At 36.9% G+C, this 71,280-nt stretch overlaps 2 protein-coding genes across 6 annotated transcripts; both read left to right on the top strand.

The window, feature by feature from the left end:
* Positions 1-3,954: 3,954 nt before the first annotated feature.
* UBA3 (ubiquitin like modifier activating enzyme 3) lies at positions 3,955-27,341 on the top strand (the record flags this gene model as incomplete). 4 transcript variants are annotated; one of them, XM_079713959.1, is made up of 18 exons in its annotated part: positions 3,955-4,004; positions 4,190-4,231; positions 6,319-6,439; positions 7,790-7,870; positions 11,832-11,914; positions 14,598-14,678; positions 18,934-18,977; positions 19,325-19,389; positions 19,699-19,854; positions 21,086-21,188; positions 21,325-21,438; positions 24,769-24,822; positions 25,363-25,399; positions 25,485-25,566; positions 26,496-26,596; positions 26,712-26,775; positions 26,864-26,918; positions 27,253-27,341. In XM_079713959.1, 18 exons carry the CDS (start codon positions 3,985-3,987, stop codon positions 27,339-27,341), a joined length of 1,392 nt encoding a protein of 463 aa, XP_079570085.1. The 4 variants fall into 4 exon arrangements, with proteins under 4 accessions (XP_079570085.1, XP_079570082.1, XP_079570083.1 ...); XM_079713956.1 differs by having other exon boundaries at positions 3,985-4,004; positions 4,190-4,261; XM_079713957.1 differs by lacking the exon at positions 4,190-4,231 and having other exon boundaries at positions 3,985-4,004.
* Positions 27,342-30,087: 2,746 nt separating this feature from the next.
* Positions 30,088-58,517, top strand: TMF1 (TATA element modulatory factor 1; the record flags this gene model as incomplete). Of its 2 annotated transcripts, none has more annotated exons than XM_079712121.1 (17): positions 30,088-30,229; positions 32,927-34,144; positions 35,886-35,985; positions 36,639-36,765; positions 39,016-39,121; positions 44,025-44,167; positions 44,547-44,713; positions 45,008-45,164; positions 48,727-48,819; positions 49,537-49,693; positions 53,353-53,545; positions 54,628-54,697; positions 54,932-55,024; positions 55,888-55,989; positions 56,274-56,426; positions 57,568-57,693; positions 58,374-58,517. In XM_079712121.1, the coding sequence occupies 17 exons, from the start codon at positions 30,088-30,090 to the stop codon at positions 58,515-58,517; spliced, it is 3,291 nt and encodes a 1,096-aa protein (XP_079568247.1). The 2 variants fall into 2 exon arrangements, with proteins under 2 accessions (XP_079568247.1, XP_079568248.1); XM_079712122.1 differs by having other exon boundaries at positions 32,927-34,131; positions 35,882-35,985.
* Between the last annotated feature and the right edge of the window lie 12,763 nt (positions 58,518-71,280).

Here is a 71,280-nt window from a genome sequence, read left to right on the forward strand (position 1 = left end):
TCGATGCGGTGCACGGGCTTCTCATTGCGGTGGCTTGTCTCGTTGCGGAGCACGGGTTCTAGTCGCGTGGGCTTCAGTAGTTGTGGCCCGTGGGCTCAGTAGTTGTGGCTAGCTGGCTCTGGAGCGCAGGCTCAGTAGTTGTGGTGCACGGGCTTAGTTGCTCTGCGGCATGTGGGATACTCCCAGACCAGGTATTGAACCCGTGTCCCCTGCAATGGCAGGCGGATTCTTAACCACTGCACCACCAGGGAAGTCCTGCTTTCTTAGTTTTATCCTAATATCTGTGAACATCTCTAAGGGAGCACAGTATTTTAATATCTACGTGATAGCTTTGTATCTCAGCCCAAAGAACTGCCAAGAGATGTATTAGTTGTAAATTTCCTCCTAGGGGTTCTGAAGAGTCATCTTTTTTTCAGTTAAGGGGCTGGTTGATAAAGTAAACCTCCTTTTATCAAGATGCATAAGAATAAAGTATTTTGGTTAATTTGGCTAATTGTGTGGTAGGCAGATTTCTAAGATGCTAGCATGTAAGATAACGAAGTCTTTAAACCTTCAAGTGGTGCTCTTTTTAAAAACTGAATTCACTTTCCTCAGACTACCAATTTTCAAAAAATTGGAAAGCCATAAAATATACGTAATGCAAAGTCTAGAAGACAATATGATTTCCCTTGATGATTCAGAAGACAGTTAAGAAAATTTCAATGACTCTAAGAAATTACTCCTGCCACTGGTTATTAGGAAAGTTTGGTGATAGAATCCAATCGCTAAGATATAGCCTAGATCAGCGGTCCCCAACTCTTTTGGCATCAAGGACTGGTTTTGTGGAAGACAATTTTTCCACAACGGAGTGGGGGGATGGTTTCGGGATGATTCAGGCGCATTACATTTATTGAGCACTTGATTTCTATTATTATTGCATTGTAATATGTAATGAAATAATTATACAACTCACCATAATGCTGACAGGAGGCGGAGCTCAGACGATAATGTGAGCGATGGGGAGCGGCTATAAATACAGATGAAGCTTTGCTTGCTCAGCTCACCCGCTACTCACGCCCTGTAGTGGTCTGTGGCCATTAGATGACGCTTTTTAAATAAAGTTTAAAATGTGAAAGTGTTCCTAAGCTCTCACATTTTCTTGATTCTGGAAAAACAGGAAGGTTTAAAGTCAGAGAGAGCAAAATTAGAGTCCTAGCTCCCTCGTTGCTGGTGAATGACTTTGGAGAAATTACTTAATCTCCTCCAGCCTCAGTTTCTTCATGCGTAAAGTGGGTGTAATAGGAACGTCTGCCATACAGGTGAAGATAAATAAAATACTGGATGGGAAGTGTTTAGAGTATAGTAATTGCACATTGTTAGATACTACTGTTACTGTTATTAATCATAATACAGGACTTGATTCATCTGTATGGTATTAACACTGCTTTAACCTGAGTTGTTTTCTACGCTGCTATAGTGAACATTCACTGACCTTTCTCTATCTAGTTGCAATTTTATTGCTATGGTTGTATCCGGATAGACTTGATAGCAAAACAAAATGTTGAAAAATTTCACTAGGACGCCAACAGATATTTTGAGTCCTTTCCAGGTGAAAAAGGTGAAAAGAATGCAGTCTTCTTGTGCCTTCAAGGATCTTGCAATGCAGTAGAAACCTAAACTTAAATACAAGACAGTGAGAGGAGTACTAGATAGAGGTGTGCCAGGGCTTGGTGCTTAGTTACAGGAAGTCAGAGGGTGGTGAAGAATTCCTTGGGGCTTAAGAATTTCAAGAAGCTGTGCTGTGGGCAAGATGAGTAAACGATCTTGGTCCAGACCAGTGTGGGAGCCCCAGTAGGACCCCATTAGGAGCTGTGACCAAGAACTTTTACGTTCGAATGGCTCAGGACCGCATGACCATAAGTTGTCAAGTGAGTGTTAGTAATAATAGCATTACTCACTGATTATAGGCAAATGATATCCACTAAACCTTTGTTCAGTGTTTTTTAATTTATTTGTTTAAACCTCCAAAGAGGTTTAAAAACAAAGAAATGAAAAAAATCTGGATATAGCTGTATATAGCATGATCCCTTTCTTCCTCTCTCCTAAAATATTAACCATCCTTCTCTCTCTGGTTTAGCTATGAGAGACTTTTTTTTTCTACTACACATTTCTACCTTTATCATAAAATTACTTAAAATAAAAATGAACACATGTGGAGTCCTTACTTTATTTCAGGCCCTGTTTGAAATGCTTTTAGGCACAGCTCTTTGTCATTGTTCGTTCAGGGAGATTGGATTCAACATAGAGCCTTTCTGGGGCTCTGCTGTCCAAATCTGTGCTTCTAGATAGGACCACCCAGGATATTTATCTATCTGTATATAAACCATAGTGGATAATCTAACAGTTTGTGCTATAGTCCATTTAAAATGAAGTCTGTTGCAAGGTTTTGCTTGCATGTCTCTGTTACTTTCATTAGTGGCAAGGACAGGTGGCTATTTCTTATCTGTCACTCTGAGCCAGTGGGAGTGCCTGGTGTCATCTATCAAAATACCACCACAGTGAGTCAGGGTGTTAGTCCCAAGGCACAAGCAGAGCCAGATGCCTTTGCAGACCTCTTCCTGGGCCAGCCCCTTTCTGTTCATGGTGGGCCTCAGCTTCCTCCTCACGAAGTATGTGGGTTTGGACTACGTGATCTCCAAGGCACCCTTTGGTTTTTACCACTTGAGGGGGTTGTGATGCTCACTGCCACTAATAGAAAGGTCTCCTAAAAGTAGCATTGCTGGGGACCCAGCACACATGAGCCTGTTTTGAAAAAGAACCTTAGTAGTTTCCATCTGCGGAGGAGTCTAGGCAAAAAAAGAGGTTTCTTAGTTGATGTTGAGACATGTGACCTGGAGAGAGGCTGGTGTTTCCTATTAAGTACTGTGGACTGTGAACTCTATCCCTCCTTTTACTGCCTGGCACTGACTTTCAGCTCAATGAATGCTATTGACTTAAACCTGATTGAGGGATAATAAAGGACAAAGAGGAGATTAAGTATCATAATTTATTAATAGAAGCTACATTTACTGAGTGCCTATCAGGCTTTATGCATCCATTCCACTTCAGTGATTCTGAAGCTTTCTTTTGCATAGAATCATCCAAAGCTTAGTAGAAGATTGGGGGTGGGGCCTGAAAATTTGTATTTGTAACAAGTTCTCTAATGATGCTGATGTGGCTGATCCGGGTTTATATTTTGAAAACACTATGGATTTCATTTAATTCCAGTCTTACAAGGTAAACATTATCATCCCCAGTTTACAAATGAAGACAGAAGTGCCCAAGGTCTCATAGTTAATCAGTGGAGAGTTAAGGATTTAAACTGTTTCTTCTGACTCTAAATCTCATTCTTGTCCCACTCCAAGAAAGGATATGCATATATATGTACGCACACAAGTATTTTTGAACATGGTCGTTTTTCTGTATCCAGCCATCCAAATAAGCACACGCATGCGCGCGCGGGGACACACACACACACACACACACACACACACACACACACACACACACACACACACACACACACACACACACACACACACACCCCTATCTATCTACCTACATATCTACCTATCTATCTCTGACTCTGGAAGAAAGTATTCCAAAATTCTATCACCATTTATCTTTAGGTGATGAGATGCTTTGCATATACATAAATTGTTTAAACAAATAATGTATTACGTCTGTATTCTCACACAGCATAACATTATACACTAGTTTTCTCTAATTAAGTGTATTTAATCAAGATTTTAATTACAAAGAAGTCTTTGAAGCCCCGCGAGCCTGGCACAGGCAGCCCCACTAGCCCCGCCTCCTCTCCTCCTTCCCCGTCCTCGCCCCTTCGCCGGCCCCGCCCCCTTCGCCGGCCCCCGCCTCCTTTGCCGGTCCCGCCTTCTCCCTCCTGGCCTTGCCCCGCCCCTTCGCTCCTCCCGCCGTGGGGGTTCCTGGGAAGAGGCGGAGAACAATATGGCGGATGGCGAGCAGCCGTAAGTACCCGGGCTCTGCAGGCGCCCCGGGCAGGGCTGGGCTGTGAGAGAGCGCGGCGGTGGGCGGTCGTCGCCTCCACCCGGAGTCCCCCCACCCTCCGCCCCGTCCCCTCGCCCCTCATCCCCTCGCGGCGCCCAGTGTGTAGCGTGATGCTGACCCTTCTTTTATTCTCTCTTTCTTTTAGGGAGAAGAAAAGAAGGAGAATAGAGGAGCTGCTGGCTGAGAAGTTAGTGCTGCCGGGAGGCCGGGGCCCTCTCCGGGGACCCCCGCCTCCCCCCACCCCAGGCCAGGGGACCAGCCGCAGCGGGCCCGGGGGGCTGGGAGGGGGGCACCCGGAGCGCAGGCTGCGCCGCCTCATCCCCCGACCCCCGCCCGCAGCTCCAGGGGCCCGGCGGGCCCTCCTGGTCTCTGTCTCTGGCGGGCGCCGGGCCCGAGTAGCGCGCACAGATCCCGCGCCGGCCCGCCGGGGTGCTTGACTTAAAGGTCTTGCGGAAGGACCCTTGCGCCCCCCTTTTCCTCCATCCCAAATTGTCAGAGCTGTGACCTTGTGAGAAGGGAATCTTACTAAAACACATGAAACGGACACTAGGCCGTTTTGGGCCTTTCGTAAACACTGAGACAATAGTATTAATTGCAAACTTTTTATGAGAACTTTATGTCAGGTATTGTACTAAGCACTTCAATCATTTGTGCAAAATCATTGGCTCTTAAAGGACAGTGTTGACTCCAGAGAACTTATTTTCTCCGTTAATTACACACCTTATTTCATATCAGATGCTTAGTTTTGTGCAGGTGAGACAGGTTTAAACGAAGTGTTTTCCACCCTGGGCAACACCACATATTTTTCCTTCCTCCTTACGTGGAGGGGAAGAAAGTACTCTTGCAGTGGGCGTGGTGAGTTAGTATTCATTTCTGGGCCAATTCCCAGTAGCAGGGCCTTAGAGTCTTTAGGTATCTTCCTCAGAAAGTTGAATTTCAATTGCAAGAGGACTTGGAACAAGTTTAGTTTCACATTTCTTTCCACCTTTCATTTCCTCTCCACTTTAAAATGACAGCCACAATTTGAATATTTACTGTATATCAAGTATTGTACTAAGGCGTCTATGTGGATTATCTCTTTATCCTCATTCTGACCTTTAGAAGTAGGTACAAACAAGCTACAAATGAGGTTTATGACTGTTAAGTAATCTGCTCAAGGTCAGAATGCTATTAATTGTGGAACCAAACCCAGCTGTGACTTCAAAACCTATGGTCTTTATTGCTAGGCAATACTTGGTCCCTTTTGTAAAAATTGGATATACTAACATGTTTGAAGGTAGAAATTGTGGGATTATAGGAAATTTGAAAATTAAAAATAATCACAACGAAACATGATCTTGCAATGAGTAGAAAATACATGTATTTTGTTAGAGGAGTCCCTCGTTACTCGATTGTATATTCTAAAAGATTTCTAGGAGGTAATGCCTATCTGTCGCATAATTATAACCTAAAACATTCTTTGTGTTTAGTGGCAACAGAAACCACTTCATAGTCCTGAGAGATTCTTTTTTGAAAATTAGGACCTCTCAGAGAAAAATGTGTTAAAGTTCCTCTCATGAAAAATAATCTTCAAGTCTCACCTTTCAGACTTGGAAAGGACACATGAATTGTGTTAGATGTCAAGCATTAGGATTCTGGAAGTGGAGGGTTTTTTTGGATTTTGTTTTTCCTTGTAGCTTATATTTCCTGTTCCAAGTGTGTTCATAGAACAGATTGGGCAGTTTGCAGTGATCTTTAGTAAATTCCACATGTTTAGAAAGCCCATTTCTCACCGATTGACCAGTATCCCAAGTTTTTTTTTTTTTGGTTGGGGGGTACGCGGGCCTCTCACTGTTGTGGCCTCTCCCGTTGCGGAGCACAGGCTCAGGACGCGCAGGCTTAGCGGCCATGGCTCACGGGCCCAGCCGCTCCGCGGCATGTGGGATCCTCCCCGACCGGGCCACAAACCCATGTCCCCTGCATCGGCAGGCGGACTCTCAACCACTGTGCCACCAGGGAAGCCCCAGTATCCCAAGTTTGATCTTAGGTTGTTTTAGGAACCCAGAAACATGTCGACTGACTGATTTCCTCAAACATGTGCAGTTCTTACCTTTAAATAAACTGTATAATAGCAAGAAAAGACATTAAAAGCATAAGCATAACCACATGGAATATTACCCTTTTTATTTGAGCAGGTCTGGTGTGGTTACCTTTTCATTTGGGGAAACCATAATAGTTGTAGGTGTGGCTTTTTCATACTGATCTTTGCAGCTGAATTTACTGTGTTCTGTGCAGAATGGCTGTTGATGGTGGGTGTGGGGACACTGGAGACTGGGAAGGTCGCTGGAACCATGTAAAGAAGTTCCTCGAGCGATCTGGACCCTTCACACACCCTGATTTCGAACCGAGCACTGAAGTGAGAAACGTTTATTTTTAAATAACTCCTCTAATAGTTTTATGTTTCAAAAACAATGAAATGCTTCCTTTTTAATTTACTCTTATAATAAAAATACTAATAAAATTGTGTAAGTTATCTTGAAATACTAAATGGAATATTTGCAACTGATTTTATTTGAATGACTAATATTTGAGTTGTTTTCACATTTCTCATGTAATATGTTGAAATTTTTCAAGAGTAAAATGACTTCATAACCTCATTTAAAATTCTAAGTTATACTTCACTTAAAATTCCAGTTTAAAATTACTTTTGAGACACACCTTTTTAGCCCTGCTATGATAAATTTAATTTTCACAGGAATATAGATGTGCTTGTTTAAATTTTGAAGTTTATTTGAAATGAGCATCTTTGCTTAGAATTGAATATAATTAATTGCATGTTAAATAGTATAAAAAATATGTGACTTCTGTATAATAGAGGAATAGAATTTGTAACTGGTAGTGTCTGACTTAAAGCAAATGTTAGTTAGAAACAACTTGTTTTTTATTACAAGGTAGGAAATATTCCTTTACAGTAAATTTTACAGTAAATTTTTATGTCCTTTTGTATTGATGAAGAGATGTTTTGAAATAGAAGTATTGTGCTGCTCCTAAAATTAAGGTTCAGACTCTTGGGTTTGACTCTGTCTTATCTGAATAACTCTTCTTTCCTTGAATCTTGGACAGAATTGACAGTATTCTCCATTTCTTTGGATAATCCAACATATTTTCTTGTGCTTCTGCATATTTTTTTTGGCCTAATAATTTAAGATACTTCTGTTAAGAGGTTGTTTCTGCTGATAGGCAATATTCTAAGAGCTTTGTCTCTTTTTTCTTCCTGTCATCTCATGTTTTGTAAGTTTAACCCACTGTATTCAAAAGCAGCTATTATTCTTGCCTTTTTTTTTAAAGACCTCTAAACACCTTGTGCAGTGCTTGATCTTCAGTTCTTACAATTTTTACACTTTTCTATTTTTAAGAAGTCAGTTAAATAATTGAGTTTGATGCTTTCCATCCCTTTCGAAGTTAAAAAAAAAGACAACTCTTAACTAGGCATAGTTTTTCTTGTTAGAAATACCGTTTTAATTTCATACAATAAAAGTCAATTTAAAAACATTAAAGTTGGAACTCTCTGAAATCATTAGGGTTATAGAATTTCTGGTTCTACCTTCATAAGTTTAATATAATTTGCTAACTACAGAGGCTGTTCTTTATCGTCAGTTGCATTTTTCATGGAAAGCTCAGAGGCTATTTTATGGTTTGTTGCTTTATTGATGCTACTTAAGGTTTTTATCAACTAGATTTTAATATGCCTTTTCGTTCTTTACAGTCTCTCCAGTTTTTGTTAGATACGTGTAAAGTTCTAGTCATTGGAGCTGGCGGCTTAGGATGTGAGCTCCTGAAAAATCTGGTAATATAACTATATAATATGAAGTTTTTTCTTTATGATAATTAAACCTTTTTCCTTTTCTGTCATTTCTTTGTTATGATTGTTAACCGTTTCTCCTGAGCCTTTGTTAGATAAGTTTAGCAGGTCAAATTCCAGATAGTAATTAAAACGATGATGTAACTTAACTTTTTAAGCCCAAAAGTCCTCGGCTATAAAGTTGTTAATAGAAATTCTTACTTCTCTTTTCTTCTCTCCTTTTTATCCAACAAATCTTTGTGCTTCCTCTTGCAGAGAGCTCATTAATTCAGTGAAGTAAATAACAAAACTGGTAACTCATATTTAACATGTAATTTCAAAGAGTTTATTATTTCTTTTGTCCCTCAAAATAACCCACTTAGGTGGATGGGACACTGTCTCATTTTATGTAGAGGGGAGACACAGGTTCAGGGATGTTAATTGACAAGTTTTTTCTGGATTATGGTGATGTACCTGGAATCCAGTCCAGGCCATCAGTTCTTAGTCAGGTGTTTCACTGAACCATTAGGTCATTACATGATCTAATCATATAGTAATTTTTTTAAGACCATATGGTAGTATATCCATAAAATTTGGGGGAGCTAAACCTTTTTTTTGGTCAGTCTGTTTTAAATGACTATTATCTTAAGAGGGGGTACTATTTAGTGAAGCTGTTTCTGTATACTGGTTGGAAATACATACTTTGTGACTTAATTAGTTTCACTGACTTTTTAAAATTAATTAATTTATTATTTATTTTAGGCAGCATTGGGTCTCCATTACTGTGTGCGGGCTTTCTCTAGTTGCGGTGAGCGGGGGCTACTCTTCGTTGCGGTGCGCGGGCTTCTCATTGCGGTGGCTTCTCTTGTTGCGGAACACAGGCTCTAGGCATGCGGGATTCAGTAGTTGTGGTGCGTGGGCTCAGTAGTTGTGGCTTGCGGGCTCTAGAATGCAGGCTCGGTAGTTGTGGCACACGGGCTTAGTTTCTCTGCGGCATGTGGGATCTTCCTGGATCAGAGCTTGAACCCCTGTCCCCTGCATTGGCAGGCGGATTCTTAACCACTGCGCCACCAGGGAAGTTCCATTTCATTGACTTCTGATAACTACAGTAGTAGCTCTTTACAAGACTTTATCAGTTTATTTAGCAAAAATGGATAAGGGAAGAATTGATGTGCAGCTGTTGTATGCCAGCCTTATGATTAGTATGTGGGAAAGTGGAAATGCTAGAGTAGGCTTCTTGGAAAATGAAGCAGGTAACAGCCCGATGAAGGACGTAAAAAGTCACCCTTGGGACCAAAGTTTAAATATAAACAGCCACATTAATTTTGCTAGGAAACACTAACATCGCTCCTAGTGAGACTGCAAAAATTAATACGCTTCATGGTAGTCAGCTATGCTGGGTTCTGTGGGCATTGTAAGCCATCATGATCTGTGTCCTTAATTTGAAATATCATTGGGAAGACAAGTCTCTCACAAAATAAACAGCAGCATGTATGATATACTCTGTGATAGGGTGCCAAAATGACAGTACCTTATCAGACATAAATACCCTTGCAGCATCAGAACCAAAGGATTTATGGAGCATGGGCAGTGGTTTTGTATGCACAAATTGTGTGCACAAATCCCCTAAATAGTTAACTTTTTCCAAAGCTGTTATTTGAAAATGTGGTAGATACCAATTTTAAATGTAAAGTAATTGGAAATTAGATCTGAGGAGTAGTCATCCAGCAACTTTAGGAGTGGCCTTGTTATTTATTGCATTGTAATAACCTCTTACTCAAAAAAAGAAGAAAACTAAGTGTTTGCAGTTTTACCACTTGTTACTTTGCTTGTTTCACACATAAGTACAAAAGAGATATACATACATGTTTTTTCAATTGATTGTAAGCCCCCAAAGGCTCATTCTAAAAAAAAAAAAAAGTATGACATTAATATTATTGATTGAGCAAATATTTATTCAGCCTCTTTCTCTGTATAACAGGTACTATTTTAGATGCTAAAGTTACAGCATCAAACAAGACAGGTGTTTGTATTTGTGGGGCTTATGTTTTAATGGAAGGGAAAAGACAAGTAAACTATGTAGTATGTCGGATGGTAATAAATGCTATGGAGAAAGGAAGGATGGAAGGTATCAATATATAGCCTGGTGGGAAGGAAAAGGGTTCACAAAAAGGTGCTATTTGAGCAAAAAGGTGAGCAAGAACATTCTAGGCAGAGGGAATATCAGGTGCAAAAGCTGTGAAGTGGGAGCATAACTGTTTATGTTCCAGGAGGGCAAGGAGGTCGTTACAGCTAAAGCAGAAGTGAGGAAGGAGGGGCATTTTCTAGGAGGATATCAGAGATAATGGGAGGGGCTTGGAGTGAGTATCCCAAAAGGCTTGAGGTGCTACTGTAAGAAGTTTGCCTTTTACTCTGAATCAGGAAGTCATTGGAGAGATTTAAACAGATGAGTTGACTCGGTCTGGCTTTAACTTGAATCACTGTGGCGGAACAGAGAAGGAAGCTGAGAGGCTGGTTAGAAGGTGCAGTCATCTAGGCAAGAGGTGAGAGTGACTTGGAACAGGATGGTAGTACTGCAGGTGGTGAGACGTGGTCGGGTTATGGATATATTTTGAAGATGGAGTCAGCAGGATTTGCTGATGGATTGGTGTGGGACATAAGAGAAGGAGAGGCGTCAAGGATGACATGATAAGGTTTTTGCCCTGAGCAGCTGGAAAGATGGCGTTGGCATTCACTGAAGTTGGGGGGGCTGGGCAAAAAACAGATTTGCAGGTTCTGGTGAGCAAGAATGATTGGCTTTGGTTCTGGAAACTGTAAAGTTTGAGATACCTGTTAGATGATGCTTTATTTTATGAGAATGTCTGAAATCACCAGAACTAATAAGCGCAAGGGCGCTCCAAATTCTGGCCAGTAAATTTGGAGTAAAACTCATGAATGTGGTGAATGGGAAACCAATTTTTAAAAAGTGTTCATATTCTCATGAGTGGGGTGACCAGGTGAAGAACGTGTTTTTGGGAGGGGAATTGATCCACACCCTGCCAGACACTTGAGATGGGTCATGTCAGAGAGACTGAGAGCTGGTCATTGGAGGTGGCAACGTGGAGGTCACTGATGAGCTGACAAGTGTGGTTTTCGGTGGAGTGATGGGAGTGAAGACTTATTTACAGCAAGTGCAAGAGAGGACTTTGAGGAAGAAAGTATGGACAACTCTTTTGAGAGTTTCTTGCTATAAAGAGGGGCAGAAAAATGGGGAAATTATTGCCAAGTGATTCAATTTGATTACATAAGTCAACTGACCAAGACCAGAAAAGCATAATTGATTATTGAGGTCTTTTTTTTTAAAATCTTTTGCTCCTGCTCGTAAATTTGAACAGTGGTTGTACTGTTAAAATATGTGGCATTATCACTGAAACACAAGAGTTTGTTGCTTTTCTCTAGCTGTTTGATTGCTTGCTTTTGACTCTACTTTTAAGATATTTCTTTTACATGTGCAGTGTATATACATACGTGTGTGTGTGTGTTTATAATATAATCTTATAGTTATTTCTGAATGGCGGCATGCTTATGTAAACTAAGATAAAGCTTGTAGGAATTACTTTCAACAATATTCTGAAAAAGAATAGCAAATAAAGTTAAGTAGTAAGACTAGTAACATTAAAATATCTAGCAGCAGCAGCAGCAGGAAAGCAACAAACTTTACAGACATGTTTATGGGATTATGAAACAACTATAGAAATTTTGAGTTATTCTCTTTTGGATATGGACTATTTAAAACTGAGTAGTTACACTTTTTTGACCTTTACAAGAACCCTGAATTTTATATATCTTGTAAGACTCTTTAACCATTGAAAACGATTGTGCAGAATTTATTATTGAGAATTTGTAGATTTAAGACCATTGAAAAGAAATTTTAAAATTTCAGATGTGAGGAAACTTCTGCTTAATTGGATTTTTTTTATTCCCACAGGCCTTGTCTGGTTTTAGACAGATTCATGTTATAGACATGGACACTATAGATGTTTCCAATCTAAATAGGCAATTTTTATTTAGGTAAGTTTTAATATCTTATTTTAAAATTGTGATAATCATTTGAACTTGAGTACACTGCAGTTTAATAATTTTAAAAACCACTGAGAGGATAACACAAATTTTATTAAGAAAATAACTACACTCCCATCTTAGGTAAAATTTTGCAGCAAAATTTTGGGCATTCTGGTGAAAGCAGTTTTGTAAGCAAATATATGTTTTTGTAGTTTTTAAGGAAATCTACAAAAGGTGTATGTGATTTTGGGGTGATTGTGCCCTGAAGACAATGAGTGCAGCTCTTTTCCTTCTGTTGATTTCATAAGAGAACCATAACTATATATTAGGCCCTCGTGAGATATATTGGTGGGGACTTATGAGCCAAGATTTGAGTGGTGACTCTGGGGCAATGAAGTTGTGACAGAGTTTGAACTTTTTATAGAAGGTGAAAGAAAATGGTGAGTTAAGGAGAGAAAACCCAGAAGCAAGTGAAATGGAACAAAGAGGGATAATTACCTTAGGCATACATGATATACAGAAGGCAATCTAAGAGCAGCTTTTTTGAAGTGACTTTAAAAACTGGAAGTAGGCCTTATATGCAGATATGAGGAAAAGTTCATTAATAAATTTTAATATGTAGCATTTAGGGGCTTGAATGGCTTAGATAAATGTATCTATTTGTTAATCAAAGAATTATAGATACGGAGAGATAGGGACTTTTTTCTCTCTCTCTAGTGCTTATAGAGTACTGACAGAAAGCACTCAAATAGTCCTAGGTATGCAGGATGAGGTTAGGTTAGCAGAAAAGATTAAGTTTGTGGAAAATCTTAAAGAGATTGAAGGATGGGTTAAACTAAGTCAAGTTAATAAAATATTGTAATTGTGTGAACCCTACATTTAACTTTTAAGGTTTTCGTTTGTTTATTTTTTTAAACCTCGAAATTTGTCTTCTCTTGATAGAAAAAGTTTGTGGGCCCTTTCCAGTCTGACAAATTTTTAGTGTATGACTGCTCTAAAAAAGACACTCCTGATTGGGAGATTGGGATTGACATATATACACTAATATGTATAAAATGGATAACTAATAAGAACCTGCTGTATAAAAAAAATAAATAAAATAAAAGTCAAAAAAAAAAAAGGAAAAAAAAAGACACGACCGAATTGATTGGTTATTGATAGTAGGCCATGCCCTTTAATTTCGGGCTGAAATAATGGTTGAAGATCATAATGACAGTTAACATTTGTGGAGTGCTTAGGATATATTAAGTACTTTCTAAGCTCTTTATCTATATTACCTCTTTTAATCTCAGAGCAAACCCCAGGGTAGGTACTTGTTTTCCAGGTTAGGTAATTAGGCCACAGTGTCCTGCAAGGATGATGTATATAAAAGGCCATTTTGCTCAAAGTGCAGTTTTTAGGTGGAGCAATCTAATCCCCTAATTCTGGAATGATAAAGTAGCAGCTCCCACAGAAACCATCTAGGAGTTCTTTTATTTGGGATCTATTATGAAAGCACATACAATGCACAACCTAAAAGATTCTTGAAACTATTTTATCATCTTTACATACCTAAACAACTCTGTCCAGAGTAGTTGAATGCAGTACTTAAATCAAGTTGCTTGACTTATGCTAGAGCCTGTTCTATTGCAAGTTAGGACAAAGTCAGAATAAAACTCTTATCAGAAGTTTTGAGTCAAAAAAGCATACTGCTTTATTAGAGAGGAGAAAATTGACCTGTTAAAGCATTTTTTTAAATTCCAATTTTAAATAAAATATGATTTCTATTAGGCACATTGATTTTTTAATATTCATTTATTTTTAAAGTGTTTACTCTGTGTTTAGTAGGAAGGAGTACAAAGAGGTAAGAATACGGTAACTTTCTTCCAGTTGTTCATAGTCTAGTATGATAGACCTATGTATATAACCAAAAATATGTTGTGAAAAAATAGTAATGAAGAACTTGTTATGTATACATGAGGGAGTGATTTGTTTCTGTGAGGAGAATGAGGAAATATTAGGAAAGAAAATACCATTTGTACTGAGGTTAGAAGAGAGAATTCCTGTCCTTTCCTGTCTGTAGCTATGGTTATTATCTAGGGGTGACTTTTTGAGGTCTTTTAATTTTTACCTCCTCAAAAATATTGGTAACATTTGCAATTGTACACAATGCCTTTGGAATTATTCCTTCAAAAACATGGTTATGGCTTCTTATGGGACACAAAAGTTACTACTTAATCAGCACACATGGGAAGAAGGGGATAAATGAACGTTCTTGCATCCCTAGGACCCCTCGAATTTATTTCAGCCAAGACCTGCATAGTAACACCTTGAAGTTCTGGGGTTTAGGGCAAATACTTGGAAATCTCTGGATCTGGGACAATTTTTTACATTGGGAAACACAACAGTGAGAAGTGGCTAAGAAACATGCTGTTATTATGCTTTACCTTAAAAAAAAAAGCACTGTTTATATTTTTACTTAAATACTTAATTAGACTTGTCAATACTTGTAAATACTTAATTTGGAATATCAACAAGGGTTGACATTTAGTGTTGAATGACTAATTTTTCATCAGAAATACTTAGGTTAAAAATATTCCTCTAAATAGCCTCCAAATAAACTCACTGTGGATACTTTTATGTGTGAAAGTAGATTATGTAGATAATCTAGATTTATATTGTGAATGATAATTTAATATAATTTTTCCTGTAGGCCTAAAGATGTTGGAAGACCTAAGGCTGAAGTTGCTGCAGAATTTCTAAATGACAGAGTTCCTAATTGCAATGTAGTTCCGTATCCTTTTGACAAATAAGTTACTTAATACTTAACTTTTTGAAGCTTTTTATTATTATTATTATCATTATACAAGAGATGTTTAACATAGAGAATACAGATAAGCAAAAGGAAAATAAGCAGCAGCAGGAAGCTTATTACTGTGATACCTGCTGGTAACACTTAGTTTAATGTCCTATCAATCTTTTCTTTTTAAGGTTATATAAATTTTATAAATGTAGCCAGTGCCATCATTTATTTTGCCTTATTGCCCTTAATTTCAGTTTCAGTTGCATATCTCCTCTACTAGACTCTGAGTTCGTAGGCTAGATCCCATTAATCTTTTTTTAAAATAAATTTATTTATTTGATTTTATTATTTACTTTTGGCCGCATTGGGTCTTTGTTGCTGTGCACGAGCTTTCTCTAGTTGCAGCGAGCGGGGGCCACTCCTTGCCGTGGTGCACAGGCTTCTCATTGCGGTGGCCTCTCCCATTGCAGAGCACGGGCTCTAGGCTCGTGAGCTTCAGTAGTTGTGGCTCATGGGCTCTAGAGCACAGGCTTGGCGGTTGTGGCACATGGGCCCAGCTGCTCCGCAACATGTGGGATCTTCCCGGACCAGGGCTCGAACCTGTGTCCCCTGAATCGGCAGGTGGATTCTTAACCACTGCACCAGCAGGGAAGCCCCCCATTAATCTTTGTGTCGCCTTACCATAGCAGGCAAAGTAAAGAGTCAGTATATTACTAGTTAAATGGAAGGTGTGTCAGAGTAAATATATTTTTATAAGAAATATGTTTTAAAAAAGGACTGTTCACACTTTGTTGATTCCCATACCTTTAGATCCAGGGAACTTTTAGTATTTTATAGAAATTCAGGAAATGGGATTTGTTATGTTGGAAATACCACAGGATACAAAAATCAGCATACAAAAATCAATTGTATTTCTCTGTACTAGTAGTGAACACATGGAAAGTGAAATTTAAAATACAGTGCCGGGCCTCCCTGGTGGCGCGGTGGTTGAGAGTCCGCCTGCCGATGCAGGGGATACGGGTTCGTGCCCCGGTCTGGGAGGATCCCATATGCCGCGGAGCGGCTGGGCCCGTGAGCCATGGCTGCTGAGCCTGCGCATCCGGAGCCTGTGCTCCGCAACGGGAGAGGCCACAGCAGTGAGAGGCCCGCGTACCACACACAAAAAAAAATAAATAAAATAAAATAAAATACAGTGCCATTTACAACCACTCAAAAAAAGGAGAAATACTTAGGTGTAAACTTAACAAAATAAGTATGGGTCTTGTATGCTGAATACTGCAAAATGCTAATGAAAGAAATCAAAGGAGATCTAAATAATGGAAAGATACTCCATGTTCAGGAATTGGATGCTTCAGCATACTAAAGATGTCACTTCTCCCCAAATTTGTATATAAGTTTAACATTATTTCTATCAAAATTCCTGCAATTTTTTTTGTTTCTCCAGATGGGATTATTCTAAAATTCATAGAGAAGGGCTAAGGAACACCTAAGATAATACTGAGAAAGAATAAAGTCAGAGGAATCACTAGCCAATTTCAAGAGTTATTCTATAACTACAATAATCAAGACTATGTAGTATTGCCAGAGAGATTGGCATAGATCAGCAGAACAGAACAGAGAAACCAGAAATAGCCATGTGCTAATATGGCTGATTTATACTCGACAAAGGTGCAAAAACAATTCACTGGAGGAAGGATAATCTCTTCACTAAATTCTGGTGGCAAAAAAATGAATCTAAAACATCAAAATTACAAAAATAAACTCAAAATGGATAATAGGTTTAAGTATAAAATGTAAAACTGCAGAACTTTGGAAGATAATGTAGGAGAAAAATCTTGGGACGTAGGGCTTGATGAAGAGTCCTTAGACCACATTAAATCATGATCCATAAAAGAAAAAAAATGGTAAATTGAACGTCATCAAAATTAAGAACTTTTACTCTGTGAAGGATCTTGTTAAGAGGATGAACAGATAAGCTACACACTGGGAAATACTTAGGAAGTAGTTATCTGACAAAGAACTCATCAAGAATATATAAAGAACTTTCATAACTCAAAAGTAAAAAATAAACAGTGCAAATAGAAAATGGACAAAAAATCTGAAGAGATATTTTGCTAAAAAAGATAGCAAAAAGCCCATGAAAGATGTTCAGTATCACTAGCTATAAGAAATCCAAATTATGATCACAATGAGATATTACTACACACCTATTAGGGAAGCTGAAATGAAAAATAATAATAAATGCTGGCCAAGATAAAGAAAAACTCGATTACTTGTACATTGCTGGTGGGAAATATAAAATGGTATAGCCGTCTGGAAAATAGTTTGGCTATTTCTTAAAAATTTGAATATGTACTTCACATACGACTCAACACTTTCATTCCTTGGAATTTACCCTAGAGAAATGAGTACTATGTCTACATAAAAACTTGTTCTCAGATGTTCATAGCAGCTATATTTGCAGTAGCCAAAAACAACCCAAACATGTGTCTATAGGTGAATTGTTAAACTGTGGTACAGTTAATACCGTATATACAATATACAATTATTGTACTCAGTACAATAATACTGAGTGGTAAAAAAGAACTAACTAATGAAATACAACTTGGTTGGATATCAGGAGCATTATGCTGAATGAAAAATGCCAATCTTAAAACGTCATATATTGTATGATTGCATTTTTATAGCCTTCCTCAAATGACAAAATTACGGAGATGGAGAACAAATTAGTGATTGCCAGGGATTAGGCATGGTGGAAGGGATAGGTGTGACTATAAAGGGGTAGCAGGAGGGAGATAGTTTTGGTGATGGTATAGTTGTTTATCTTCATTGTGGTGGTTACACATATCTACATGTGTTTAAATGACAGAACTTTACACACACATTGTACCTGTGTCACATTTGTGGTTTTGATATTGTACTATAGTTATATACGATGTACCTGTTGGGGGAAACCAGGTGAAAGAAGTATGGGACACCTGTGTACTATCTTTGCAAAAATAAAAAGTTTAAAACTGCAAATTCAGGTCCTTATAGGGAGAAAGAGGGGGGAAAACGTGTGCACACTCTTTGTCTACCCCATTATTAAGATCTGGGAAACTTTGGGTATTTTGTAGAAATCCAGGAGGTAGGATTTCTTGGTTTGGCTCCTGTGTCTCCTATTTTTGTTCTTCCAGTGTTTGTTCTGCTTCTCTTTTGACCTTTTCTAGCTTTTCTCGCTGCAGCTTATGCCTCTTGTTTGCCTGGCATTCAAAAGGAATAGAGGTCTGAGTGGGTGAGGGCTAGAATTGAATGTATTTTTTATAACTTTATTTGTAGGCGAGAATAAAAAAATCTAGGGCAAACATATGTATTGTCCCTCTTTCCTCCATTTTGCTTTCTAAAATATGTAATGCACGATTTGTTTTAGGGGAGTGTAATTTATATGTTACTAAACAAAATTGCTTCATTTGAAAAATTAAAAAAAATTTTTTTTGGCATATATATGCTGTTCAAATGTTAACTACTATGATTCACACCCACAGCCAATTTTGAATGGGGTTCCCTTGGCACCCTCCAGGCTGGGGAAGCCTGCAGATGTGGTGTGGGTTGGGTAAAAAGAGAGTCTTGGAAAACTGAGTTAAATGAGAGAGGAAGAAAATTCATCTCTCCCCCTCTCCAAAGGAAAAAAAACAATAACAAATCATTAGCACCTGAAAAAGCTATTGGAAACATGTATTCTAAAAATTAGCTTTGCAGTAACTTTTTTTTTTAATTGACTATATCTGACATACAACACTGTATAAACTTAAGGTGTACAATGTGTTAATTTGTGCAGTAAATTAACTTCTGAGATCCCCTTTCTAAATGGGAACTATAATGTGCCTGTTCCCTTCACTAAACAAATGTTTATTGCCTCTCTGCTTGGTGCTGGTGGTTGAAGGTACACATTCTGTTTTCCCAGGGCTTATGGTTTTATATAAGAACTGAAGCAGAGTAGAGAGTATAACAGAGACACAGTTATAATGATATGGAGGTTTGGAGATGAGAGGAACTATGTGGTTACGAGAGAGTAGTGTTTAGAAAAAAGGTTTTTCATCGGGTGGGATTGTGTTCATTTTGTCAGATTCCTGAATTCCCCTGCTTTGAACATTGATGACTTATGTCTTGTTTTAAATATACATTTATAATTTGATCCTTATGGAATTGTTGAATTCATTTTACAAGTTAAAAATTTAGCAGCTTAAGTTCCTTTACTTATGTTCAGACATTTCAACAAGATTCAGGATTTTAACGACACTTTCTATCGACGTAAGTTTTCCACTTGAAATTAAATTCTCACTAAATTCTTATTATTTTTTAGTTGCTATCTGTTTGAAGATTGCTAGCTATTTGAAGGCTATTTCTTTATTTGCTTTCATTTCTTGGTGTTGGCTTTTCAGGAATGTTGCTGACTGAAAAGAGAATGGCACCGTTTTAATTCTTAGTTGGCACCATTAGGTGCATTTTTATATGCTCTCTTGAGTAAGGATTACTCAAGGACTAGAAGCTGTGTGTGTTTTATAATGAAAAATGGTTTTTTGTTTGTTTCTGAGAAATGGTGAATTATTTTGTGCAGCAGCATTTAAAAAAACGTAACTTGCATTTTTTTCTCGTAGAATTTCATATAATTGTATGTGGACTGGATTCTGTCATAGCCAGAAGATGGATAAATGGCATGCTGGTAAAGACTTAGTGTTTTTACAGTTCTCTGAAGTTCTTCCTGCTGCTCTTAACGTACTAAAAATGAGACTTTTGTGTCACACTTTTGAAAAATCAGAGTTTATTCAATTTTCAGTAATAGGTGTAGTTCACTGTTTATTGCCAGTCATTAATTTTCAGGTGAGGATGTAAATTGCTACTAATGTAATCCCTTGGTTTGTTATATTATTACTCAATAATGTGATTGACTTACAGAATTACTAGATAGCATTTCCCTTTTTTTGAATTCTTATCCCCCTCTCCTTATAAGCCCTTCAAATAATTTTCCTAGATATCTCTTCTAAATTATGAAGATGGTGTATTAGATCCAAGCTCCATTGTCCCTTTGATAGATGGGGGGACAGAAGGTTTTAAAGGAAATGCCCGGGTGATTCTGCCTGGAATGACTGCTTGTGTTGAATGCACACTGGAACTGTACCCACCACAGGTAATCACAGAAGCACCCACATCTGTTTTATAGTATCTTGGGGTAGAATAAGGGTTGAATTATTAAGACTAGTCAATATTTAGGATTTAAAAAAAATTTATTTATTTTTAGCTGCATTGGGTCTTTGTTGCTGCGTGCGGGCTTTCTCTAGTTGCCCCGAGTGAGGGCTACTCTTCGTTGCGGTGCACGGGCTTCTCAGTGCGGTGGCTTCTCTTGTTGAGGAGCACGGGCTCCAGGTGCGTGGGCTTCAGTAGTTGTGACACACAGGCTCAGTAGTTGTAGCTCCCAGGCTCTAGAGCGCAGGCTCAGTAGTTGTGGCGCACGGGCTTAGTTGCTCTGCGGCGCGTGGGATCTTCCCGGACCAGGGCTTGAACCTGTGTCCTCTGCATTGGCAGGTGGATTCTTAACCACTGTGCCACCAGGGAAGCCCTAAGATTTTTAATTAGGGGTCCACGATGCCACCAGGGAAGCCCTAGGATTTTTAATTAGGGGTAACCGTATTTTAAAAATCATGCTAAGAAGAAAGATGATAAAATATGAAATTTTGCTCTGTTTGAGGAAAGATAGAATATAGACTGAATATCATCATTTTGATACTGTTCTCATAATTCATTTGTATTATTTTTTTATTTGGAGAGTAGAGATCAAGAGATCAATTACAAAGGTATATGTTGGGATAGAGCTGTAATCTATTTTCTTTGGTCTTTGCCTGTATTGTTTCAGGGAGATAAAGATATCAGGGATAAGAATGATATTTCTAAAGATGGTGCTCTTTAATTTACATACCCACTTTAAAGGGCATTTAGAATTTTGATTTATAGATATAAATAACTTTATTAGTATCTACTTGGAATTGATTAAACTGTGAATTTGTTTTGATTTTGGCTAATTTTATATCTTCAGATATGAATATTAGGTAAACATAATAGAGTACTCATATTTGAGAATTTATTCAGCCCTTTCCTTCCCATGTTCTAACAAAGCTTAAATTTATATACTTTGTAAATATAAGGCAAACCTATTTTTTTAGGCAGATCAACTTAAGTGAAGTGACTCAGATCCTCTGTGTTAGTTTCAGAAGCATTCTTAATGGTATAAAATGTTTTATTTCTGTAAGTGGAAGGCTAAGATGAATTATAAGAAAGTGTTACAAACTAGATCAAAACTAGAAGTTACATTTTAAAGTAATTTCTTGTTTAAAATCCACTAAAAAAGGCAAACTTGGTTTTAGGTTAATTTTCCTATGTGCACCATTGCGTCGATGCCCAGGCTACCAGAACACTGTATTGAATATGTAAGGATATTGCAGTGGCCTAAGGAGCAGCCTTTTGGAGGTAATAAACCTAATTTCATAATCCAGAATTACATAAAATGTTTGTCTATATTATTTATTTGGATAATTACATTAAAAATAAGTTGATTTAAGTTGACATGTTTCTGTCTTCCCTTCCTTTTTTTCTCCTCTGACAGAAGGGGTTCCATTAGACGGCGATGATCCTGATCATATTCAGTGGATTTTCCAAAAATCCCTGGAGAGAGCATCACAATATAACATTAGGGGTATTACGTATAGACTCACTCAAGGTAAGTTAGTGAATTGTCATAAATTATGATCTTAGGATGATCCCTTTTTCAGGAGGTGGGATGCCTTGGGGGAAATAATTGATATGATTTCAGATAGTACTATCCATTTGGGATTCAGTAAAGGTGCCCCAAATTTGGTAGGAGGGAACTGAGTTTACTAGAATCCATACTACTTCCTAACTAGAAGGAATTTAATAAAATCACTGAATCTTATTTACTTAGGGTTGGAAGAGGCCCTAAATCATCCAGGTCGAACCATTTATTCACTTCATCTTTTGCTTAAGAGCAATTTATCCCTTCCTGGGGCAGTCTGTTTCACATTTGGACAGTATTGTTAAGACAATTCTTCTGTACATTGAGAAGAAATAGCCATCTTTAGTGTGGTCCGAGTATTGTCCCAGAGTATGCCATATATACATTTAATTCTCTTTTAAGTAATAGCCCTTAACGTATTGAACCCTCCAAATCGTTATCACTCCCATCAACCTTCCTAGTTCCTTTAATCCTTTGACAAGTTTCATGACTGAAGTTCCCATCATGTTTTTTTCTAACCATATTTTAGTTATCCATACTTCTTTTAAACTATCCAGGTGAGAATGCAGTGCTCTAGGATGGGTCGTATGATAAACTTCTGATCATTGATGCAGTCTTCGAGGAGAGCAGACTTTTGTAGTTTTTGTTGTTGTTTACATTGATGCTCTACTTTTGATTCTTTCAGGTTACTGCCTGCTAAAATCTGGAAGTTTTCTCCACATATACAATTGCTAAGCCACATCTCCCTATTACAGATTTGGCAGTTATGGGGAGTGTTAGTTTTTTCTTTTATACTCAAGTATAGGTCCTTATAAGTTTATTCTTAAATTCAATGGGCTTTTCTCTCTTTATATATGTATATTCTTTTATGTTTGCCAACTTGTGTATTTTTAGCTTCATATCACTTGTTGTTTTGATAATCATATCCTTTATCTCTTTTCCAAATAATTAATTTAAAATTTTAACAAGACTAAACTAGCTGAGAACAGACATCTGAATCATACTTCTGGTCAGGCCCTTTTAGATTTATCTCCTCTGTTGATCATAGCTTCTTGAGTACCTCATGTTTCTTTGTCTTGTTCACAAGGATGTCATGAAAGGCCTTTCCAGATGCTCTGCGGAAGCCTATCCTCCAATTTCCTTGGGTTGCAAAGCTAGTCACAGTAACTAAATGACATAGTCTTGTGACTTGTCTCAGTGAACAATTATAATGCTCAGTTTTAGTGATCAGTGTTTCCTAATGTAGAACTCTCAGTTCACCCTTCCTAGAATTTTGTCCAAGATCATCAAGTTCACCAGAAAGAGCTTTGTCTTTGTGAAAATCTGCCATTTCTCTCCTGTGATTATTTCCTTATGTTTACTAATGTTCTGGTTTGTCATTTGAAAATTCCATTCTTATACACTCCTCGTTGCTCTTATACACTCCTCGTGCCCCTCTTCTGACCTGCTTTGATCCCAAGCATGATCCCACCTTAGAGCTTTAATACTCCTGATCCTAACACCTGGAATGCTCTTCCTTGGATTCCCCTCAGGGTTGGCTGCTTATCCCTCAGGTATGAACTGCACCATTTCCTGATCATTCAACTGAAAATGACTTCTAAGCCATTCACTATTTTACCTTTTCATAATTGCTCAGAACTAATGGTAGCCTTGTTTTTCTATGCGAAGAATATTTCATACTTACACTCTAATTCATCCCTGTTCTGGGGGCCTTTGCCCTTGGTGTTTACTCTGCAGAATTGCTCTTTCCCCAGGTCACTGCATGGCTGGGTCTTTCTCATGGTTTAGATTTCAGCTCACATTATCACCTCCCCAAGGAGGTCTTCCCTGACCATCCAGTCTGATGGACTCCTCCATCGCTGTAAGAGCAGATAATTTTTTTTTACTGCTCCTCTGTTCAACGCCTGGAACAGTGTCTGGCATATAGTGCACATTTATTTGCTAATTGTTTGAATTTAAAAATGTATTCTCTTTGTCCTGATCAGGAACTATATGAACTCATTTCAATATGTAGTTTGAATTATCCTTCCATACCTTTTAGCAAGGCTTGGTGTGCACTTCTCAGCCTGAGGATGGAGGGCCTTGACGAGGAGTACAAAAGCCAAATTGGAGGTGAAGTCCAGATTTTTTGAAAAGGGCTGGGGGACAGGGGCGTATCTTTATCATTTTCACATTGCTTTTATTGGACAGTGTCTCTTCAACTCCTCCCTGTTTGTGACTACCTGTTGCTCCTTCCAGTACGTCCTGCTCTATGTGGTTCACTGGAGAGCTTCCAGTAATCATGAGGTTAGCTCCTCCCTATTTCTCCTTTCAGAATTAACTTTTTAAAACAGCTTTCCAAACTTAACTGCCTTCCTTTCGCGCCTTCTTAGATATTTCCCTTTTTTTGAAGTTTTTAAAACCTGCCTACACCTGAAGTCTTGGGAACACATCTTTCAGGGCTGTCTCACACTCTAAGATAATATGGCTACTTTTCTCTGAATTTTTGTTTTTCTAAAATGAACAGTACAAATATAGTTACAGAATGTTTATTTTGTACTTAAAAAAATGGTTTAAGGTGGGGCTTTGTTCATTCCTAATTTGTGGATACTGATATGAAAAAAGTGGGGTAGAAATAGAGAACTACATTTAATATTTTGTGTAGTCCATATTGTAGAGTGAAACAAAATGATTAGGCACAGTTTTTGTTTGTTTTAAATTTTTGTGACTAGAACAGCTAAAACTATTAGATGAGGAAAAATTAGGTAACTGTTATTCTCCTACTTTATTTTACTCAAAGCTTACTGAGTATAGTATAGTATACTGTATCAGTTAAGATTATGCACTTTAGGGCAGAGCTGGGTTCATATACCACCCCTATTGCTTATGAGGTGTATAGCTGTGGATGTTGTTAATTTCTCTCAACCTCATTTTCCTTATCTTTAAAATCAGAGTGATAAGACTAACATGATGTTATGAAAATTCTGTAATATTTTATTTAATCTTCATACTGTTCCTGGAACAAAATAAACACTCCAATTTTTAGCAGTTATTAATATATTATTGTCTCATCTTTATATGAAAGTGTGAAGAATTTACTATTCTTTCCTACTGTAACTTGCTTAAGATTCTGAACATGATAGAAAATAATGTGAATGTGAAAGAAGGTTGTTTCATTGTTAAGCTTAAGTCTATTTTCTGACCTGAAATCCTGAAAAATCAAGTTACGGAAAATGATATTAAATCATCATATTGTCTAATTTAAGATACCTACTTTTTAAAAGAAATGACCATATTTTAATCAGTATATTTTTTCAGGGGTAATAAAGCGAATCATTCCTGCAGTAGCTTCCACAAATGCAGTCATTGCAGGTGAGGAAAAATGACCACTACTTAATTTTGTTTTCTTTCCTTCAGATTTTGATTCAATACCTAAATTGATATTTCTGCAGCTACTTGATCTCAGAAAACTGGTGTTCTGGGAATTTGATTATCTTCTTGGGTGGATGGTGGTATAATCAAGCTGCCCCCAAAACCACAAAACAAGCTATTGGACCCTGTATATATTTTTTCTTACATTATATCATAGATAAAGTACTCTGTAATAAGGGGACATTTTAGTGCCATTTCTTTTTAATCAGTATAACAGGCTGCACAGTAATCTGAAGAAGAGGGAGAAAAACATGAGGTGGTACTCTATCATTTGGAGTATACAAAACAAATATAAAATGCTACTTTCTCAGTTTTTACAAATAAGAGTGTTTATATATGTATTTTTCTACCTACTTATTTTGTAATCAATAACCTTGTAAATTTATCTGTACTGATTTATAACTGACTTTTTAAAAACTTCTAATTTTAAATGTCTAATCTTCATTGAGTTAAAGCACCTTTATTTTCTCTCCGCTTTAGCTGTGTGTGCCACTGAGGTTTTTAAAATAGCCACAAGGTAATGGGTTTCATTTTTAATATATTTGTAAATCTGTGTTTTGATCTGGCTCAATTACATAAGAATGAACATTTTTTCATTACAGTGCATATATTCCCCTTAATAATTACTTGGTATTCAATGATGTAGATGGACTGTACACGTACACATTTGAAGCAGAGAGAAAGGTTAGTAATAGTATACTAATGAAAACTTTTTTTTTTTGCGGTACGCGGGCCTCTCACTGTTGTGGCCTTTCCCGTTGCGGAGCATAGGCTCCGGACGCGCAGGCTCAGCGGCCATGGCTCATGGGCCTAGCCGCTCCGCGGCATGTGGGATCTTCCCAGACCGGGGCACAGACCCGTGTCCCCTGCATCGGCAGGCGGACTCTCAACCACTGCGCCACCAGGGAAGCGCATGAAAACTTTTTTGATCATGCATATTTTTATTTATTTATTATTTAAAAAAATTTATTTATCTTTGGCTGTGTTGGGTCTTCACTGCTGTGCGCGGGCTTTCTCTAGTTGCCTCAAGCGGGGGCTACTCTTGGTTGCGGTGTGTGGGCCTCTCATTGCGCTGGCTTCTCTTGTTGCAGAGCACGGGCTCTAGGCACGTGGGCTTCAGTAGTTGTGGCGTGTGGGCTCAGTAGTTGTGGCTCGCGGGCTCTAGAGCGCATGCTCAGTAGTTGTGGCGCACGGGCTTAGTTGCTCCGCTCCGCGGCATGTGGGACTTCCTGGACGAGGGCTCAAAACCATGTCCCCTGCATTGGCAGGCAGAGTCTTAACCACTGCGCCACCAGGGAAGTCCCTGATTTTTAAATATTAATTACTGGCTGGAAATGTGAATGAAATTGCCCACACCCTTTCTAAGTATTTTCTAACTTCCAGAACCCTACTTACTGATACATCTTTTGTAATACTGTATCCTGAAATAAATACTGTATAGCAAAATAATTTAGGAAAAATGGCCCTTTAGGAAAAGCAGGTTTTAAAACATAAAAATTTGTTCATAGGGAATATGCATGATTATTAAAACAACTTGATTTTCATTTCATCATTATAAAGAGACTGTTATTGGTACATGTGCCACTGTGACTTGTGTTTTATTTTATATCTAGGAAAACTGCCCAGCTTGTAGCCAGCTTCCTCAAAACATTCAGTTTTCTCCATCGGCTAAACTGCAGGAGGTTTTGGATTATCTAACCAATAGTGCTTCTCTGTAAGTGTTCAAGATTTTTGTTATGTTGTAGAAGAATTTTTGTGACTTTAAAACTTTAAAAACTAGGATTGTTTTTTAAAAAGTGATCTTTGATTTTGTTTTTCTTATAATTTAGGCAGATGAAATCTCCAGCTATCACAGCCACATTAGAGGGAAAAAATAGAACACTTTACTTACAGGTGATCAGTGTTCAGTTTTTATTTTTTTCCACAAAATTATATTAAAAGTTTAATTTCACTTAATGTGCTTTACGTTATTGTTTTCTAGTCAGTAACCTCTATTGAAGAACGAACAAGGCCAAATCTCTCCAGGACATTGAAAGGTATTTTAAATGAGTATATTTACTAATAATAATCAATTTCTTCCTTTTTTTTTCCAGTAAAAGTAATAAATGCCTCTTCTAGATTTGCTCTTAATGCTTTTAAATGGTGCTACCATCCTACTTGTATCTTTAGCAACATTAATAGAGTTTATTGCTCTTTTAGTAGAATATTAAAAAATCTCTAGGAAATCAAATATAATACTACCTTGATTAAATAAAGAGAACTGGATTTTGATGTTTATCTAGCCTATGATTCTTTATAGTTTGTATATGTGTGTATTATCTATTTTGTTGAGTTTTTTTGCTTGGGTTAATTGTACATTTTTTCTTTTAGAATTGGGTCTCGTTGATGGGCAAGAACTGGCAGTTGCTGATGTCACTACACCACAGACTGTACTGTTCAAACTTCATTTTACTTCTTAAGGAAAAGAAATCTGCACATAATAGAAAACTCATGAAAATATTATACTTCTTGGATGCTAAGAAATTTAATAGGTGTCATTTTTAGCATTAGTGTTGCTGGAATTTGACTTTTTTTTTTTATAATGAGCCACCGTTTTTTAACTTTATAAACTTTCCCTTGAAGACAGAATTTTGGGGTTGGTGCTTGTCAGCATTTTCATTAGTAATATGGAAAATGGTGCCTGGAGAGAGAGATTATGAGGAAATGTATTGCTTCTTTTAGAGGAGGAGGCAAACGCCCTCTTGTATATGGATTTTGTTATGGTCAAAGAATGCATTCTTCAGTTTTCATTTGAGCACCCACATATACAAAATATGTCCCTTTTAAAAAATAAGAAAATTAAGTTTTAAATAACATTAAATACTACAACCTGACGTCTAGAGCATATTGAACATAGCCTACTTCTTGCTTGATCTAATATTCACTTAATCGTGGCTGTCCAAATGAATATTATTGCAAAAGTTATCTTGTCCGTAATAATTTGTAAATGGTGTTATAGCTGAATACCTGTGCATGGAAATGGGAAGTATTTTCGTGTGTTTACTTGCAGTGCCATAGAGGCCAGTATGCCCAACATTAAAGCCAAGACATGGATGTTTAAAAGAATTTAATGTTTAAACAGTTATCACTGATGCTTTCACACTATTTATTAATAAAATCATATATTGTCTATTTTTCTCACTGAAATTTTTTGAAGTATATTAAGGGTGGTAAGTAGTTCTGTAGTAAGGTAGAAATAATTTTTAAATATGTAGCAGATTTACTAATACGAAAATTTTATGGTACTTGAATTAATATTTTAGCCACAATAAGTATCTGCTGATTTAATTTTCTCTAACATAATAAGGTAATGAAATGGAATGACTATATTTTTATATTAACGCCTCTTAAAATGCTTTTTTCCCCCTCCTAAAAGACTAAGGCTTAAAACAAAGTTAAGCATAAATACTGAAAATGAGTTTTAGTATCTTAGTGTGGGAGCATGTCGTACATGTTCTCTGTTTTTGACTTGGATGGCAGTTTTCTATTTAAAAGCTTTATGATTACATGTCAGTGGGTTAAATTTTCATTTATTTTTATTTCTAGCTCTATATTGATAAATAATTTGTTTCATTATAAATCATATGGCATAAATGTATATGCTTTCCTTAAAAAGTTACAGATTACAGGTGCTATATACAGGTGCTACAATAATTCTCAAAGTAGCCTTGTGAGAAGGTGATAATATCTTCATCTCAGAGCTGAATAGTTTTAGAAAGTTTAGGTCATTTACCTCAAGCTGTACAATTAGAAGTCTTGGAGCAGGGAGGGATTCCAAGCCTAACCTGACCTCCTCTTCCGGCTACTTAGCTAAGCTGTTTGAAATTACCTGAGTTACTTAGTACTACTGTGTAGATTACAAAATTGTAAAAGTTTCAATATGCAAATTTTTGCAGAAGTTAGATAAAAACATCAGAGGATCATAACTTCTCAAGGGCAGAGTTTAAATATGGCTAAAAATAATAAAAATAATTCCCTTATGGCATGGTTCCTTGCAGTGGGGTAAAATACTTAAGTGTAGGGGAAACAGGTGAGGTAAATAACCACATTAGGAAGAGTGTACATAGAATAGTGGGGTCTGTGACATTGGAGTGCAAATTATTAGTCAAAAGTGGCAACTGCTGCAGCTGACTGTTGCATGTTGGTGTACATATTTTTCAAAATCAGCTGGATGTCTGGATTTTTCTTTGAAATCTGGCTTTTAAATGTTGGTAGAATTTTAATATTATGGGGGCCAAACTAAACAGCTGCTGACTAGATTAGGAAGGCCACCAATTTGATTTGTTTGAAGAGCACATGCAAAAAAGTTGTATTTTAAATAATATGCACAGTACATATTAAGAGTAATAGTTGTAATGCTTCCCAGGTTTGTTTTGACTGAGGCCGACAGTGGACCTGTATCTTAAGGAGGAGATTGTGCCCTTGTCCTGATTTCTCGTTACTTATTGTGGAAGACGGCTTTTTACTTGCTTCCATCAGGTGGGCTGGATCAGGTCCTTTTATACGTTGCCCGGTAGTTTTAGACAGACCCAAACCCAGAGTTCCTTCTTAAGGCCAAGTTGACACAGAACTGATTAACAGAGGAGACGCTAAGTAAGAGAAACGCAAGACCCAAACTTCCCTGTTCAATTATTGCTGGCAAGGCTCTAGCTCTTAATACAAGAGCTATTTTCCAGGAAGGAACTCATTTCAGAACTCGCATATTCCTCCCGGAGGAATCAGCCCTTGCTGATACAGCCACAGAATTCCTCCCAGGGCCGACAATCGCCGCACTACGTCTGGAATCAGTTTCTATAGGAACCGTTCCGCGTTCCTCCATAACTACGGGCTATCCTGGGCCCCAGGAAGTGACGTCAACGTTGTTCTTCGGTTCTTCCGTCTGTCGGCGGAAGTTTGGGCTCCGGGACTTGCCGGTTGTGTACGTGGAAGCAGCCAGCGCCTGCGCAGTCTGCGCCTTTCGTCTCAGCTGTGAGGAAAGCGCCAAGGGTAACGTCCCCGGCTCGGGGGAGACGTGCGGGGTCATGGCTCCCCGCTGACAGGGCCCGCCGAGTGGAGAAGGGGGCGAGGCTCTCCGTGGACCCTCCGCCGGGTCCGCGGCAGTCGACTTGTCCCTCGGCCTTCCAGTTCGGTGCTGCCGCTGCCGCCGCCAGCGGCTGAGGAGGGGATATGAGCTGGTTCAACGCCTCCCAGCTCTCCAGCTTCGCCAAGCAGGCCCTGTCTCAGGCCCAGAAGTCCATCGACAGGGTCCTGGACATCCAGGAAGAGGAGCCGAGCGCCTGGGCCGAGACCATTCCGTACGGAGAGCCGGGTAAGGGCGCGAGCGGCGGCGTCATTGCGCTCCCGCGGGCGTCTCTTCCGAGACCGACAGGTGAAGCGGCGGGGGTCGGGGAGTGGGGGCTCCCGCCTCGCTGAGCGACGGACTTTCTGATCAAGTCCTGGTCCCCAGCCCGGCCCCAAACCCTGCTCTGGCCTCTCAGTTGGTCTTTGCTCTGGTCCCGAGGGAGAACCCAGCCCTGGGTCCTTCCCTGCCCGTGGCCCCGGGTGGGGGCTGACGGGGACCTGATTCGGTGGTCGTGGCCCCGCGCCCTCCTTCCACGTCGGCCGCATCACAGGCCCTCGAACCCGGGCCGGCTGCGCGCTCGGGACGCTGTCCGAGCCCAATATCGGAATCAGTCCGCGGGGACGTGAAGAACAGTCGCGAACACTTAGCGGGTGCTGCGCGCCTCCTGGGCTCTGTATGGCCGTCTCTCCTGAAACAGCTCCTCGAGTTCTGGCGCTGCCCTCCGTGGTGCAGAGACGGCGCGGTCCCTTCCTCTGGGCCACTTCGCCCGCGGGAGGGTCGGGGGGTCGCGGCCCGCGACTTCGGGTCGCGTCGCGGTCTAGCCTCCAATCGCCTCGTCTCTCTTAGAGTCCCTGGGCTTCACTTTTCAGGGATCTTCAGCTGCTTTTAGCTCTAAGTCTAAGCAACAGTTTATCCTTTTTGGTGTGTGGGGTGCAGATTGGCCCGACTTTGGGGTTGTGAACCTCTGGGAGAAAGAATAAGTTATTCCTCACTACTCCTTTCTGGTTTCTGTTCCTCATTTTACGTCTTTGAGACGTCAGGACCTAAATTTGAGGTGCATGGTTTTAAGATATTTTGGCTCATGTGTTTATGTCACCATCCTGTTACTTTTTCCAAGATGTTATAGGATCTTGGTGGGAGGAGCTCCACTTCCTTTTTTCAGGCTACCCCACGTTTTGAATGTCTTAACTGTAAAAGAGACAGAATGTAAGTAGTAAATGTAAGGATACTCCTTTTATGAAATCCGGGGCTCGAATCCTGCTCTATAATTCTTTTTTTAAAAAATAAGTTATCCAGAATAGACTCAGGTTTTAGTGAAATGCCATAAATGTTGACTGATCACCTATGTTTTATGTCGCCGTCACTCAAAGATGACCAGTCTTCATAATGGAGTGATTTAAGTGGATGTCACATAACCCTGCGATTTATATAAAACTTTCTCCAACAGGCAAATTTGACTTCTGTCATTCGTTGCCATGACAATAAATTAAACTAATCAGAAGATTTAATTTTGCTTGTTCCTTTGTGTCTTTAATTTTGTTTTTCCCCCTTTTTTCACCGTTCTGATATACTGAACAAATGGATGTAAAACTGTATCCCCAAGCTAAAATTGCCTAGTTATCTCCGAAGTCATATTAAAGGATAGAATTTAGTATTGGGCTTGTTAGCTTTTAGGAGCTTTTAGGTACTTGTACTCTGCCCACCAGCTTTTTTTTTTTTTTTTTTTTTTTTTTTTTGCGGTACGCGGGCCTCTCGCTGTTGTGGCCTCTCCCGTTGCGGAGCACAGGCTCCGGACGCGCAGGCTCAGCGGCCATGGCTCAGGGGCCCAGCCGCTCCGCGGCATGTGGGATCCTCCCGGACCGGGGCACGAACCCGTGTCCCCTGCATCAGCAGGCGGACTCTCAACCCCTGCGCCACCAGGGAAGCCCTGCCCACCAGCTTTTAAGTGTTTGGGGTTTGTGATGATTCTGCTCAGCCACTTTTGAATTTAGAAATGGAAGAAATTCTTTTAAAGAAATGCTTTAAATATTTTAGCAAATATGCCATTTTTTGTTTATCATTGGGCTTTTCAGTAACATATTATTTGTATGACTGATAGAATTACCTTTTTTGCTCAGAAGATGGTTATTTTCTCCCTAGTGTTTTTAAAAAAAATCCTAGTGTAAACTGCTGTCTTTGTCAAAAAGCAATAATTTTTTTAAATGTGCATTTTTGAAATTCATATGACCTTCTATAATTGCTAACATAATTTGGAATTTAGCAAGAGAACAAAACTTTCTCAGAGTAGGTTTGGAGAGTGGGACTTGGAGAATGAGCTTGTCATTAAGTGGATGAAAATGAATTTGCCCTTTAGAAGTTACTGTTCCCATCAGTTTACTTTGATCTTTGAAAAAGGACATTTGTCACCAGTATTTTGGGTTCAGTTTTTGAGTGTTGCCATCTGTGTAGCTGATAACTATGTTTTATCATTGATATTACAAGAATAAAATTAATATGGAACTAATTGTATAGAAGGTAGATTCTATTTGCCATGACTACACATGACCTGTAAGTGAAGATACTGCCCGTTATTATGAGATGCATCATATGTATCTTGGACTTAGCATTGGTTATTAACACATACCATTACTTTATTCATTTGTTGTAGGAGGGAATAACATACTTGCTCCTGGTGAGCCAGGTTCAGTCTAGTCTTTCAGCTTTGCTCCTAGTTCCTCTTGGCAGATGCACACCAGTTTTCCTTTTTAAGGCCCAAAGTTAAACGATGAACTAATTAATTACGTAGTAAGCAAGGACTTCAACATGTCCCAATTACGGGTTGTATTCTGTAGGGTTTTAAAAAAACATATTTATATTGACTTATAGTAATGAGTGTAATTTAAATGCTTTATATATAGGTATAATTTTTTCTTTTTTAATATATATATATATTTTTTGTCAAAGGAATAAGTCCCCCTGTCAGTGGAGGATGGGATACTTCAACCTGGGGGTTAAAATCCAACACTGAACCTCAGAATCAACCGGTAGCCTCTCCTAAAGCAATTACAAAGCCAGTTCGGAGAACTGTGGTAGATGAATCTGAAAATTTCTTCAGTGCCTTTCTCTCTCCCACCGATGTCCAGACCATTCAGAAGAGTCCAGTGGTATCAAAACCACCAGCTAAATCACAGCGACCAGAAGAAGAAGTGAAAAGCACCTTACAGGAGTCCTTGCACGCTGGACAGTCAAGAACAACTGAAGCGGCTGAGTCGAAAGTAGAAGACTCTCCTCCATTTGTATCGGGGGAAACTCTGGCAGCCAGTACTCTGTCTCCTAAAACTGAGGGCAAGCATGAAGAAACTCTTAATAAAGAATCTGATACAAAGGTGTCAGCAGTACATTTGAAAGTATCTGAAAGTGTAATTAATGTGAAAACAACTAGGGAACATGTATCTAATATGCCTACACAGCCTCTCACAGCGGAAACAAAGGACATGGCTTTGGAATCTAAGGAGCAAAAACATGAAGACAGACAGAGCAATACACCTTCTCCTCCTGTTAGTACCTTCTCATCAGGTACTTCTACCACTAGTGATATTGAAGTTTTAGATCATGAAAGTGTAATAAGTGAGAGCTCAGCAAGTTCGAGACAAGAGACTACAGATTCAAAATCAAGTCTGCACTTGATGCAGACATCCTTTCAGCTTCTCTCAGCATCTGCTTGTCCTGAATATAATCGTTTAGATGATTTCCAAAAACTCACTGAGAGTTGCTGCTCATCTGATGCTTTTGAAAGAATAGACTCGTTTAGTGTACAGTCATTAGATAGCCGTAGTGTAAGCGAAATTAATTCAGATGATGAATTGTCAGGCAAGGGATATGCTTTAGTACCTATTATAGTTAATTCTTCAACTCCAAAGGCTAAAACAGTTGAATCTGTTGAAGGAAAACCTGAGGAAGCAAATGAAACATTAATTATGCCCACTGAAGAAACAGAAATGGAAGAAAGTGGACGAAGTGCAACTCCTGTTAACTGTGAACAGCCTGATATCTTGGTTTCTTCTACACCAGTAAATGAAGGGCATACTGTCCTAGACAAGGTGGCTGAGCAGCCCGAAGCTCCTGAAAGTGAGCCAGAAGCACTTTCTGAGAAGGAAGATGTATTCAAGGTAACTATAGGAAGTGGAAGGGGATTTTTTGATATGCTTTTCAGAGATTAAATCATTGGTTTATTTTTAATATTCAGTGATGCCTAATGGTTTGTACTGATTAAAAAAGACAAGCATTTTGCATTTAAGTGTGGTGTTAAGGATCTTAAACTTGAAGAATTATTGATGCTAAATTATTTGAAATTTCTCGGAGACAAGTATGGTAGCATAAGTTGATAGTTCAGTATAACTAAGCATAAAAAAGTTTCCATCTTAGACCTTTACTGTTGAGTCCTTATCACCTTAATATTCTCTTTTGCTGGACTCATTAATTTATTAGTTTGCAAGGGACTATCTTCTTATGTAAACAGATACCTTCAACTCCTTTGCAGATAGAGGTGCTCAAACCTAAATATTATATGATTTTTCTTATATCAAAAAAATTTTGCTTGTTCACATTATTTGTAGCAAATCTTGAATGAAAAATTTGGTCTCAGATCATTGGTGTTTTTCTGTTGTTATTAATTGCTTGTTTGTTTTTTATGTTGTTTTTGATATTTCCTATTGATAGCTATCTTAAATGAATAAGAAAGGGAAATGTCCAAGGATCAAAAGTGTTGTTTAGGAATGAAAATTGCTTTTACCTAATATGTAAACAAGGAAAGTGGTGTAAATTCTTTAACATTAAGTCACAGTTTTCGTTTTTCCTATGATTTTTAGCTGTAGAAATTGAGTTGGATCTGGCATCTTTAATAGACTCTTCTGAGATACAGGATATCTTGAAGAAATGTCCTCTAAGTGTCATGTATTGAATTATTTAAAGTAAAAAAAGTGCCAGATTCTGTTACCTAGGTTTAATATTATTCACAAACAAAATGCCATGCTCTAGCTATAATAGTTTGAATTGCTAGAAACCAACACTATTTATTATTAATAATATATTTTTGAACCATTGTTAGAAGGTAAGTGATTTCTAAGTTAATCTAGACCTAAATCAGGTAAGACTTTATTTATTTATTTTTTAGTACAAAAGGCACCATTCCTCCCCTCATACACAGTGTATCACTGCTTCAGCAGGACCTAAGGAATAAGATAGTCTAACCATTCCTTTTTGCTTAGCTTTATACTAATATATTCTGGAGATTTAAAAATTATATGCCTATCGATTTTCTAAAGTTAATTTCATTTTTTAAATGCAGTGTATCATGCTAAAAATGTTGCATGTTACATGTTTGGGTTGAAGAATAATATGGAGAAACAAACACTTGTATATCCAGTACCCAGATAAGATAGAGAACATTAGTAGAAGCTTTGAAGCCCCTCTTTGATCTTTTTGATTGCATCTCATCTCCTTTCCTTTTTTAGTGGTCATGTACCCTCTTCCCACATTTTTGCTATTGCAAACAAATTGCTGTAAATGTTCTTGTACACTTATGAAAGAGTTTTCTCCTCTGAGGTACACCTAAAAGTAGAATTTTCTACATGAAGGGGTATGTAGATCTTCAACTAGATATTGCTTAGCTGTTTTCCAAAGCGTTTTACCAAACCACCAACTAGGTGGTTGTAGTACTAATTTATACCCTCCTACCCACTGTGTGTGAGTTCTTGCTCTTCTGTGTCCGCTGTGTTCCCAGTTTTGTTTTTAATTCTTTTTATGAGATAATGCTGTTTTATTTATTACAGTGATTCGGTGGCCTTTACTTTTTCACCTGCATGTAAAAATGGTCTTTTAAAGTTAAATGTTGGACTTTTGTGTATTCTTCTTATCCAGACAGTTGAATTTCTGAATGAGAAACTGGATAAAAGGGAAGCTCAGTTATTATCTCTTAGTAAAGAAAAAGCACTTCTAGAAGAAGCTTATGATAATCTGAAAGAGTAAGTACTTTACAAATGTGAGGAATTTGACACATTTTGTAGTGGTCCATACACTTGGTTATTACTTAAGAATGTTTTTTAAATTAAAATGTTTTATATTTTAACTTGTTTATAATTATTGAGAATTGAATGCTATTTCCATTCTACCCTTAGAGATTACTTTTCTCCTCAAATTATCTTACTCTTTTACCACTGGCACTGAAGAAAGGTGTTTTGCAAAACAAAAACAAAAAAACCTCTTCCCCTTTGTTATTAATAATCTGTTAGTATTAGAGATTTAAAAGGTATATTTGGAGAAAACTGAGATTATAGTTTTAAAAAATACTGAGTACTAGTTTGCTTTAAGGAGCTGATTAGTAAAATGTGACACAATTAAGATTTAACAGTGAAAAGTTTTAGTTACCTTTTTGTATTTTTTACATATCATGTATTGGTGACATTTTCAATTTCTAATGGGTTTTATTGAAGTGTTTTAAAATAAATTAAGCAGGTAATTTTTCTCTTAAAAGTTAACAGGCCTAAAATTACTCTATTTTAGTAACGTGTATGTTGAAGATAATGTTAGTTTTTTTTTTTTTTGCAAACTGAACTCATCTATTAACTTTAGAATATATAAACAAGTATTTTCAGTCTCAGTATTATTTTAAATTTAGTGAAATGATCAGAGTGAAAGAAGAGAGCAGCAGCATTTCTTCCTTGAAAGATGAGTTTACTCAAAGAATTGCAGAAGCAGAAAAGAAAGTTCAGCTAGCCTGCAAAGAGAGAGATGCTGCTAAAAAGGTAATGGAAGTTTAAAATAATATTAAATACTCTACAGAGACATATTTTTTTGAGGAATGCATTATTATTTTGGTACGGGAAAAACGAAGTAAGATTAAAAGGATACCACGTAGTATATTAACACTTAGATTTTAGATTTTTCGCATCTCTAGGATTACAGACTTTTGATACTTTGAAAAAAATCTAAGCCAGTATTTGTATAATTTATGTGTAAGTCCTTGCAAGATACATAGCAAGGATCTTAGTTTTATAAATGATAAGTCCATCAAAATAAATAACACTTAAATCTAAATGGCACTCTATAAATTTTAAAAATTACCATTAGTCTCATTTGTTATTTTTCCCTTCCGCTTCAAACACACACACACACACACACACACACACATATATATATATATATATATACTCCTTCAAGTCAAAGTAATTTTAAAATAAAAATTCCTAATGATTAGTGACATTGAATATTAGAATAAAATGTTGATTTATTCTAATGTAGGATTTCTCAACCTCAGCACTACTGACATTTTGGGCTGGATAATTTTATATTGTATGGAACTGTCCTGTGCATTGTAGGGTATTCACCAGCATCCCAGGCCCCTACCTACAAGATGCCAGTATCACCCTTCCCTCCTCAACCCCAACCTAATCCCCCCTCAGTTGTGATAATTGAAAATGTTACCAGACATTGCCAAATGTCCCCTTGGGAGCAAAATTGCTCCTGATTGGGAACTATTTGTTCTAATTCTTATAATTTGGAACAGTTGGCTGTTTCAGATATTGGTAACCAATTAAGGTTAGTAATTATTGCTTGTATCCCAAGTATTATAACATTTCTCAGTATTTGCCCTTCTGAGGTTGTTTTCCCCCTTCTTGACAAATGTCAATGTTAATATTTATAATTTTTCTCTATATATTCTTACAGAAAAGAAATATGATATACTTCTATCTGCTTGGTTGCTTTAATTAGCAACTTTAATTAGTATCATTTCAGACACTAATAATAACCTGAGACTATCTAACCAACTTAACTCTTTGTGTTCTTGCTCTATTCCATCTGAATACAGTACAAAAAGTAGATTTTAAGTAATGTTTGTTTTCTGTAGTGCACTTTGAATTACAGATCTAAAATAGATCTAAACCATTAATTATAGCTGGAAAAAACTTGGGTCCTACGTTTTAACACATTTTATGTGTACTGCCATGTATGAACCCCCTGCTTAGGATCCATAGGAAATTCAAAGGTGAATTTAATTACCTTAAGTGAAGAGTTTGCTTTTCTACTGTTGGAAGACAAATAATGTCAACAAATGTATAGTAGTAGGCAGTTGAATAAGCACTTTGAAATGGTATCATGGAGGATGAATTTTGATCAGAGGAACTGAGGAAGATTTCATGGAAGACATGACATTCTTACTGGACCTTTGATGGATGAAATTTTGACAGTTGGAAATGGACATCAATGTTGTGGATAGTTCAGAGCATGGGCTTTAAAGATTCACAGACCTGGGTTTAAGTTATGACTATACCACTTCATAGCTCTCTGACCTTCAAAGTTTACTCAAGCTTTCTCAGTCTTAATTTTCTTATTTGTGTAGTTGAATAGTACAAGTGCCTCCCTCCCAGGATTGTTGTAAGGATTAAATGATAATGGATACAAAGCATGGTTTAAATACCTAATAAATGTTAGTTTATTTTAGCTATTTTTAGTTTCAGAGCATCATAAAAACCAAGTTTAAAATCATAGCACACTTTTCATATCACCATACTTCTCCATTGTAGTTTTAAAAGATAAAATGTCTTAACATGTTTCTGCTGAATCTCTGCTTTATTAAAGTAGATCGAACCTTATGAAATTATGTTTTTTCTCTCAGTTCACAACATGTTTGTAAGTGCAGTGAGTTTCAGATGAGGAAAAGGAATACAGTGAAAAATGGAGATACACTAGTTGAATGTTTCAAAAATAATGCTTAACCTGTAGAAAATATGTGTAGAGATACTCAAAAAGAGTATTGTAAGTTAACTTCTTCTCATTTCCATTTCCATATTAAAACCTGTTTATGTCTGAATTCAGGTCTTCTGTCATTTTCAAAGTTGTTCACTTACTCTTAATTAACCAAGGTAATATAAACTCAGGTTAACAGTACAAAACTTACGGATTCTTACTGAGAATGTGATTATTTGGATATGGAAAAATATGCCCAGAATGAGAGTAATGCTTTATGTTACTCATATTCTTTCTTTTTTAATTAGGAAATCAAAAGTATAAAAGAAGAACTTGCTACTAGATTAAATAGTAGTGAAACGGCAGACCTTTTGAAAGAGAAAGATGAGCAGATCCGAGGGTTAATGGAAGAAGGTATGTAAAATATTTAGTTGGTTATGAAAAATATTGTGAGAACAGGAAGATAGCACGTGACTAGCTGCTGCTTCCTAATGAAAAAATATTGGAAGCAAGAGCGGTTTGGACTTAAACCTCAGAAATGGTAGGCAACAATTCATGGAAGAACGGGGGGCAAGCTGTAGAGAGGTGGAGGTATAATGTATGTAGCTTTTTGTTTCTAGGGAGGTAAGAAAATAACTCCTTGAGAAATAGAATTTTGTGCTTCCCTAAGAAAGCTTCTAACAGGTTTTAGAGCCCTCATTTCAACCAAGATATTTGAAAGTTGTAATTCTGGAGTTTATATAGTATCTGAATCTCTAGCTTGGATACTATGTGCTATCATTTTATTGTTCTGGCATTTGATAGTGAATTTTTTCTTACATTCATGTTTTAATTTTTTTTTTTTTTTTTTTTTTTTTTTTTTTTTTTTTTTTTTTTTTATGGTACGCGGGCCTCTCACTGTTGTGGCCTCTCCCATTGCGAAGCACAGGCTCCGGACGCGCAGGCTCAGCAGCCATGGCTCACGGGCCCAGCCGCTCTGCGGCATGTGGGATCTTCCCGGACCGGGGCACGAACCCATGTCCCCTACATTGGCAGGCGGACTCTCAACCACTGCGCCACCAGGGAAGCCCCAGTGATGTTGTTACAGCCTTTTTTTGTTTGTTTGTTTGTTTTTTTTTGCGGTACGCGGGCTTCTCACTGCTGTGGCCTCTCCCGTTGCGGAGCACAGGCTCCGGACGCGCAGGCTCAGCGGCCATGGCTCACGGGCCCAGCCGCTCCGCGGCATGTGGGATCTTCCCAGACCGGGGCACGAACCCGCGTCCCCCGCATCGGCAGGCGGACTCGCAACCACTGCGCCACCAGGGAAGCCCTCATGTTTTAATTTTTTAATTATTAAGTACTTTCTCTATGAAAAGATTCATAATTAACCGGGTTATAAAAATTAAAGATTCTTCATGAGATAAAACATTACAGTTGGACATTGAATTAATTTCTTTCTGTAATGTCATAGGAAAGAAGGTAGTTTTGGAAAGGATGGTTAAATAAATTTTTCTTTTTCTTAAAGTTTTTTAGTTATAAGAGTAATGCTTGCTACTTGCAGAAAATTTTGAAGTTATAGGAAGTATATGAAGAAAGAGAAAAAATAGATCATAATTCAATTTTATAAGGAAATACTAATTTCTTCTAGTTCCTTTTTAATGCATTTTATTACATTTTTAAACATAATTAAGATCATACATGTAATTTGCAGTGTTCTTTCTTTTACTGTTCCCTATGCCGTTAAATTTTTTTTTTTTTTTTTTTGCGGTACGCGGGCCTCTCACTGCCACGGCCTCTCCCGCCGCGGAGCACAGGCTCCGGACGCGCAGGCCCAGCGGCCATGGCTCACGGGCCCAGCCACTCCGCGGCACGCGGGACCCCCCAGACCGGGGCACGAACCTGCGTCCCCTGCATCGGCAGGCGGACCCCCAACCACTGCGCCACCAGGGAAGCCCCGTTAAATGTTTTGACGCCAATATTAATGGCTGTGTTAAAGTCCATTATATGGCTATATTATAATTTGTTTTACTCTTCCTAAGGTTATACATTTATTTCTAAAATGTTAATATTACAAATAGTAGTGGGATGAACATTTCTGTACTTAAATCACTGCACTTAAGTCCAGAGTAAGTGTTTGAGGACAATTGGAAATAATCACTTCATTTGAAAAAATTAGTTTTCCCCAATTTTTCTTTTTCATTTATTCAGCTAATATTTAACAGTTAATGTCAGATATTGTGCTTGATATAGTAATAAATATGACACATTCCCTGTCCTTTAGGAACTTATAGTTTAATGAGAGGGAAATATAGGTACACAGATAATTATAAAGCAATCTTAGCACTAAAACGCATGAAACACATAATTGTATCTCAAGACATCTTGCAGTCAGATACTGTCTTGTGTTACAACATTAGAGACTGAGGGGACGGCTAAGTACATGGTTTCATAATTTTTAAAAATTATTAAGAATATTAATATCAAATTTCACTTTGAATTTACTAATTTAATCGGGGAGTGAGCTGATGTTTTCTTTTGCTTAATGAATTTCTTTATAGAGAAAATAGAATGATTTCATCTATGGGTATATTCACATACTGCTTCTGTATACCCTAAAAGTATTTTTTAACTCAGAGCTGAAGAGCTGAAAGTCTCAAAGCTGAGAATGCGTTACAGTGAGTAACTGATTACTTCATTACCTAGAGTCATCAACTGTTAACATCTAGCCACACCTCCTCCGTATCTTTCTGCACACGCATATACTACCCTTTTGCCAAACCACTTGAAAGTAGGTGATAGATATCATTCCACTCTTAAATTCTTTTTTTATCCAGCTTTATTGAGGTATAATTGAGAAATAAAAGTTGTATGTATTTAAGGTGTACAATGTGATTTTTTATATATGTATATATTATGAAATGATTACCACAATCAAGCTAATTAATGTATCAGTCACTTCACACACTTTGTGATGAGAACACTTTTAAGATCTACTCTTCTTAGCAAGTTATGGGTGTACCATACAGTATTATTAACTTTAGCCGTCATGCTATAAATTAGAGCTGTAGAACATATTCATCTTACATGATTGAAACTTTGTACTCCTTGACCAACATCTCTCCATTTCCGCCACCCACTAGCCCTTGGTAACCACCATTCTGTTCTCTGCTTCTACAAATTCAACTTTTTTTATATTCCACATATAAATGAGATCATGCCATATTTGTGTCTGGTTTCTTTCATCCTCTAGGTTCATCCATGTTTTCACAAATGGCAAGATTTTTTTTAAAGCTAAATAATATTTTATTTATATCTATATCTATATTTATATCTTACCTATCTATCTATCTATCTATATCTATCTATCTATCTATATATATATAGGTCTATCTATCTGTATCACATTTTCTTTATCCATTTATCCATTGACGGAAACTTAGATTGTTTCCATACCTGGGCTATTGTAAATAAGGCTACAGTGAACAGGGGTGCAGATATCTCTTTGAGATACTGATTTCATTACTTTTGGATATATATATTCAGAAGTGGGATCAGTGGATCATATGATAGTTCTATTTTTAATTTTTTGAGGAGTCTTCATACTGTTATCCATAGTGGCTGTACCAATTTACATTGCCACCACTAGTACACAAGGGTTCTCTTCACATCCTCTCCAGTATTCATCTTTTGTCTTTTTGATAATGGCTGGCCCAACAGGTGTGAGGTGACATCTCATTTTAGTGTTGATTTGCATTTCCCTGATGGTTAGTGATGTTGAGCACCTTCTTGTATACCTGTTGCCCATTTGTATGCCTTTTTTGAGAAATGCCTATTCATGTCTTTAGCCCATTTTCAAAATTGGCTTAATTGTTTTTTTGTTATCAAGTTCTGTGATTTCTTACATATTTTGGTTATGAATCCCTTATTAGTGTACAGTTTGCACATATTTTCTTCCATTCTTCATGCTGTCTCTTCACTTTGTTTCCTTTGCTGTGCAGTAGTTTTTTAGTTTGATGCAATCTCATATATCTGTTTTTGCTTTTGTAGCCTATGCTTTTGGAATCATATCCAAAAAATAATTCCCAAGCCTTATGTCAGAAAGCTTTTCCCTTATGTTTTCTTCTAATAGTTTTACTGTTTCAGATCTTACATTTGAGTCTTTAATCTATTTTGAGTTGATTTTTGTGTATGATGTGTGATGGGGTACCATTTCATTTTTCTGAATATGCATATCCCAATGCCATTTATTGATGAGACTGTCCTTTCCTCATTGTGTGTTCTTGGCATCCTTGTTGAAGATAACTTGTCTGTAAATACATGGATTATTTCTGGGCTCTCCATTTTGTTCCATTGGCCTATATGTTTGTTTTTATGCCAGTACCATACTGTTGATTACTATAGCTTAGTAATATGTTTTGAAATAAGGAAATGTGATACCTCCAGCTTTGTTCTTGCTCAGGTTTACTTCAGCTATTTGAGGTCTTTTGCAGTTCCATTTGACTTTTAGGGTTGTTGTTTCTATTTTTGTGAAAAGTGCTGTTGGAATTTTGATACGAATTGCATTGAATCTGTAGTCTACTCCTCAGTTCTTCAGTCTGCATCTCTCAAGGACAAGTACATTTTTTTCTTGACGAGCACAACATCATAATCACACTGAAGAAAATCAGCATTAATTCAGAAGTGTATTCCAGCATGTATTGCACCATTTATCTCAATTGTCTCTAAAAATAACTCTCATACCTGGTTATTTGTTCTGCCCCAAAATCCAATCAAAGTTTGTTCATTGCATCTGGCCTTTATGTTCTTTTAGTCCTCCAGCAATCTAGGATATCTTTTTCATGATATCAAAGATTTTATAGAGTCCAGTTGTCCCACTGAATGCCCCATGTTCAGGAATTTGTCACTTTCTTCGTGATTAGATTCAGATCAGATTTCTAGTAAGAAATATAATAGGTGATATTGTGCACCTACCACTCCACCACATCAGTGGACTCATAATGTCAGGCTGTAGCACAATTAGTGATGTCAAAACTGAATGTTTGGTTAAGGTGGTGACCAGGTTTCTCTATTGTAAGAGCACATTTTTTTCCCTTTGTAATTTATAATATGTGGGAGTGATTCTTTAAGACTGTAAATATCCTGTTCCCACACCATCCTTCTACCTAGTAATTTTAGCATTTATGGCTTATGCTGTCCAAATCAGTTTAACATTTGACTGTTACAGCATTGTGATTTTTCAAATATTCTGTCATTTTATGTCACTGGTTAGTTAAAACATTCTATTCACATTCTTAGAGAATCATCATTATTTGAATTTATACTTTTTTGCCATTGCCAGGAGAAAAACTTTCAAAACAGCAGCTGCATAATTCTAACATCATTAAGAAATTAAGAGCTAAAGACAGAGAAAATGAAAATATTATTGCAAAGCTGAACAAAAAAGTTAAAGAGCTAGAAGAAGAGTTACAACATTTAAAACAGGTGAATATTAACCATTCTCTGCACATATATATTGTTATTACTTCCAGTATGAACATATGGCCATGGTTTATAAAACATTTAGGATGATTTATTGAGGTATATCATTTGGAAAGAATTTTTCAAGCAATTTAATAGTGAATGTTGGGACTTCCCTGGCAATCCAGGGAAGCTGCCGTGCTTCCACTGCCGGGGGCGCCGGTTTGGTCCCCGGTCAGGGAACTAATAAGATATCACATACCCTGTGGCGTGGCCAAAAAAAAAAAAAAAAAGAAGTGAATGTTAAGATTCTTCTTTGTTATTATAATACTTGAGATTCGTGGAATACAGTTATTTCCTGTGGTGTTTTTTATTGAAAAATACGTTTGTTTTTATAATATAGGTCCTTGATGGCAAAGAAGAGGTTGAGAAACAACATAGAGAAAATATTAAGAAACTAAATTCTGTGGTAGAACGCCAAGAGAAGGATCTTGGCCGACTTCAAGTAGACATGAATGAACTTGAAGAAAAGAACCGAAGTATTCAAGCTGCTCTTGATAGTGCATACAAGTAAGAAAATGAACAAATGTGCAACTCACTTAAAATCAGTTATCAGAGCAGGATGTTGAAGAAACACTTTTTTCATTATCTGATCACTAGTAACATTTATAAACTTACCTATATGTGAACTTGTGACCGGTTAAAGCAAATTCGACAGAGAGTCCTCACTGTAGTCACTGTTTACTGTGTGAACTCTTCCTCATTCTGTAGATCTCATGGAAATCTACCTGGAAACTTCATTAATTTGGTCATGTAATTAACTATATTATTTTAACTTAAAAATCATCTATTTAATTTTTTAAGAGAACTTACTGATCTCCACAAAGCCAATGCTGCAAAGGATAGTGAGGCCCAGGAAGCTGCTCTAAGTCGTGAAATGAGAGCTAAAGAAGAACTTTCTGCAGCACTGGAGAAGGCCCAGGAAGGAGCCCGTCAGCAGCAAGAAACATTAGTGATTCAAGTAAGCATTAGATGAAAAATTAGTCTTTAAAATCTTTGTGCTTCTGCAAAATAAAGAATCTGTTAATTTGAATCAAACCTTATGTAGTGGCACATGTGTTACATTTTCTTTATAATCCTGTTGGGCTTATTTTCTAAGAGTACTGGATTGTGCCAAGCTTAATCAATTGTGTGTTTTTTAAACTGTTGTTAAAGTGATGCTTACATTATACCAGTATTGCTTATTTTGGGGGGGGAATTTCAGACTTATTTGAGAACACTGTGAAATCTAGGGATGTTCTTACCAGGGAAATGCATGAATGCAGATAAATACTAAACATTGCATATAATTTCAGGAGAATCTGTTTAACTCCTGAGCTCATTCATAGCATCTGTGGGAGTCCATGGACCTCAAATGAAGGAAGAAAACCAACATTTGTCAGGCTTTGTCTTATAAAATCATCATTTGATAGATATTTGGGTTATTTACACTTTTAAATTTTATTTATTTTTATTGAGGTGTAGTTGATTGATGTATAGTATTATGTAAATTTCAGGTGTACAACGTAGTAATTCACAATTTTTAAAGGTTATACTCCATTTTTAGTTATTATCAAATATTGGCTATATTCCCTGTGTTGTACAATATATCCTTGTAGCTTATTTATTTTATACATAGTAGTTTGTACCTCTTAGTCCCCTACTTCTAATTTTCTCCTCCCCACTTCTCTCTTCCCTCTGATAACCACTAGTTTGTTCTCTAAATCTGAGTCTGTTTCTTTTTTGTTATATTTACTAGTTTTATTTTTTAGATTCCACATATAAATGATATTATACAGTGTTTGTTGTTCTCTGACTTATGTTACTAATCATCCATGTTGTTGCACATGGCAAAATTTGAGTCTTTTTTATGGCTGAGTAATATTCCACTATATATATACCATATACTATGTATGTATATACACACACACACCATATATATATATATATATATATATATATATATGTATATGTATGTATATATCTCCATTCATCTGTTGATGGACACTTAGGTTGCTTCCATATCTTGGCTATTGTAAATAATGCTGCTATGAACATTGGGGTGCCTGTATCTTTTCAAATTAGTGTTTTCATTTCCTTTGGATATATACCCAGAAGTCTTTACACTTTTTGGTTATTATGAATAATGCTGCTATAAACATTAATTTACGAATTTTTATGTGAACACATATTTTAAATTCTCTTAGATATACACCCTTGGGTCATATGGTAATCCTTTGTTTAACTTTTTCAGGAACTATCAAACTTTTCCACAGCTGCTGAACCATTTTATGTTCCCACCAACCATGTATGAGGGTTTCAGTTTCTCTACATTCTTGCCAGTATTTGTCATTGTCTTTTTTTTTTTTCATTATAGCCCTTTTAGGGGTGTAAAATGGTATCTGAGTGTGGTACTGATTTACATTCCCTTATTGATTAATGATGTTGAGCATCTTTTTATGTGCTTATTGACCATTTATGTATCTCCTTTGGAGAAATTTATTCAAATGTTTAAATCCTTTGCCCATTTTTTATATTATCTTTTTATTGTTCATTTGTAAGAGTTCTTTGTATATTCTGCATATTAGACCCTTATCAAATGTAGGATTTGCAAATATTTTCTCCCATTCTATAGGTTGTCTTTCACTTTCTTCATAGTGTCCTTTGATACACAAAAGTTCAATAAATTTTGATGAAGTCCAGCTTACCTGTTTTTATTTCTGTTGCTTGTGCTTTGGGCATCACATTTAAGAAACTGTTGCCTAATTCAACATCATGCAGGTTTTCACCTGTTTCTTTCTACAGTTCTTATAGTCTTAGCTCTCACATTTAGATCTTTTATATGTGAATATCAAATTGTTCCAGCACTACTTGTTGAAAAGACTATTCTTCCCTCATTGACCTCAGTGCACTTTTGATTTAATTTCACAGGGATATGTAAAACATTTACATGATTCCTAAGTGTGAAAGCTGTAAAACAAAATATATTAAGATAACATTTACTTCCAACTTAGCCCCTCCCTATTCCTTTTCTTTGCCTGTAAATAACCATTTTATTAGTGTTTCTATTTGTAAATGCAAGAAAACATACATATCTACATTTACTTATATACCCCCCCACATATATATACACACCTACACTTATACACACATTTGTTTGTATCTCTCTCATCCTTCCTACATAAAATATAGTTTACTATTTATACTGTTTTACAGCTTGCTTTACTTACCTAATAAAACATCCTGGTGATCATTCCATGGTAGAGCATAGAGCTTTTTAAAAAATTCCTTTTGGGCTTCCCTGGTGGCGCAGTGGTTGAGAGTCCGCCTGCCGATGCAGGGGACACGGGTTCGTGCCCCGGTCTGGGAAGATCCCACATGCCGCGGAGCGGTTGGGCCTGTGAGCCATGGCCGTTGAGCCTGTGCGTCCGGAGCCTGTGCTCCGCAACGGGAGAGGCCACAACAGTGAGAGGCCCACATACCGCAAAAAAAAAAAAATTCCTTTTTATAGTTTTATAGTATATCATTGTGTGAATATACCATTCAGTCAGTTCCTATTAATGGATATTTGGGTTGTTTCTGATATTTTGCTGTTGTAAATTACACCATGGTCCATACACCCCTTGTGCTTCTGCCACTCCCTCACTGGGATAGATAAAATATTAATATTTTAAATTAAAAGTACTTGAACGTAATAAAAAATTGTGGGAATGGGAGATAGAGAGTATATGGGGTTACCATTCAAAAAATCATCACCTTTTACAAGTCCTACCAGTTTTGTGTATTAACTTCTGTCCTTATCTCCATGTACATATTTTTTATAATATATATATATTATTTTATAGTTTTTTCATTTAAGATTAAGTTGTACATTTCTACATGTTTTTTATGTTCATTTTAATTTTTATTGGGTATATTCATGTTGTATCCACATTTATAAAAATAAATGACTGCTAATAGATATTAACAATATTTCTTGTTTTGTTTGTTTTTGTTAGTCTAGCTAACAGTGTAGAGAACATCTTTGTATGTTTACAGATCTGCTTCCATAGAGTAAATTCTCAGGACTAGGACGATCAGATGAAAGAATGTAAGAAGTTTGATGATTATGTTGCCATAACGCTTTCCAAAAAGGCTGTAGCAGTTTACAACCTGTGCAGCTGTGTATGAATATAGCAACTAGTTTTTATAGCTCATATAGCTCCTATCACATTCTGCCTTACACTACAAACGTTTATGGATGCATTGTCTTTCCTCCTATACTGTATGGCAGTGGCTGGGCCTTGTACATATTTATATGCTTTGTGTGTGTGTATGTGTGTGTGTGCCTTATTGAGCTTTCCTAAGTACATATTGAATACATATGGCTCGGGGATTGCCTGAAGAATGGGATGTGTGGTAATCATACGTAAAAGCTCATTGGATAGTAAAGAGTATTATACATGAACAGTAAGTCAACACAATAAAAAATATGTAGTTAGCAGGAAATTATAGATAATATTGTGATATTGGTTGTGATAGTGTTGTTGGTTCTCCTAATACAGGTGGGGGACCTTAGGCTGGCACTGCAACGTGCAGAACAAGCAGCTGCCAGAAAAGAGGATTATTTACGTCATGAGATCAGTGAACTCCAGCAGGTACTGTCAGAGTTTCCCTAAACACAAATCTGAGATGCGTTTTTCAAGAAATAAAAAATGACTCAGTGAGGTAATGTTCTTAGAGTTGAGAAGATTACTCCCATACTTATCATTTGCTGTATTTTTGTGGCTTATGTGAATAAAACCAGAGTGGGCACCTTAAAAATGTATAAGAAAAGCCCTAATTTTGTTTTCTAGAAAATAATTTTATCATGATAGATATGTAGTATATTCAGTATTGTTTTTTCATTTGTAATGGCCGATTTATTAATTATTATCAGTCTCTGATTACTGTGGGGCAGATAAGCAATGCCTAGTTTTTATGCTACTGCTCTGTTAATTTCAGTCAATGAACATGTACAGGAAAAGGGGGAGAAAATGCCCCTCAGATTGATTTTTCTGTTTTTATAAATACTTAGAAATATTTGGATGAGGAGGCAACTACTGGGAGGTTTGGATGATACTCTTTATTATCTTAAGGTATTCAAAGGCTGTCTTTATCTTAGAAATGCTCTGTGAAGAAGCATTTATTTAGTTACTCTGTTGCACAACTTAACTGTAACTTAAGGCTTGAATAGTTAGAAAATAATTTAATAAAAAATCATTTTATCTTGGAGAAATAGTTTTTCCCAGAAATCTCTCATAAAGTTTCTTTGCTAGCATTTTTAGTGTTCTTTTTGCTGTCAGTAGTAATGACTTAAGAATGTCATGATTCAGAGACTCCAGGAAGCGGAGAATCGAAACCAAGAACTGAGTCAAAGTGTTTCATCAACAACAAGACCATTGCTTCGACAGATAGAAAATTTGCAAGCAACTCTAGCGTCTCAGACGTCATCATGGGAGAAGTTAGAGAAGAATCTTTCTGATAGACTTGGTAACTGCTTTAGTTCTTAAGCTCAATGTAGAAGCCCTTCCATCTTGTTTTAGAATTAGGGTAATGGTATGAAATTGAAATTCACTTGATCTCATGGTTTCATTTTGTGTCTAACTTGTAGATTTTTACCTCTTCTCCTCTTTTACATTTATTTTCTAATACCTTAATTGACTCTTTCAAAACATTTCTTACACAATGTGTCTGGTAGTGTCTAAAATACTTCCATGTCATTCTTACATTCATTTTTACAAACTATTGTGCTCAACTGTTTTCTTGTCCATTGCTAAGTCTGACCTCATTCTAGCTTGTCTGCAGTAGTGTAGGAAGTAGAGATCAGACATGATTCTAGTCAGTGGTAGAATTCCAAGAGCAGAGATAGGTCTAAGTTAGATTAAGGTCAAATTCTAGTAGACAGATGCTGTGGAGTCTTAAGATTCCATATTTTGCTTCTTTACAGAAATGCTCTAGGTTGCCCTTCTGTGCTGTTAATAAAAAGAAAATTATTCTTCTAAGATACTTATTCAAGCACAGAAGATGTACATATTAGATATCCCAGAAGCTAGCAAATGGTGAAAAATTCCTGTGTCCATTCTATGCCTAAAATTAACTGTAATTTGAGAGACATCATGGTGTAGTGATAAAAGCAGACGTGAATGGGTGTCAGGAGACTTGGACTCAGGGTTTTTATGTTTTGTTTTGAATCACCCAGTCAGACAGTCTGGAGCAAGACACTTACCTTCTCTGGACTACACCCTGAAAATCATGAGGGGTGAACTAGATTAGTCACTTTCAAACAGTATTCAGTAGATCCCTTGTATGTCTTAGGGCTGGCTGTCATGGTGAGAGGGAAGCTTGATAAGTAAGCTGCTGGGCTCCCTCCAGGCTGCTTTAATGAAAGTAGTGCCTCCTTTATCTTTTTCTGTTTTTTTTTTTTTTTTGCCCCTTGTAGCTCCATGTAAGATTTTGTCTGGAAATAGATTTATCTGCTCAAAAAGAAAAATCACTGAACAGATGAACCTTCATATATTGTTTAATTTCTAGGTATGAATTTTAGGTCTATTATTTATCTTGGACCACTTTTTGAGACCCATTTGTTATGAAATATGAGATATCTGAAAATGACACCGTCTGAAACCAATATTTATTTAGCAATAAAATGAAAGCAAGAAGCCATTATTTTTGTGGCTTTTAAACTGGAGCCTACACAGCCTCAGGGATATGTGGTATTGTACTGGAATGTAGGCAAAGCCACAGGACAAACATACTGTATAATGCTATAAATAAGATCATAGATACAGTATAGAACAGAATTTATAATGTAAAATAGAGATATTATTAGGTCTACTTTGGTGGGAAAAAATATGAAAATTCTTGCCTTTGTTAAATCTCAGAATCTTATCCACTAGTCCTTTTTTTTTAATTGTAATTGTCAGTTGAGCTAACTGTAGATTCATATGCAGTTATAAGAAATGATATAGAATGGTCCCTTGCATGCTTTCCCCAATATCCATATGTTAACACTTTGCAAAATTATAGTAGAATATCACAATCAAGGTATTGACTTTGAAACAACCTTCTGATTTTATTCTGATTTCCCCAGTTTTACTGGTACTCATTTGTGTGTATGTATGTATGTGTCTATGTGTGTATTAAGTTTCATACAAGTTTACCACTTGTGTAGGTTCATGTATCCATCACTACAGTCAAGATATTGAATAGTTCTAACACCACCAAGATCCCTCATTTTGCCCTTTAAAATCATACTTAGCACCCTCATGGCCCTCCCTCCCTGTCTCAAATCCCTGGCAACCACTAATCCTCCACTTCTAAAATTTTGGAATTTCAAAATGTTATGTAAATGTGGAACTTCCCTGGCAGTCCAGTGGTTAAGACTCCGTGTTTCCATTGCAGGGGGCATGGGTTCGATCCCTGGTTGGGGAACTAAGATCCCACATGCCGCATGGCACTGCCAAAAAAAAAAATTTTTTTTATGTAAATAGAATTTTATAACGTGACATTTTGGGGATTGGCTTTTTTTGCTCAGTGTAATTTCTTGGAGATTCATACAAGTTCTTGTGTGTATCAATGATTTAGTCTTTATTGCTGAGTGTTTTCCTTTTTTTTAAAAAATATTTATTTATTTATTTTGGCTGCACCGGGTCTTAGTTGAGGCATGAGGGCTTCTTAGTTGCAGCACGTGGACTTAGTTGTGGCGTGCAGACGCTTAGTTGCGGCATGCATGCGGGATCTAGTTCCCTGACCAGGGATCGAAACTGTGCCCCCTGCATTGGGAGCATGGAGTCTTACCCACTGGACCACCAGAGAAGTCCCTGCTGAGTGTTTTTCCATGTATGTAGCACATCTTGTTTAAACATGTACCTGACGAAGGATGTCTGGGCTGGATCTAGACTTTGTATGGATAAAGCTGCTGTGAACATTCATGTACAGGTTTTAGTGTGAACTTAAGTTTTCATTTCTTTGGATAAATGCCCAAGTATGCATTTGCTGGGTTGTATGGGTAGTTGCATGTTTAGTTTTTAAAGAAAATGCCAAATTGTTTTCCAAAGTGTCTGTATCCATGAGAATAATCCAGTTTTTCTACATCCTTGCCAGCATTTTCTTTTAGTGTTGTCCCTATTTTTTCTTTTAGTCATTCAGACAGGTGTGTAGTGATGCCTTACTATGATTTTAATTTGCATTTTCCTCATGAAAGATGGTGAATGTCAGTTTATGTGCTTATTTTCCATTTGTACATCCTCTTCGGTGAAATGTTTATGTCTTTTGCCCATTTTCTAATTGGATTGTTTGTATTTTCACTGGTGAGTTTTGAGACTTCATTATGTATTCTAGATGCTAGTCTTAGATAACATGGTTTGCATTTATTTCCTCCAAGTCTGTAGCTTGTATTTTCATCTTTTTCACATAGAACAAAAGTTTAAAATTTTGAAGAAGTCCGGTTTATCAGTTTTTCTCATTATGGCTCATGCTGTTTGTGTCAAACCTAAGTACTCTTTGCCTATCCCTAGATCCTGAAGATTTCTTCTGTTTTTTTCAAAAAGTTTTATAGTTTTTTTTTTCAGTTGAAGTATAGTTGACTTAAAATATTATATTAGTTTCAGGTGTACAACAGTAATTTGACATGTTTATAGATTATACTTCATATAAAGTTATGATAAAATATTGACTATATTCCCTATGCTGTACATTACATCCTTGTAACTTTTCTATTTTATACCTGGTAGTTTGTACCTGTTAATCCGCTTCACCTGTTTTACCCATCCCCTCATTATATTTTGTTTTACACTTAAGTGTATGATCCATTTGAGTTAATTTTCATATGCTCTGTGAAGGTTAGTTTGAAGTTCTTTTTTTTTTTTTTCCTTTGACTATCCAATTGACCCAGCACTGTTTGTTGATTCACTACTCTGTTGATACATGACTCTACTTTCAAATTAAAATATTTTGGTGAAAAAAGTGATAAAACACATATAAATTAAGATTTTTTTTGTCTCTGTAGTCAGGCCTGCCTTAGTCAATGAGTACTTACAGTTTTAAGTGTGGCTATTTGCATCATTAAAAGTTTGAAGTCAGAATCTACTTGTCATCTTGGCCTCTTGAATGTATGTATATGTGATTTTTCTTTTTTACCCTACAATCAGGTGAATCCCAGACCTTGTTGGCAGCAGCAGTTGAGAGAGAACGTGCGGCCACAGAAGAACTTCTTGCCAACAAAATTCAAATGTCTTCCATGGAGTCACAGAATTCTCTCTTAAGACAAGAAAATAGTAGATTTCAAGCCCAGCTAGAATCAGAGAAAAATAGGCTAAGAAAACTAGAGGATGAAAATAATAGGTGAGCATGTTTCTTGAGTGTTATTCTTGATAGTTTCATGACATTTTAAAGCACTTTAAAAAATGTGTTATTGGTTTTTAGCTTCATTGCACTGAGAACTGAAAATACATATTTTTAGTGTTTAAAGTCAGAGTCATTAGTAATAGGATATTATACCAAGATAGGACCGGGATTCAATGAACCTTGCATAGGCTCTCGAAATTGGGTGGCATGTTCTGAATGTATTTGCATTTTCCAGAGAAAGGATTCATTGCTTTAATCAGATTTTTTAAAGGAGTCTTTTACCACAAAATAGTTTGAAGACCACTCACTGGAGTTATTTTTATATTACAGGGGTTTAAGTATTGTTCCAATCTTTCTAAATAAAGGTCTGGGTTCTTTGGAAACCACAAGCTATAAAATCCATCTATGTGAAGTTATATTAAGGCTGTGATTAGGGGTTTTATCCTCTGAGTTCTTCCTTGGAATTTTACTTTAAAAAAAAAGTAGTCAAGTAAAAATGATTCATGAAGTAAAATATATGAACTTTTGGGCCTCCCTGGTGGCGCAGTGGTTGAGAGTCCGCCTGCCGATGCAGGGGATACGGGTTCGTGCCCCGGTCTGGGAGGATCCCATATGCCGCGGAGCGGCTGGGCCCGTGAGCCATGGCTGCTGAGCCTGCGCATCCGGAGCCTGTGCTCCGCAACGGGAGAGGCCACAACAGTGAGAGGCCCGCATACCACAAAAAAAAAAAAAAAAAAAAAAAAAAAAAAAAATATATGAACTTTTGCAGACATTTTCATAGACCTCCCTAATAAGCCTTTGTAGAATCTGAACATATTGTAGAATGGTGGTATTCAAAATTCTCTTTAGAAAAAACGTCTCTTTTTAAATGAAATCTTAATCCAGAGAACCAATAAATAAGATACGTGAAGTAGTAGTTCAGTTTTTGAATAAAACCCAAGTCATCTGGAAAATTCAGTTGGAAAATAAAGCTGATAATAAAAATGACTACTAAGTATATAACTGGAGTTAATAAAGTAGTGAGTTTTTAATAGTCTGTACTATCATCTTTTTTGTTTTAATTCCCTTTGGCTTAATAGGTACCAGGTTGAATTAGAAAACCTAAAAGGTGAATATGTAAGAACACTTGAAGAGACAAGGAAAGAAAAGGTATTTCGATTAGTGTTCGCTCACCTCTTAGGGCTTCCATTAGAGAATGGTTGGGGATGGTAGCGAACTAATGAGATGACAAGATAAAATGGGTGATGTTTCTGCTTTTGGAACTTGATCTTTAGTAGTGAAACAAATAGGAGTGTATACCTTATGTTCCTAAACTTTGAGATTGACTTATGATGATGACTTAGTATCACAGAAATTATCTAACTGTATCTCTCTCTCCATTAGACACTGTTGAATAGTCAGTTAGAAATGGAGAAAATGAAAGTTGAACAGGAAAGGAAGAAAGCAGTTTTCACTCAAGAAGCAATAAAAGAAAAGGTATTAAATTTTGTTTTCTTTTTGATGTAACCAGTTATAGCTGTTGTGATTAATCATTAATTGTTTTGTAATTTTAGCTACACTTTATAAATACCATTTCTTATGTCTAAAATCAATAGAGTGATGAATTCTAGTAGTATAATCAGTGTTCTGCTTAGAGTGGATCCAAAGTAATTTGAGTTTATGCAAAGATATCTGTGATTTCTAGGATTTGAATTACAGAACCTCTTGCCCCTTTTAAAATGAATTTTTGTGGTCTCTCACTGACACTGATGCACCTCATTTGGCCCATAGGCACCTTGGGAGTGAAACTGGTTTGTTCACTTTCTTTCTGGTTAATGAAGTTAATTTTTCTGAAGTGAGTTTCCTATATTTAAAGGATTGGAGTATACTCAGTAGTAAGCATAATACATTAAAACTACCTATATGTGCATTGATTGAAATTACCTTTTGAATTTATTTGGTTTAAAAAAATACAGTAAAAATAAAATGGATAAGCCAGAAACTTTATGGTTTGTAAATCTCATTGGTAATCTTATTCTAAAGAACAGGTTTAATTGGTGGTATGTTATATAATATGAAACAATTAGTTCATATAATTGTTCCATTAAAAACATTCTCATTCCATTAAAAATAAACCAAATTATGTTGTTATAATATAAATGAGATGATTTGACCAAGTTTGTCTACACTTTTAAATTACTAAATATTGTGCCTTTGATAAGACTTAAGGTATCTGTAACATTTTATGAGGAAATTAGAATGAATCTTTGTTGTCATTGATCATAGAAAACTTTCTTGCTTTTTTATTTATCATTTTACTCTTTGATCTGAACTGAATTTTTTTTTCTTTACACCTTAAGGAACGGAAGCCATTTTCTGTTTCTAGCACTCCCACAATGTCACGCTCAAGTTCGATAAGTGGAGTTGATATGGCAGGGCTGCAAACATCTTTTATGTCTCAGGTGATGTTTTATTTCTTACACGTGTTTAGTACTTAGACTGAATAATGATAAAGAGAATGTGCAGATAGCAGTTCGACTCTAACCGTGATCTTGCTACTCTATAGGCAATTTATCTGCATATTTGTAAGGGAGTGCTAATTGCACTGAGGAAATAGAGATGGTTTTCTGCCTTTGAGAAAGTCATAGACATTTTAAAGTAAGAATTGACCAAACCATTTTGTTTGACACTTACGCACAGTCTGTAGTAACTGAATAACTATATATGCTTTCTTTAACTAACACAGGATGAGCTTCATGATCACTCATTTGGACCAATGTCTGTGTCAGCAAATGGAAGCAATCTTTATGATGCTGTAAGAATGGGAGCAGGATCAAGCATTATTGAAAATCTACAGTCTCAGCTAAAGCTAAGGGAAGGAGAAATTACTCATTTACAGGTATTAGAAAAATTAAATGTGCTGTAGAAGTAAATGAAATTTTGAGGCCCAATGAGTAGCACCCTTCATTTCCACCTGTATTCTGAACAAATTGAGAAATAAAATGAAATAGTGACACCTGAAGCCCCAAGTAAATCATATATATTAACGATAAAGGCCGTTGGAGAAATTAGCCAAGGATGAAAGTTCAGTGGGCCTTCTGAGTGCCAGAATTTGGGAGACTGTCACAGGAAATGCTTGGCTGGAGTAGGCCACCCCATGTGCGACAGCCTGCCATGATAAGACTTAGAGGCATCTAGGAGCAGAGAGCTCCTTGCAGGCAGCTTTTTCCAAACACGAAAAAAGGGAAGTTGCTGAGCTGAGCATAGCCATTCTATTCTTCCCAGATTCTCCGCTTAGGTAAGTTGCTCCAGCTCCCCGTATGAGGAGAGAGTAAAGGTGATGAGAGAGATTAGGACTATAACATCCTAGACATGAAAGGAAACATGGTGAGTGGAGCATCCTCCCATCTTGCTTGTCAGAAACTTAATGCGGTGACAAATGTTAAAACGTTTTACCTGTTTTCATTGTCACACTTGATACACTCGAAAGTGGAACTTTCCTCTTCTATTTTTATTATATGATTTTAGTTGAAAATATTACTGTATTAAAGAAGATGTCCTTGAATTGGAAGAAAATAGATCAGAATAATCTTATTACCTGTTATGTTTGTGTAGCCCACTGTTATGCTTAAGGGCACAAATGAACTTCTTTGGTAGTTGATGATAGATTCTACCAATGTGACCTACATGGTTGGCGCTACATTAAAGTTTGTTTTTATTTCTCTGGGTTTTTGTAGTAATTTAGCATAACTGAAATATATGCTATTTCCTTAGAGAAAAATGTAGAGTTGCCTGTTTCAAACAGATGATTAAATTTTCTTCAGTTCTTTATCTCTCATAGTAAACCCTATAAATGGTATACTTTTGAGGAAAGTTGAAACCGTTTTTGTGCCTCTGTTTCCTTTTACCAGGAGCTAGCTTATGGTTATATGTTCACGTATCTATTTCTTAAAAAATAGCACATTAAATATGGTTATATTAGTGGGATTATTAAACAAGATATATTTTGATTTAAATCACTTCCTGGTAATGTTTCTCAGCTAGAAATTGGCAATCTAGAGAAAACACGCTCCATAATGGCTGAAGAGCTAGTTAAATTAACAAATCAAAATGATGAACTTGAAGAGAAAGTGAAGGAGATACCCAAACTTCGAACTCAGCTAAGAGTAAGTATTCTTCACTCTTATTTTTAGTTTACATAAAATGCATATGTATATGTTAGTGTTTTCTTTGATAATTAAAGAGTATTAATATTTGAGTGAAGAACTTTAAAAATGAATCTTATCTTGTCACATCACACATTCAGAGTAATGTTCACAATCATGTTTAGGAAAATAACTAGATTTCATTTGGCCAAGGCTCATTAATAATCCTGCACTTTTGCATGATCTGAGTAGTATTTTATTGATTGATGTTATATGTATCCTCACAATTAGCATATTTGGTATTGGAAGTTGCTCTTAAGCCATATATGAGAATAGATTTTCTTTTGACTTTTCTTGGGTAAATGCCAGGTAATACTTAAACCACAGTGAACCATAGAGACTGAAATTTCATCAAACATGCTGAAATTACTGGGAGAAAAGACAGATTAAGCTATATATGGGGAGAATTGTAGATTTAGTGAAAAGATATGTTAAGATTAATAGCCATCTGGCTTATTTTGTTTTTTTTATTCTTTTATTCCAACAGACCGAGGTGTGAGTTTAATTTTTATGAGAGATGACTATATACTTTTATTTAGATTGAAAGGTCTTTACTGGTGGCTCGTTTATGATAATATAAATATAATATTAAAGATTTTCTGTACAGTTACTTAAAAATTGTAAACAAATATATTTTATAGGATTTGGATCAAAGATACAACACTATTCTGCAGATGTATGGAGAAAAAGCAGAAGAGGCAGAAGAACTTCGATTAGATCTTGAAGATGTAAAAAATATGTATAAGACTCAAATAGATGAACTTTTAAGACAAAGGCTCAGTTAACTTCTGAAAATTACATTCCCATCGAACTGAATGTACACATTTAATATCTAAGTACAGATATCCAATAAATTCTTTTATAGAATTAGAAAGTGGAATTTACTGTAGCATTCAAAAATTGAAAAAAATTGTTTTATAGTATATAGTAATATTTCCAGTTAAATTATTTTGTGCAGTATTTGAACTTTATTTTTAAAACTATTCTTTAAAGATTTATTTTTTACAGTCTTTTTTTTTTTTTTTTTTTTTGCCTTGAATAGCACAGAGATTTATTACTTTATCCTCATGTCAATATGGTTAGGGAAGGAGAATGGTGTTATATATTGTAGATATATAACTAATTGTGTCTATAATTTATATGTTTTTGTATATATTGAGAACATTTAAAGAGTGATAGTAACATATTGACACTTTGAACTCTTTCACACTTAAGTCTTCAGTACGTCTAATTACTATTTATGAAAATGGACATTGTGTTCAAGTAAAAAAATTATTAAACCTGCAGTTATTAAATCTTGAACTCATATTTTTCTTTTGGAAAAAAATCACTCTCTGAAGTTAAAAGGGTAAATAATTTAAACTTTAAAAGTTTTGTGGTCTCAAATTTTATTTCACTCACAATTAAGTCTGTACAAATTTTGGTACCTATTTGGAGAAAGCTATAGCTATTCAAAGTTATCTAGGCATAATTGAATAGTGGAAAAATCTACTTACAGTCATTTTGTGATGGTATCATTAACATTTTAGTAGTTTTGAAGACGTATTGTTTTACTACCCTATAAAATGAATCAAAAGTAATTAAATTAATATAATTTTCTTTTTAAAAATTAATTGTTCACATTTTGTAAAGCCTAATTTTTGGCACATTAAAAGTACATGTTTGATATTCATAATATTCATAACAAAATAGAGAAATTATAGGAGTTAAATTTGGCATTTTGCAATTTTCTGTGGTTTATCATTTAATTTTTTTCTTGAACCTTTAAACTGAAAAATAGTGTGGAATAGCTGAAAAAAGTTAACTATGCCTTCCTCTCAGCTGTGTTTTAGACTTGTGAAATATTTTGATACATTTTATTACTGAAAGTCATTTAGCTGCCTTTACTTGAAAGTAGGAACACTCACTTAACTTCTAGTTACATTTTAAACACTAGAACTTTAGCTATAGGTAAGCCATGTTGAAGATTTTGGAATGCCTTTCAGGGCAATTCAAGTGACCTCATTTTTGTTCTTTTTGCATTCAAGACAGTATTTCTGTCAGTGAATCTCTGATTTGTAACATTAAGAAATATTCTTTCCGTGTGAGCCAAATTCATAAAGATAATTTTCTATATTTTAGTGGTAAAAAGCAGTTTAATAGTTTTCTGTCAGCTTTTTTTTTTTTTTCCAGGGGCTGACAGAGAATGACAAGACTGATAGCAATAAGAAATGTACAGAATTAGAAAATATAGGAAACTTAAGTTGCAAATTCTGTCAAGTGTTTGAAACTAGAAGTTTAGGAATTATGAAATTGTTCTTTTAAGATATCCATTAGTGAGGGAAAAAACCCCAAAACCCTTCAGTTGTGGAGAAAAGATTGAAATAAAATTCCTTTACCTTTCAATTTCATAATATTATACATTCTCTTAATCCATATTAACATTAATAAAATCAACTCAACTTAAAATTTTAAAGTGTTCTCAGTTTATTTAATTTAAGATAAACAGCTATTTAATATTTAGGTCTTCGGCTGTGTATTACCGTATATTGTTCTTTATCCACAAATTAATAGCTGATGTTCATACAGATCTTATTTTATTATGCACTTAGATTTCTCAATACATTTGTAAGTTGAGAAGGTGTATTGAATTGCTTTCTTGAAAAACTCCACTAAGTGGCAGAATACCTATTGAATGTTGGTTGCTGTATTTTGCTGTTTGTCATTAAAACTTATCTGTCCATATTCTAGAAAATATTTATATTTTAATAAAGAAAATAGATCGCAGTCAGATGTTTCCATTCTTGAAAGAAAATAGGTAATATAAATGATAACAATGTAAAGAATATAAACAAAGAATAGAGGGGTTGTGAACATTGTTGTTTCATACATAGACAACTAAGCACAGACTGTGGGCATCCTTCTAACTCTTGGGAAGTTGAATTGAGAGTACCATTTCTTTTTCTTTACCTCTTTTTTGAGAACTTCCAGTTGTACAGTGTTTAACATATGGGGATGTATCAAATATATCTATACTTTGATTTAAGATATTCTAAATATGGGTAATTTCTAACCTAGGAAAACATGTAGTTTAAGTAAGTGAAAAGAAAAGTTCAGGAAAATTTTTTTCTTGTAATCCTTCATTTGGCATTTGATTTATTAAAAGTTTTATTTAAATGCTTATTAAAAGTATGTGATTTATAATATATAGGAAATAGCCACAAGAAAAAATAGAAAATTACTATAAATATTTTATCTTGTTCTACCACTCTTTGTCTAGTATGTATACATGTATGTTCTAATGTATCATAATTTTTCATTTTCATTTAAAAATCTAATGTCCCCAATTCTATTCAGTTTTAAACTATTACAACTTTAACTTCATATTTTGTAAAGGGCTAAAAGTATGATTTAAACTACAGATGGATATAATATTTTAATCCTAAATGAAAGATAATGGAAATAATAAGCATGGATCTGATTTGAATAAAGATTTTAAGATAGTAATAATGTATTTCAGTTTTAACATAATTTAGAGTGGTCAGTACCAATGAGTGAAGATAGTTTTCTTTTATGAAGATAGAAAAAATTTCGGACTTCTTATTTTAAGAAAATAAGGATAAGCCTAAATTTTTGTGAGTTATATTACTAAGTGTTTTATTAGAATTAAATATAGTTTTTCTAATGAAGACGTGTTTTTGGAAAATATAATTCTAAGAACTAACTTCTTGTAACTAACTGGTATAATTACTGTAACGATGATTTGTGTCTTTTTAGAGTCTTAAACAGTATCAATATTTTCTAAAAGTCATAAAACATTTCTATATTAAAATAATAACAGATAAAATAAGTTATCCTCTATTCATAAGTTACCTTGAGTTCATATTGCTTGTACTGTTGAACTCTGCAACTTTGATCCTTTAAAGTCCTTTTAAGCTATTGCCTTTACACATATCCATTTAACTTTTAGCAAATCAAGACCCTTTAACAAGATAGAGTAAAAATGAAATGTATCTTTCTTCTTAGTACTTACTTTTTTTTTTTTACATCTTTATTGGAGTATAATTCCTTAACAATGGTGTGTTAGTTTCTGCTTTATAACAAAATGAATCAGTTATACATATACATATGTTCCCATATCCTCTCCCTCTTGCGTCTCCCTCCCACCCTCCCTATCCCACCTCTCCAGGCGGTCACAAAGCACCGAGCTGATCTCCCTGTGCTATGCGGCTGCTTCCCACTAGCTATCTACCTTACGTTTGGTAGTGTATATATGTCCATGCCTCTCTTTCGCTTTGTCACGGCTTACCCTTCCCCCTCCCCATATCCTCAAGTCCATTCTCTAGTAGGTCTGTGTCTTTATTCCTGTCTTACCCCTAGGTTCTTCATGACATTTTTTTTCTTCTTAAATTCCATATATATGTATTAGCATACGGTATTTGTCTTTCTCTTTCTGACTTACTTCACTCTGTATGACAGACTCTAGGTCTATCCACCTCATTACAAATAGCTCAATTTCGTTTCTTTTTATGGCTGAGTAATATTCCATTGTATATATGTGCCACATCTTCTTTATCCATTCATCCGATGATAGACACTTAGGTTGTTTCCATCTCTGGGCTATTGTAAATAGGGCTGCTATGAACATTTTGGTACATGACTCTTTTTTTTTTTTTTTTTTTTGCGGTACGCGGGCCTCTCACTGTTGCAGCCTCTCCTGTTGCGGAGCACAGGCTCCGGACGCGCAGGCTCAGTGGCCATGGCTCATGGGCCCAGCCGCTCCGCAGCATGTGGGATCTTCCCAGACCGGGGCACGAACCTGTGTCACCTGCATTGGCAGGTGGACTCTCAACCACTGTGCCACCAGGGAAGCCCTACATGACTCTCTTTGAATTATGGTTTTCTCAGGGTATATGCCCAGTAGTGGGATTGCTGGGTCATATGGTAGTTCTATTTGTAGTTTTTTAAGGACCCTCCATACTGTTCTCCATAGTGGCTGTACCAATTCACATTCCCACCAGCACTGCAAGAGTGTTCCCTTTTCTCCACACCCTCTCCAGCATTTATTGTTTGTAGATTTTTTGATGATGGCCATTCTGACTGGTGTGAGATGATACCTCATTGTAGTTTGGATTTGCATTTCTCTAATGATTAAAGATGTTGAGCATCCTTTCATGTGTTTGTTGGCAGTCTGTATATCTTCTGTGGAGAAATGTCTATTTAGGTCTTCTCCCCATTTTTGGATTGCATTGTTTGTTTTTTTGTTATTGAGCTGCATGAGCTGCTTATACATTTTGGAGATTAATCCTTTGTCAGTTGCTTCATTTGCAAATATTTTCTCCCATTCTGAGGGTTGTCTTTTCGTCTTGTTTATGGTTTCCTTTGCTGTGCAAAAGCTTTTAAGTTTCATTAGGTCCCATGTGTTTATTTTTGTCTTTATTTCCATTTCTCTAGGAGGTGGGTCAAAAAGGATCATGCTGTGATTTATGTCATAGAGTGTTGTGCCTATGTTTTCCTCTAAGAGTTTGATAGTGTCTGGCCTTACATTTAGGTCTTTAATCCATTTTGAGCTTATTTTTGTGTATGGTGTTAGGGAGTGATCTAATCTCATACTTTTACATGTCCCTGTCCAGTTTTCCCAGCACCACTTATTGAAGAGGCTGTCCTTTCTCCACTGTACATTCCTGCCTCCTTTATCAAAGATAAGGTGACCATATGTGCGTGGGTTTATCTCTGGGCTTTCTATCCTGTTCCATTGATCTATCTTTCTGTTTTTGTGCCAGTACCATACTGTCTTGATTACTGTAGATTTGTAGTATAGTCTGAAGTCAGGGAGCCTGATTCCTCCAGCTCCATTTTTCGTTCTCAAGATTGCTTTGGCTATTCGGGGTCTTTTGTGTTTCCATACAAATTGTGAAATTTTTTGTTCTAGTTCTGTGAAAAATGCCAGTGGTAGTTTGATAGGGATTGCATTGAATCTGTAGATTGCTTTGGGTAGTAGAGTTATTTTCACAATGTTGATTCTTCCAATCCAAGAACATGGTATATCTCTCCATCTATTTGTATCATCTTTAATTTTTTTCATCAGTGTCTTATAATTTTCTGCATACAGGTCTTTTGTCTCCTTAGGTAGGTTTATTCCTAGATATTTTATTCTTTTTGTTGCAATGGTAAATGGGAGTGTTTTCTTGATTTCACTTTCAGATTTTTCATCATTAGTATATAGGAATGCCAGAGATTTCTGTGCATTAATTTTGTATCCTGCTACTTTACCAAATTCATTGATTAGCTCTAGTAGTTTTCTGGTAGCATCTTTGGGATTCTCTATGTATAGTATCATGTCATCTGCAAACAGTGACAGCTTTACTTCTTTTCTGATTTGGATTCCTTTTATTTCCTTCTCTTTTCTGATTGCTGTGGCTAAAACTTCCAAAACTATGTTGAATAAGAGTGGTGAGAGTGGGCAACCTTGTCCTGTTCCTGATCTTAGTGGAAATGGTTTCAGTTTTTCATCATTGAGGATGATGTTGGCTGTGGGTTTGTCATATATGGCCTTTATTATGTTGAGGAAAGTTCCCTCTATGCCTACTTTCTGCAGCGTTTTTATCATAAATGGGTGTTGAATTTTGTCGAAAGCTCTCTCTGCATCTATTGAGATGATCATATGGTTTTTCTCCTTCAATTTGTTAATATGGTGTATCACGTTGATTGATTTGCGTATATTGAAGAATCCTTGCATTCCTGGAATAAACCCCACTTGATCATGGTGTATGATCCTTTTAATGTGCTGTTGGATTCTGTTTGCTAGTATTTTGTTGAGGATTTTTGCATCTATGTTCATCAGTGATATTGGCCTGTAGTTTTCTTTCTTTGTGACATCCTTGTCTGGTTTTGGTATCAAGGTGATGGTGGCCTCGTAGAATGAGTTTGGGAGTGTTCCTTCCTCTGCTATATTTTGGAAGAGTTTGAGAAGGATAGGTGTTAGCTCTTCTCTAAATGTTTGATAGAATTCACCTGTGAAGCCATCTGGTCCTGGGCTTATGTTTGTTGGAAGATTTTTAATCACAGTTTCAATTTCAGTGCTTGTGATTGGTCTGTTCATATTTTCTATTTCTTCCTGATTCAGTCTTGGCAGGTTGTGCATTTCTAAGAATTTGTCCATTTCTTCCAGGTTGTCCATTTTATTGGCATAGAGTTGCTTGTAGTAATCTCTCATGATCTTTTGTATTTCTGCAGTGTCAGTTGTTACTTCTCCTTTTTCATTTCTAATTCTATTGGTTTGAGTCTTCTCCCTTTTTTTCTTGATGAGTCTGGCTAATGGTTTATCAATTTTGTTTATCTTCTCAAAGAACCAGCTTTTAGTTTTATTGATCTTTACTATCGTTTCCTTCATTTCTTTTTCATTTATTTCTGATCTGATTTTTATGATTTCTTTCCTTCTGCTAACTTTTGGTGTTTTTGTTCTTCTTTCTCTAATTGCTTTAGGTGCAAGGTTAGGTTGTTTATTCGAGATGTTTCCTGTTTCTTAAGGTGGGATTGTATTGCTATAAACTTCCCTCTTAGAACTGCTTTTGCTGCATCCCATAGGTTTTGGGTCGTCGTGTCTCCATTGTCATTTGTTTCTAGGTATTTTTTAATTTCCTCTTTGATTTCTTCAGTGATCACTTCGTTACTAAGTAGTGTATTGTTTAGCCTCCATGTGTTTGTATTTTTTACAGATCATTTCCTGTAATTGATATCTAGTCTCACAGCATTGTGGTCGGAAAAGATACTTGATATGATTTCAATTTTCTTAAATTTACCAAGGCTTGATTTGTGACCCAAGATATGATCTACCCTGGAGAATGTTCCATGAGCACTTGAGAAAAATGTGTATTCTGTTGTTTTTGGATGGAATGTCCTATAAATATCAATTAAGTCCATCTTGTTTAATGTATCATTTAAAGCTTGTGTTTCCTTATTTATTTTCATTTTGGATGATCTGTCCATTGGTGAAAGTGGGGTGTTAAAGTCCCCTACTATGAATGTGTTACTGTCGATTTCCCCTTTTATGGCTGTTAGTATTTGCCTTATGTATTGAGGTGCTCCTATGTTGGGTGCATAAATATTTACAATTGTTATATCTTCTTCTTGGATCAATCCCTTGATCATTATGTAGTGTCCTTCTTTGTCTCTTCTAGTAGTCTTTATTTTAAAGTCTATTTTGTCTGATATGAGAATTGCTACTCCAGCTTTCTTTTGGTTTCCATTTGCATGGAATATCTTTTTCCATCCCCTTACTTTCAGTCTGTATGTGTCTCTAGGTCTGAAGTGGGTCTCTTGTAGACAGCATATATATGGGTCTTGTTTTTGTGTCCACTCAGCCAATCTGTGTCTTTTGGTGGGAGCATTTAGTCCATTTACATTTAAGGTAATTATCGATATGTATGTTCCTATTCCCATTTTCTTAATTGTTTTGGGTTCGTTATCGTAGGCATTTTCCTTCTGTTGTGTTTCTTGCCTAGAGAAGTTCCTTTAGCATTTGTTGTAAAGCTGGTTTGGTGGTGCTGAACTCTCTCAGCTTTTGCTTGTCTGTAAAACGTTTTAATTTCTCCATCAAATCTGAATGAGATCCTTGCTGGGTAGAGTAATCTTGGTTGCAGGGTTTTCTCCATCATCACTTTAAATATGTCCTGCCAGTCCCTTCTGGCTTGCAGAGTTTCTGCTGAAAGATCAGCTGTTAACCTTATGGGGATTCCCTTGTGTGTTATTTGTTGTTTTTCCCTTGCTGCTTTTAATATGTTTTCTTTGTATTTAATTTTTGACAGTTTGATTAATATGTGTCTTCGCGTATTTCTCCTTGGATTTATCCTGTATGGGACTCTCTGTGCCTCCTGGACTTGTTTAACTATTTCCTTTCCCATATTAGGGAAGTTTTCAACTATAATCTCTTCAAATATTTTCTCAGTCCCTTTCTTTTGCTCTTCTTCTTCTGGAACCCCTATAATTCGAATGTTGGTGTGTTTAATGTTGTCCCAGAGGTCTCTGAGACTGTCCTCAGTTCTTTTCATTCTTTTTTCTTTCTTCTGCTCTGCAGTAGTTATTTCCACTATTTTATCTTCCACCTCACTTATCCGTTCTTCTGCCTCAGTTATTCTGCTACTGATCCCATCTAGAGTATTTTTAATTTCATTTATTGTGTTGTTTATCGTTGCTTGCTTCATCTTTAGTTCTTCTAGGTCCTTGTTAAATGTTTCTTGCATTTTGTCTATTTTATTTCCAAGATTTTGGATCATCTTTACTATCATTATTCTGAATTCTTTTTCAGGTAGACTGCTTATTTCCTCTTCATTTGTTAGGTTTGGTGGGTTTTTATCTTGCTGCTTCTCCTGCTGTGTGTTTTTCTGTCTTCTCATTTTGCTTATCTTACTGTGTTTGGAGTTTCCTTTTTGCAGGCTGCAGGTTCGTAGTTCCCGTTGTTTTTGGTGTCTGTCCCCAGTGGCTAAGGTTGGTTCAGTGGGTTGTGTAGGCTTTCTGGTGGAGGGGACTAGTGCCTGTGTTCTGGTGGATGAGGCTGGATCTTGTCTTTCTGGTGGGCAGGTCCACATCTGGTGGTGTGTTTTGGGGTGTCTGTGGACTTTTTATGATTTTAGGCAGCCTCTCTGCTAATGGGTGACGTTGTGTTCCTCTCTTGCTAGTTGTTTGGCATAGGGTGTCCAGCACTGTAGCTTGCTGGTCGTTGAGTGAAGCTGGGTGCTGGTGTTGAGATGGAGATCTCTGGAAGATTTCCGCCGTTTGATATTATGTGGAGCTGGGAGGTCTCTTGTGGACCAGTGTCCTGAAGTTGGCTCTCCCACCTCAGAGGCACAGCACTGACTCCTGGCTCCTCAATTTGGGATGATTCGTTGTCTATTCATGTATTCCACAGATGCAGGGTACATCGAGTTGATTGTGGAGCTTTAATCCGCTGCTTCCGAGGCTGCTGGGAGAGATTTCCCTTTCTCTTCTTTGTTCTCACAGCTCCCGGGTCTCAGCTTTGGATTTGGCCCCGCCTCTGCGTGTAGGTCGCCTGAGGGCGTCTGTTCTTCGCTCAGACAGGACAGGGTTAAAGGAGCAGCCGCTTCTGGGACTCTGGCTCACTGGGCGGGGGCGGGGGCGGGGGCGGGGGGGAGGGAGGGGCACGGAGTGCGTGGCGAGCCTGCGGCGGCAGAGGCCGGCGTGACGTTGCACCAGCCTGAGGCGCGCCTTGCGCTCTCCCGGGGAAGCCGTCCCTGGATCCTGGGACCCCGGCAGTGACGGGCTTCACAGGCTCCCCGGAAGCGGGGTGTGGACAGTGACCTGCGCTCGCACACAGGCGTCTTGGTGGCGGCAGCAGCAGCTCTAGCGTCCCACGCCCGTCTCTGGGGTCCGCGCTTTCAGCCGCGGCTCGCGCCCGTCTCTGCAGCTCCTTTAAGCAGCGCTCTTAATCCCCTCTCCTCGTGCACCAGGAAACAAAGAGGGAAGAAAAACTCTCTTGCCTCTTCGGCAGGTCCAGACTTTTTTCCAGACTCCCTCCCGGCCAGCTGTGACGCATTAGCCCCTTCAGTCTGTGTTCACGCCGACAGCCCCAGTCCTCTCCCTGCGCTCTGACCGAAGCCCGAGCCTCAGCTCCCAGCCCCGCCCGTCCCGGCGGCTGAGCAGACAAGCCTCTCGGGCTGGTGAGTGCCGGTCGGCACCGATCCTCTGTGCGGGAATCTCTCCGATTTGCCTTACCCAGGTATGTGGGGAGTTTCTTGCCTTTTGGGAGGTCTGAGGTCTTCTGCCAGCGTTCAGTAGGTGTTCTGTAGGAGTTGTTCCACGTGTCGCTGTATTTCTGGTGTATCTGTGGGGAGGAAAGTGATCTCCGCATCTTACTCTTCCGCCATCTTCCCCGGAAGTCAATACTTTTTTTTTTTAAAGCAAACAAAACCTCACAATGCTTCAGTAATCCAGAATTGTGATACAGAGAATTTACTCTTAGTGCTGTCCAGAATTTATTCCCCATATTGACCTACTGCCAAGTAAGGTAAATTTCATTTTCAGTCCTCAAATAATACTAAGCAAGGGATCATGGGAGGTTTTTCTGTTTGCTTAACATTAAACTCTTCTTTGACAGGTAGTGATGGGCAGAGCATGGTGGATAGAGGTGTTCCTTTCAGTTTTAGACAATGCCATGCCCATTTGTCTCTTTTGAAATGACAATCTTAATTTTTACAAAACATTATTTTAAAAAAATCTGTGGTCATAGGTGATAATAGGAAACAGTGCTTACTTTGCTATTGTTAAGGAATCCACTTATATGGGAACATAATCACTCATCCACTGTTCTGAAATCTAGAAAGCTCTGAAAACCAAATGTTTCTTTAATAAGGTTGTTGTCAAATCTGCTTTGGTAGTAAAGCCTGACCTTCACTGACTTGAGGCTATTACAGGCTTTATCTCACTTAGTGTGAGTATTCATGCATTTTGTCGCATTTTGTGTGAGAGTATGGGGTGCTGATCCAGGACACAATGAGGGTGTTAGGTAGTAAGATGGTGTGCATACCCTGTTCTGTTAAAAAAAAATCAGGAACACATACGGTACCAAGGATTTTGGAAAAGGGATTGTATGCTTGCACTTTATTTTCAAATAAGCTTTTTAAAGTGGATACCATTATCATCTCCATTTTTAAAATGAAGAAAGGTTAAGTAATTGCTCAAGGTCGTATGGCAAATAAGTGGCAAAGTTGAGGCTCTAATTTGTGCAGTTTGGCTCCAGAGTCCATGCTCTGAACCATTAACTATACAATGCTGTTTCTCTTACTGCTCTTCTGTAAAACCATAAGCATATAGATCAACTGTAGCATAAGATAAAATTTAGTCAAAATTTGCCTGCTTAAAATTTTAATACCTTTGATTTATGGTTTAAGAAGTTGGATATATCAGAGAACCAATAAGCTATATTCTGCCGAGAGTTCAGCATTTTGCTAACACTGTGAGGTATCCAAAATGCCAATATGTGAGTGGCAAACTTACAACCCATTTAGCAAACTTGTAGTGCAATGTAAAAATTATGATTATTCAAAATTTCAAAGTTACATAAAAGAGACAGTAGATAATGAATGCCATATACTTACTAACGTTTACTCTTGAACAGCATTCAATTTATGGTCCATTTTGTTTCATTTATACTTCACGTGTGCTTCCTCCCAACCCATACTATTTTGAAGCAAATTTCAGACATAGGACTTGATTATTATATTTAAGTCTGAAATGTTTCTGTAAAAAGTAACTTTACCTCATCAACTATTTGGTTACTTGCATCATAATTCATATAGGAAAGACAGGATAAATCTGCTTCATTCTTTTCCTTTATTTACCAGTTCTCACAATTAAAGTTGGTTCCTTTCTGTCACCCAAGATGAACAGCGAGGTTTTTTGGCTTGTGTATTTGATCGATTAGTTGGATCTTTTTGAATTTAATATTTAAATATGTTTGTGCTTCAATCCATTACAGTTACCCTATTGATGCTTTAAATTATTCTAGCTTTGGCCAGAGGGAACCTTCTCAAACTGGTTCCTGAGTCCTTTTGGTATGACCCTCATAGCCTTTGATTGCTTCCTTGCTTCCTCCTGTAAAATCTTCCAGGTTCTTCTAGTACATTTCCTGTCCCATATCTAAGATCAGTTTTCTATGGATACCCCAAATTAATCAATTTTTCTATGGAGCCCATGTTCCTTAAATGGGAAAGGGTGTACCGAGATCACAGTCTGGGCACAAGGGGTGCTTCTTGCTACAAGGTTGGTTGTTTCTAGACCTTTTCAACGGATGATGAAGGGCAGATTTGGGTTTTTTTTTTTGTTTTGTTTTTAATTTATTTTTGGCTGCGTTGGGTCTTTGTTGCTGCGCGTGGGCTTTCTCTAGTTGCGGCGAGTGGGGGCTTGCGGTGCGCGGGCTTCTCATTGCGGTGGCTTCTCGTTGTGGAGCACGGGCTCTAGGCTCGCGGGCTCAGTAGCTGTGGCTCGTGGGCTCTAGAGCTCAGGCTCAGTACTTGTGGAGCACGGGCTTAGTTGCTCTGCGGCATGTGAGATCTTCCCGGACATGGGCTCGAACTCGTGTCCTCTGCAATGGCAGGCAGATTCTTAACCACTGCGCCACCAGGGATGTCCCTAGTTTTGGTTTATAATGTAAAATATTTACATGATTCTAAAGTCACAAGTATATAATGTATAGTCAGAGAACTTATCTTCTTTGTGCCCTATACCTATATTCCCTCCTTCCCCCATAGGTAATCATTTTAATGTTGTTATTCTATTTGTAAATAACAATTTATATACATAAATATATACAGATATATTCCCTTTCCTTAATAAATGATAGCATATTTCACATTCTTCTTCTACTGTGCTTTTTCCACTCAATAATATATCCTGCAGTGTATAGTTATATTTCTCAAACCTCTTTTATGCCTGCATAGCTCTACATTGTGTGAATATACCACAGTTTATTCATCAGTCTCCTGTTAATAGACGTTTGAGTTTATTGTTTAAAACTAAATTTTAACATTAATATTTAGGGAGGGAAATTCTATG

This window comes from Hyperoodon ampullatus (genome assembly GCF_949752795.1).
Source record: "Hyperoodon ampullatus genome assembly, chromosome: 10".
In the NCBI taxonomy this organism is placed as follows: Eukaryota; Metazoa; Chordata; class Mammalia; order Artiodactyla; family Ziphiidae; genus Hyperoodon; species Hyperoodon ampullatus.